Source organism: Miniopterus schreibersii, assembly GCF_964146895.1.
Source record: "Miniopterus schreibersii genome assembly, chromosome: 10".
In the NCBI taxonomy this organism is placed as follows: Eukaryota; Metazoa; Chordata; class Mammalia; order Chiroptera; family Miniopteridae; genus Miniopterus; species Miniopterus schreibersii.
Window position 1 is genome coordinate 78,679,293 of NC_138110.1, and position 72,089 is coordinate 78,751,381.

The 72,089-nt window shown below is 43.1% G+C and overlaps 1 protein-coding gene across 2 annotated transcripts; it reads right to left on the bottom strand.

Moving 5' to 3' along the window:
- Nucleotides 1-23,433: 23,433 nt before the first annotated feature.
- TMX3 (thioredoxin related transmembrane protein 3) lies at nt 23,434-51,491 on the bottom strand. Of its 2 annotated transcripts, XM_081148451.1 has the most exons (16): nt 51,263-51,491; nt 50,296-50,350; nt 49,280-49,319; nt 47,981-48,104; nt 42,049-42,094; nt 40,700-40,780; nt 38,657-38,756; nt 37,924-38,001; nt 36,051-36,117; nt 34,995-35,093; nt 34,212-34,269; nt 33,993-34,046; nt 33,144-33,200; nt 29,370-29,499; nt 28,043-28,111; nt 23,434-26,476 (listed from the first exon to the last, which is right to left on the bottom strand). In XM_081148451.1, the coding sequence occupies exons 1-16, from the start codon at nt 51,306-51,308 to the stop codon at nt 26,255-26,257; spliced, it is 1,326 nt and encodes a 441-aa protein (XP_081004577.1). In that variant the 5' UTR covers nt 51,309-51,491; the 3' UTR covers nt 23,434-26,254. The 2 variants fall into 2 exon arrangements, with proteins under 2 accessions (XP_081004577.1, XP_081004578.1); XM_081148452.1 differs by lacking the exons at nt 47,981-48,104; nt 49,280-49,319; nt 50,296-50,350; nt 51,263-51,491 and adding an exon at nt 43,793-43,866.
- Nucleotides 51,492-72,089: the final 20,598 nt, after the last annotated feature.

The window sequence follows — 72,089 nt, forward strand, 5'->3', positions numbered from 1 at the left end:
GTTCAGACACGTCAACAAATCTCTCCATCGTAAACAACACCCCAGGCGCCCGTGCAGTCGTTTACACCCAGAAGCTCTATGATTTATTCTTCCATCTCTGACACCCAAGGGACTCAGCAGAATAATAAGGAACTTAGAGTTTAATAAGCATACATTTTTCAAAACACAAAATGAAGTACTTTGGGAATAACATTATATTTCAAAATTCTTGTAAAGGACGAATCTACCTGGTTGTTCAAATCTTCATCTTTTCCCTTTTACTAGACTTCTTTTAAAATTTGGTTTGTTCTTTTTCTTCCTTCTAAAGGTGCAGAAAGGAACTTTTCCCTCGTCAGATTTACATACAACTTTTATTCTCTCTGATGATGTTTTATAGTGTTTCATTATTATTAAACCACTACCATTAGTTTACACCTGTTATATTTTAAAATGTCTCAGGAAATTATTCAACGGTGTCTTATGGGAAACATAACAAAAAGTGCCTCATGTTTAACTTTCACACAATAAAGAATAATTTCTGCATATATGTGCTATGGGATATTATATGAAGAACCAAACTCATGCACTACACTTTCTGGAGAGTACAGACAAAAACAGCTCAGTGGGTACCACACAATAACCACCGGCTTCGGAGTCATACGCTCTTAAGGAATATCAGGATAGAAGGGTCATTTGTGGTTTAAATATTAGATTAATACAAGAACTTGATTCTCCTCAAAAAGACAAACATAATACTGATTGAATTAGGGATTTACCTGCGAGTTCATCATTAAGTTGAGTTTCTATTCATGTCAGTTATCTAAAATCTGCTGTTTAATTCACACGCTCTTGACCCATGATTGGGTCCAGTTGTGATGTCTCTTAACAGATAGAAGCTATGGACAATGTATAAGCTATGTATTACTTAGCCAACATGTCCATATTACTGTGAAGGCTCTTACTAAATAATTATTAACATTGAAACGTTAATGGAGCACCTGTTACCACAGAGCTAAATCCTGTTAACCCCGTTATGTTAGAAATTTACATGGCAGATCACTCAGTGGCCTCTGGGAGGTGAGAAATGAGAAGGATTTGGGCTCTGAAACATGTATAATTTTCCAGGTGACTCAGGGAGACGGTTAACATGAGAAAGTTGAATAATCAATGGCTAACAGTGATAAGAGATTATCATTTTTAGTGTACTGGCATAAACCAAAGTAGCAAAGATTTAGTAATAAATTGACTATAGGCCAAGTTTCCATATGGAAACTAATCTAAGTCCTTATAAGTGGTTAAAAAAATATATTTTTAAGGAAATTCACCCTTCTTCATGAAATTTATAAATGAGATAAAATACATGATAAATAATAATTGGGCCATTCTCTGATGTCAATTTTGAATAAAGCAACGCTTTCCCTAACTCAGGTCTTCAGGACTGACTCACTGTATCTCTTATGACCTTCATATGGATCACATCAGGACTGTTTAGAAGAAGAAAAATCTAGTCAATTGTTTAGAGACGATATGCTTACTAGGCAAAATGAGAACCCCTCAGTCAGAAAGAGCTCTGCTAACACACAGATGTGGTCCCCTGGGACACCAGCTGACACTGTCACAACCTAACCCACAGCCCTGTTTTGCTTGCATCATAGTGGGATAGAGGCCTGTGATAACACAGCCAGGAATTTCCAAACATCCCCAAATATAGAGGAAAAATAACCCTGAACCCATCAAACCAAAATTTTAAAAAGAAAAACATCTCTAGGAACGCATCATCCATGCACATGATTCTTGACTTAAAGCGTTTTGAAAATACATGGGAACGTCTAGTAGTGAGTTTCCAACTGTCTCAATACGCAGCTAAACAACATACATTGATGAGAGAGAAACCAGCTGAAGCCCTGCCTCCTGTCAGCTGCCGCCTGTCACATTGGGCATGTGACTTAACTGCTCTGTGCCTCTGATCTTCCATCTGTAAACTGGGGGTAATGCTATTACATACCTCATATAATTATCCTGAGAATTAAAGGTAAAGTGATAATGAATCTAAGCTCCTATACATTACTATCATCATTAATGTTATTTAAAATGGAAGAATGTTCAGTTGCCCTTCTAAAACATTATATCTGGGTGTTATTTTAATTCAACATGTTATTTTAATATTTTAACTGAGACTATCAGTGTTTGCGGACAATAGAAGAATCATGCATTGGGAGAAAAACCTTATGTAAGAGATAATGCTTCTTAAAAAACCATTTAGTAATCCTATGTACGGAGAAATGTGATTCTAAAAACTTACCTTATGCCTGATTAAACTATGTGTTTTATTACCTAAGCACCGATAAGTAGATGCCACTGAATGGCTTCATTATATGATGACAACCATAGCATAGCTAATTCCATTTCAGAAATCCAAATAAATTATTTTAAAATCCACAACATCTACATATATGATAATATTATGAAGACTAACAATATGAAAAAAATATAACCATCTAATGTCAATGATAGGCAAAGCAATATAAAAACATGCATTTACAAAGACAAGAAAGAAATGTGTAACATCTAACTACAATGATGTAATTATGAGTTAATCGTTGTCTTACCATTTAATTAATGCTACTGACATACTGTTCCTAACAATAAAAATATTGTTAAATAAAAAGATAGAACTATTCCATTATTGTATCTGGAAGAAATTAAATAAGATGAAATATCACAGTAATAGGAAGTGGGTTTCTTGTATTCTCTGAAATAAAGGAAAATCAGTTTAATTATCATAATTCAATGTCATATAATCCACTTCTATTTCAATATGTTCATATTTTCAGATTACTGGCAGAAACATCTTTTTGTCAGTGTATGAGAAATTAAAGTTAAGGAGCTAGAAAGCAGTGATATTTATTCTCTTGACCTCTATTGATTTAGCTCTTTTCAAGCGGCCAGAATTTTTCCTTAGATATTAAAAAAATAAAAGACTGATACTCAACAAACACTCCTGTCCTCTTTGTAAATCCCGATAAAAGCAATAAGACAGAGCACATAAGCCACTTTGATCAAAGGAGATTCGTATGATAGTTGTTGGGGTGTTTTTTTTCATCTTTGTCTTTTTTGTGGGGATACCGTTTTCTGGGTACAAAATTTGGTCCTTAGTTTAAAGCTCCCAGCTGAGTGGATCACTGCACACCAAGTCTCTCTCTTTTTTGCTGCCATATTACACTTACACAGAGAAAATGTTCAGAGGAGCTCTGGGGTTGGCTTGAACTGGCTCATGAGAGCCAATTGTAGAATTTTCAGGAGTTTTGCCAGCTAGCTGTTAAACCATTCGTAGCTGAACTTGGCCACTGTGAAGTGTGCCCAGCCCAGGAGAGAAAATCATGTATGATCAATGGGTTGACTTCAGGAGTAGTTATGTGACTTGCTTTGGATAATGATATGTGAACAAAAGTGATGCGTGTCACCTCTGAGCAGAAGCTTTAGAAACCGGCTGTGAAGTCCCTTTGCCTCTGCCACAAGACTGACAATGATCTAGACAGAGGAAGTTCCTTTCAGTCTAGAAAAAAGCAGCCCCTGATGGAAAGACAGGCTTGTGACAGGAGGGATGTGGGGAAAGAGGGTTTCTCGTGCATTTGCAGAGGTTATATAGACTGGTTACCACCACTTAGACAGGATTTGAGCCTTGGTTAGGCTCCCTGCTAGGGACTTCACCTTGGCCAAATTGCTCACCCACCCTCACTCTACCTTCATTTCCTAATCTGTAAATTGTAGGTAATGACACTATTTTTAGAGATAAATTTGTTTTGAAGATTAAGTGAATTAACACCATAGCATATGCAGAACTGAGCTGGGTGCTTGGCAGAAAGTCAATGCTATCTCCATGATTCAGTTCACTCAGGGAAATCAGTACTAGTTATGCTGAAAGGCTGATTCGAGGCTACAGAATGGACCGCTACAGATAAGCTGCTCTTCTTTCTTCCGGAACTTTCTCCTGCTGTTATTTAGCGTCAGAATATTTGTTTTGAGTATGAGATCCCAGAGGCACAAAGAATCGCTTGGCAGGGCCAGAGGAAGACCCATTAGCATTTTCATCAAGCTTGGCAGATGGCCCCACAGATACACAGGAAGGGGATGTGTTGAGGGCCAGGAGACTGGAGTCTTCTTATTAAACAGAATGTCTATTCAAAAGGAAAAGAAAGGAGAGAGAGGATTGTCTACAGGAAGGAAGAAAAGAAATCTGGAAGTCATGGTAATTTTATATAATCTGAAGATCTTCTCGTGGAAAAGAGTCATTCTTTTGATACCCAGGGAAGTCTGGCATTGTAATTACTCTTATATTTACATATAAAAAACATCTAGTTAATTATATTCTAGCTGTTCCACCTGTGTGGAAAAGATAATTAAAACACAAAGGGTCAGGAGGAACAGACAACATTCATAAGCAATGCAGAGGAGCTCCGCCTCTAGGGAAGACTGGGAAAGGCCATGGCTAAACCTGAAATGTCTTGTCAGTCACAATATCCTTGAGTGTTAGGACCTAAAGGATCCTTCCTGTTCAAGTTACTCCCACCAGCATTTCTTGTACATCTAAGGTGTGCCAGGCTCTGCTGGTTCCTGAGAGTGAGTGCCGGCTGCTGGGGGGACCCCAACCCTCCCGGGGTACACCAAGGCACTAACCATAGTCCCATGGCGAAGAGAAATGTCTCATTATAAAAGTCAGTAAGCGATAAGGAAATATGCAAAGGAGGGCGTGATTAAGTCTGCCTCCTTGAGTCAGAAAAAAGTGCTCCAGAGAGGAATAAAATCCCATTATTATAAATTCAAAAAAAGAGAAGCCAATTATCAAAGGTTACTCAGTTGGCTAATGTCAGCAGTGGGATTTGAACTACAGACATTTTTTGTTACCTGAGAGTCCAAAGATTTTTTTCAATCTTTTTTTTTTTTATGGTTTTGTTCATTCCAAGGCCATATCTTTCAAAATGTAACTTAAAGATATTCCCATTTTTAAATATCATCAGATCTGAATTTTCATTAGGGTAGAGAATTACTCTGCCAATGCAAGGATTGGCATACTGTTTCAAATTCAAGCCTGGGGAAATTCAAACTAGAATAACAGGATTAAACATCCAACAAGGAACGAGAATAGTACAGAATTATTTGGTAACTCACGTGTATTGAAGTATCCCCATCAGTCAGAAAAATTCTATCTTTGTAAAACATTATCTCCTTCTCAAAAGAAAGAGAAAAAATAATATAAATGTATGAATTCCCTTTTGACACTAGGGACACACTTAAATAACTTTTGATTTTATAGAATTCTTTGGTAACACTCACTACCCTGGAACTTCTTGGGATTTAACCATCTTCTTGGCTGCCCTATTGCTAACACCTCACAAAAAGCCTGGTGCGTTCTTTAGGGTTCTCCAGAGAAACAGAACCACTAGGATGTACATCTTATACACATAAAAGTAATTGGCACACACACTTATGGAAGCTTAGGGGGCCCAGGATTTACAGTCCACAAGCTGGAGACCCAGGAGAGCTGGTGGTCTGATGGTGTAGTTCCAGTGGGAAAGCCAGGAGGCCGGAGACCCAAGAAACACCAGTGTTTTAGTTTGTGTCTGAAGACAGAAAACAAACAAACAAAACCCTACAATGTCCCAGCTCGAGGAGTCACGCAGGAGGAATTTCTTCTTCCGCAGGGAAGGCCACCACATTGGGGAGGGCACCTGCTTTACTAGGTCCACCAATCCAAATGCCAATCTCATCCAGGAACACCCTCCGGACACCCCCTCCATAGTTTGATCAAATGTCTGGGCACCACTTCGTGACCCAGTCAAGTTAACACAGGAAATTAATCATCACACCTGGTGAACAACGAAAGCCAATTAACATTGCTTGAAGGTATGGAGAAGCCACGAAAAGAGACAAAACAGAAAAAACGAGCAAAGACAGAGTTGTATTGAGGTGCTAGGTGGGAAAACGTGCGATTTCTTCCTAATGCAAAGAGGATCTTTCATCAAAGGAAATTAATGAAAAATAATCATTGAACCTTGATAGCCTGTGCTTCCTGGTTCTACCAGATGACCGCCAAGAGCTCGGAGGTGGACCTTTCCTCTCTGAGCACACGGGGTCTAGGCCTCGCCGCTGGGCTGATGGCCCCGGCTTCCATTCCAAGCAGCGGGTGGCTCCCAGGTATCAAGCTTCCACGGCGGATGCGGACACGCCAGAACACGATTCCCCAGTCTCTTCACAGGCAGCTAGCTGCCTCCGTCAATCAGAAGCCCAGGGACATTGCCATTAAAACTGCTTTCCGTTTACTTCCACCTGTGAGCCTTGCCTCCCCTGGGATTCTGCACCTAACCTTGGATGGCTGGTCCTCCCACATGCAGTGAGAAATCTGGCTTATTTAGGGTGACTTCTCACACCCGGGCTGTGCTGTAACTGGCCGCTCCCCTCCTTCCTGTTCTAGGTGACAGTTCCTTCTTTTCGCAGCATGACCTGACCTCACCCCAAACTCTGCAACACTGGCTGTCTTCCTAATAGGAAGTGCACAGGGTGGACAGCTGTTTAAATGATGGACCCTGATCAGGTATTTTTCTGTTTACTTGACCTTGAATTGAATATTCCATTTCTTATTCCACTGGGGAGATGACAATGAAGGGAAGTTTTATATTCTTTTTTAATGCTCTTTCACTTGGAAAATACAAGTATGCTTCCTCATTTCTCTCTCTCTGTCTCTCGTGTGCGGCACACACATACACGCCCTTCAACCTTGAACAGAAGTGTACGAACTCAAGCCTATCCCAGAAGAACAGAGAGAAGAAACTTTGAAAAGCATATGAGAGAGAAATTTTAAAGTAGACTCAACTAAATTTAAATGATCAGAAGTGACTAGGATATGTTAGAATCTGTGCTTTGACTATAGCCAAGTGATGGGGAAAAGAGGAATCTCTGGAACTTAGATCAAAGGAATTATTTGAAACAATAAAATAGAAGCACCACCAATGTGCTTAGTTTACGACAACTTTAACTCTAAAAAGTTCATTTCCATCAAACAAGAAGGAAAACCTAACGGAAATACGCGCACTAAGAACAGGCAGCTCGTGGAGGGGAAAACAACTGCTAACGAGCTCGGGAAGAGATATTAAAAACTCACCGGCATCTAGAAATCAGGCACTTGAACGCTGGGGTACTACGTTCTTACCCTCACATGAGCAACGTAAAGAAGGCAGGATACCGTCAATGAACAGCAGCGACGTCGATAAGGTGTCCTCAAGCTCTTCTGGGGGAGTCTCCTAGGAACCGCAAGGTAACTGACTAATCAGATGATCAAGCGAGTAAGTCTGTTCATGGTTAACAATTTATCACGCCTGTTCCTGAGGATGTATTCTAGAGAAAGCCTCAGGGAACGCTTCCACGCGGTTTGAGGCACCCTGCTTGTCCATCCCTGGGGGAGGCTGAGGCAAAGCAAGTGGACTCGCAGTTTGGAATTCCCTGAGAATTAGAAGCAATGGACCCGGGGAACCCCGCAATGAATGCGGCTAGGTCTTAACATGATTTTACTGTGACCCTGACTGAAAAAAAGTGAGAAACAAAATGAGGGCTATATCACAGTATTTTTTAATTACAAATATATGCACAGTAACATGTACATGAAGAAAACTTTAATATACACCTGAGGGACTCAAAGCATATGAACAAATGGGATATATATACACACACACACACACACACACACATATGCCCATATGTATTTCCCATTGTCATTGGATGGGACGACTCGAATTGCAAAGAAACACTGAACTTAGTAGGTGTATTATTGGTGACGTTGTAGTTGTAATTTTGGAATAATATTTACATGTTGCGTATTTGAAACTATGAATACTATATTATTGTTAGGTGTGAGGGTTTTTGTTGGGGAAGCAGGGAAGATGGTGAGAAAGAACTCAGGACTCAGTACTGAATTTCAATTACAGGTATTAGTATAAACGCTCACTTTCTAAAACGCGTGTATTTTAGCTCTGTCCACAGAAGCACCCTGGGAGCCATAAGATCCCACAGCCACGAGCAAGCCCAGATCCCGGTGCTTCTCTCTGCTCCTCACCGAAAGAAACCAGGGCTCCTGGGAGTAATTCCACATCGGGGGCAGAGAAAGCACAAGGAGAATAAATGAAAATAGAAAAACTTGTTGAACCAGAAAACCAGAGGCGCTTGAGAAAATCGGGCCACGTGGAAGGCTCAGAGGAGCCACCTGCAGGGGCCTCACCTTCCAAATACAGGTCGGTTTGAACACCAAGAAGAAAAATGACAGCAACGGACTTTGACATATTGAATTAAAATTAAAAAATCAATGGATCAAAAAGGAGTGGAGAGAGGGAAGCCTCTTCTTTACAGGGGAGTGTTAGGAATGACAGCTGAAAAATAACAGTTTCGCAACTCCCTAGGTCATAAGAGAGAGGCCGAGAGAATGACAGAGGAGAGAGGCGACGTGCTAAGGATGGTAAATCTAAATTCTCCGTTTTATTCATCTTTCCACGTCTCTGCATCTTTGTAAATTTTACAAATAAACAAATTTTAAAAACACACAGGCAGAATGCCGTCACAGCTCTCAAGGACGCACGCAAGCAGGACACAGATGAAACGCTGTATAACAACTGTTTATGAGGGGACCGGGCAAACAGAAATAACGAGACAGAAAGCAGATCGTATTTCATTACAATTTGAAATGACAGTAACACATGAAGATTCCAGTTTGCCAGTGAAGAAAAAACAAAAATAACTAAAAAAATAATGAAATCCTATTTCAAGATCAATCAGGCCCCTAAAAAATCTTGTTTCACCTTAACCCTTTCTTCTTTAACTTTTTACCTGACCTCAGCCCTGATTATAAGTGTGGTACACACAATATCACAGAATAGTATTTCCTTTTGTGTGGACCAACAGTGTAATACGTGTTCAGATACGTGAGCGCCTAGTAAATTACCCTTGCGTTTTTATTACTTATAACACAGAATCTCAGTAAGGGTCTGTGAGCTGGAATGATTTAAGCCAGAAAGATCCGTATCAATCGGGATGGTTATATGAAAAAAATCCATTTTCTCAGAGGCAGAGAGATTGAAATCTCCAACCTTTTACATTTCACCTTTCTTTCCAGAATAAACATAATAGCTCGATGTAGTAATCACACGCATATTTGCATATAAAAAGCATCTACTTATACGCTGACTGCCAAACCAGACCCAAATAAAAGACCAAAAACATCAAAATAAAATTATTCTAAACCATCAAAGCCAGAAGCAGATCAGCAGGAAGTCAACATCAGTAACGAGGGATGTGCCAGAGAGCCCTCATGCTTGCACTTCTGAACTCCAGTCCCAACAGAATCACACTTTTCCCTTTTTTATGCAAAACAGAAGAATAAAAACCCTTTAAATTAAAAGTGTCTCCATATGCAAATTGGTTATAAGGAGAGATTTCTGTGAAGTCTATACACTGTGACATCACCACAATTGAGTGCCTCTGAGTTATAGGATTTTAAAATTTAGAAAAGACTTTAAGAGACGACACCAAGGGAGTAGGGAGGTGACAATCCAGGGACATCCCTGAGCCACCAATAGATAATCTATCACCCACACTTCCCAGGTCTCCTTGCTTGGAGTTCTAGCTCCCCGATGAGACAGCCAGTCTTTGCAGGGAAGGAGCTCCTGACTGAGACGGTGGTCTGAGACCCTCGGCTATGAAATACCAGCTTCCACAGGCTTCACCACCACCCAAGACTGTGTTCACCAGGGTAACTCATACTTTGCTTCAGAAATCCACTGACAGTGAAGCTCATGGAGCTCAAGCCTCAGAAACCCTCATACCCATGTCCTGCATCAATTTAAAAATGTGCATCATTTTCCTTAGAGACGACACCAAAATTGTATCAGCTTTGGAGCCATAAAGCTTGGGTCTGTTCACTCGATTAATCGAGAGGCCATTAGACTTATTTATGTGGCTCTGGTCATCCCCACGGCCAATGTGAGCCACCCACAATCTAGGCTATAAATGCCTCCAGGTTAGAAAGTCAGAACAATTAGGAGCACAGATCACCAGCAGCCAACTGGGCTTGAAAGCCGCCAATCAATTAACTTGCTTAATTTGCTTCCACCTTTTCTCCGCGACAGTCTGTTCCCCCAGCACCTGTGGGCCAACCCTCCTAACCGCCTTCGCCTTGGGGGCTGCCTGGGTGGAATTCATTTTTGTGCAAATGAACTCTCAGTTCTTAACAGGCCTCAGTTTACCTCTAAACAGTTACGGTGTCAGAAGAGGGAACCGAAGGAGACCGCCACCAACAGCCCCAAGGGGAGGTACCTGGCTGCCCGCTCCAGCCGGGCAGGTGGAGGGCAGGCCCCCCGGGACCCGGGTCTCGGCCCCAGCTTCTGCGCAGGGTCTGGGAAGCGCCCGGGAGAGGCCCCACTTCAAAGCTGACGGGGCTGGGCTCCGAGGGCGCCCAGCTTAGAAACCGCTCCGGTTCCGGGCCACACTGGGTCCAACTTCGAAACCGGTCCGGGTCAGGCTCTCAGGGGTCAGGGGTCAGGCTGGGTTCAGTTTGGAAACTGCTCCGGTTCCGGGCCACACTGGGTCCAACTTCGAAACCGGTCCGGGTCGGGCTCTCAGGGGTCAGGGGTCAGACTGGGTTCAGTTTGGAAACTGCTCCGGTTCCGGGTCACACTGGGTCCAACTTCGAAACCGGTCCGGGTGAGGCTCTGGGGGGTCAGGGGTCAGGCTGGGTTCAGTTTACAAACTGCTCCGGTTCCGGGTCACACTGGGTCCAACCTAGAAACCAGTCCGGGTCAGGCTCTGGGGGGTCAGGGGTCAGACTGGGTCTTACTTGAAGCCTAACATATTATATTGAATTTCATTTGCTTTTAAATAATGGGCAGGATGAATTGGGTCCATCAAATTATGAAATTAATTTTACATTTTTTAAAAAAGTAAATCTGGTATTTAATCTCTGTAACTGCCAAGGGTTTTCTTTTTTTGTAAAATAAAATTTAAAAAAGCTTAATTAAGCTTGTGCTGCACACAGTGGCTATATTAAGATAATAAGCATTTCACAGATTAGACATTTAACAGGTAAAAATCAACACTTTAACAAAATGGACGAGGGGTCTGCCTGCCCATTAAAGGCACCAAATTGAATGGCAAAAATTGAGATGCAATTAGCTAAGAGCATAAATCTGCTGAGAAGCCTGTGAATACCCACTCTCCTCCCCCTCCCTCCACTCCATGCCCTGTGGCCTCAAGTTTTCACTGCTTCGCACCGTCCCGCACTCTCCCCCTTACCACCCAGCCCCGCGCCTACGGAGGGCCTATGGAGCCCCGGGCCTTCTGACTCGCAGCCCCCCCCTAACTGATTACTCCATCCCCACCACTCCGGTCCTGAGCCCCAGGAAACACGCTCGGCCACAACTGCGGCCGTAATGTCACCCACAAAACCAGAAAACTCGCCCTGGACACACAGAGCTCCGATAGCTCAGCTGCACCGCTTCGTGAGCGTGAAATTCGTCCACTTAAATGGAGCTCATTTCACTGTAAACCTGGGGAGGACAGAGGAAAGCCAAAGGTGCTGTTCTGGGGACCGGCAGCGGCTACCGTCTGTCACCAGCAAGCGGGCGCCTTCCCAGGGAGGGACACTCCCGCTCGCCGGCCTGGCTGTTAAGAAACTCTACAGAGCAGGAAAAAGTTCCTTGGGAAATTAGTAGAATTCTCTCAATATTTGGTTGCTACAGGGACCTGCATTTCATTAGATAAAATAACTTTTGCTCCTTTAACTAAAGACACTTGATTACAAAAGACCCCTAGAGCTTTTAACTTTATTTCAATGTCACGTTAAAATATTAAAAATGGAGCATTGGTTAAACACAGAGAGGTGAAGATTTAAATATTAACTTGCAGATAAGCAAGAGTTGTACTTAAATGGGAATGAGAGCCAACATCCTGGGATTGCTTGGGGGAGTTTAATTCACACTCTACAATTTGTTTCAAGACAGTATCTTCCCCAAATAATGAGCTAGTGCTGTCAATTCTGAAAAATATACTGGAAGAAGCAAAATATTTTCAATGAAAATGAGCTTTTCCACTTCCCCGTTTAGTATATTATAATCCTAAATCTGGGGTGAAGCAAATGCCACGGTGACCATGTATTCATTATCAGAGAACGTTCCCCTGAATTAGACGAGAGGCACTGTATTTTTGAATATAAACCACGGAATTTAAAAAAAACACATTGTAGAAACTTTCTTCCAATTTGTTATTATATATTCTGCTAATTAAGGAGAATCATGAATTACATTATTTGTGTCTTTGTACATTCAAATAAAAAAAAGGAGAGGATTATTAGTTGGTTATGTCAGTTAAAAAAGTAAATAAAAAGCCCCACTTAAGCATTGTCAGTTGAATTTAATGGTGTTTTCATCACTAATTAGCCAACTCTGAGGATAATTGCACATCCACTCCCTGCAAGATGTGTTAGAACCCTGTTTATAATCACGGAAAATTCATGAATTAAAAAACCAAAATGTGAACTTATCTGCTCTTTCATTAGATAAAAGAAAACAGATTGACAAACTGCTCAGAAGGTTCTATAATGTGCTATTGAAGATACTGTATCTAAGAGTTATTCTAACAAATTTAGAGGAAAAAAATCACACTTTTCTATTCAAATGAAATTCAATCTTTCTATAAAACTTAGCTTTGTAAAGTGAAAACTTCCAAATTACGTATGAACTATTAACATTATCCAGCAACCTCCTTTATAACAGCATCAAAAAATAAAATACTTAAGAATAAAGTTAACCAAGTGCATAAAAGATCCGCATGCTGAAACCTAGTAAACATCGATGAAAGCAAGCAAAGAATATGAAAATCAGTGGAAAAATATCTGGTGTTCATGGACTGGAAGAATTAATATTGTTAAAGTGTTCATACCCCCCAAAGCAATGTACAGGTTTCATGCAATTTTATCAAAATGCAATGGCATTTCATATAAATAGGAAAAACTGTCCTAAGATTCATGTGGAACCACAAGAGACCCTAACAGTCAAAGAAGTCTTGTTCAAGAGAACAAAGCTGGGGGCATTGTAGTTCACGATTTAAAAATATATTACAAAGCCACAGTAATCAAACAGTATGCTAGTAGCAGAAAAACAGACAAAGACCAGTGAAACACAACAGAGAACCCAGAAATAAGTCCACACATTTATAGTCAACTCATACCATGTCGGGACATGCTTGGGCAAATTATCCAACGCCTGTGAGTCTATTTCCATGTTTGAAAAACAGGAATAATGATACCAACCTCGATGAGCTTCTGAGCTTAAAGATCGTGTCTTAGCGTTTAACACCCTAGCCTGGTGTTTATAGTGTTTGTTTATAAAATGGCACATGTTATGTTTACTATTAGTAGTTAGGATGTCGCTTGGCTGCTGTAACGGACGCCCTAAGGGCATGACCTGAAGTGGCACAAATCTCAAGATCTCCGGCACAGAATTTAGTAGCAGGGCCACACCAGGCTGCAAAGGAGCCTGGGAAAAGCAGTCTCTCTCCTGAGCCCCCATCAACCCAACCCGCACTGGAGATCACAGTAACACAGAAAAAGGGGGGACCGGATCTTTGGGGACAATGGAAGTCTCTGCTTTAAGATGCTCCTACTTAACGTGGAAAAGACAGACAGACAACAGGCTGGCATAGAGACTGAGGACCACCAACCAGGTGAGTGACTCTTAAAATGAAGTTTTCATGAAGATTCAATTCCCTCCTTCATTTGTTAAACAAACCTTAACGGATCGCCAACGTCCCGTCGGGGCCTTGGGAGGTTGGAGGAGCGTGTAAGGAAGCAGAATGTGATGTTCCTTCAGGAGGAGCTTACAGCCTGGGAGGGAGGCACAGAAACAACAAGACAAGACTTTGTAGAACAAGGGTTGACCCTTTGCGCAGTCTGTCATTAGAGAGTGGCCTGCTTGAAGAGCGCAGGCCGCTGTGCTCTGCACGGTGGGCTTTAAAGGACTTGATGATGACAGTTGTCCCAGGCAGCCTGTGAAAGCCGGGTCCTGCGCACACGAGCTTGAGTTGCATCGGGGTAGCCTCCTGGGACCTCTCCCCTTCCAGGAGTAACACGTACGAGAGAGTCCACCTATTTCATTAAGATAGGAGCACGAGTTTCTGTAACACAATTATTCTTTCCTATTATTAAGGACATTTAAGAGCAAGGATTTTTTAAAAAAATCTATGACCAAATTTCCAAATATTTTTAACTCAAGCAAATGAAATTGAATAGTAATTGTACAGTATATATCTCCTGTTAATTCGGCTTCTCAGACACTTTGTCAAATAGGGATATGGGCAAGGATGATTATTTATTCAAAAATGTATTCATTAGTACAGGGAGAAGAGTAAGGTCTATATATTATTCATACTCCAATGTCTCCTTTAACTTGGAATTAACCCAAAATATTTATGATCTGAGATTAACGTTAAGTGGCTTTTTAAAATGAAACTTATAATTACACAGAGAAAAATCTGGAAGTTTAACCAATGTCCTACAGGATAATAGTATATATACATCGAATATATATAATAATCTGCTGGGTATGGTTTGATACAGAATATATTCAAATCTAAATTAATTTGACTTTGAATAGAGGTGCTCTCCTTAAGGCAACCACCAGCCACCAATAGAGTTTTCTGTATTTCGAGCAACATCTGTTTCTATTGCAAAAACTTTAAAGGATGCATACTGGAGGTCAAAAATCTGATTTATTAGGAAAAAGAAATATCTGGTTGGAAAGTCTGAATGGTCACAACCCTGAGAAGCACCTGGACCTGCTAGCTTCCCAATGTGCGGTGGCTCTTCCCTGGGCGGTCACAGAGGCATCGATGAGGGACGCTCGCCTGTTAGGAAGAAGGAAAATGTCTGAACTCGTATTAAATGAACATTTACCGGCAGTTTAAATATAGACCTAGCCCGCCCAGTGTGGCGCAGGGCTGAGCACTGCCCCAGGCACCAAGCGGTCGCTGGTTTCATTCCCGGTCAGGGCACAGGCCCGGGCTGCGGGCTCGATCCCCAGTGGGCGGCGTGCAGGAGGCGGCCAGTCAATGAAGACTCGTCATTGATGTTTCTCTCTCTCTCCCTCCTTTCCTCTCTCTGAAATCAATAAAAATTATTAAAATATATACATAACTCTGAAAGATTTCCTTATAAACATCTGAGGCTTTCTAACAAGCTTTGTTTTCCAGAGAGCTCCCTAAATGTGTGTTTTCATTGCCAGCTCTTTCTTTACCTGCTGAAAAATCAGTATGCGTGGTGCTACATCACAGAAATAAATGCCCTGGTTTTAAAATGTGTATATTACATTTATGGGAAAAAAAAAAAAACACTAGAAAAATACGGATGTATTATGCACAAAAGGAACACTTAATATTCCAAATCCTAATTAACATTCGAGAGGTTAAAAAAATAATCTTATTACCCTTCTCCTTTATATCATTGCCCTTTACATAAACGGAATACTATTTTTCACACGTAAATCTTCGTATCCTTTTATGAAACACCCCATTTCCATGAGCGCCTGTTATTTTAGACAGAAAGCTTAACCATGTACAGCGATTTACGTAAAGTTCTGCGACCCTCTGTTTCTAAAACTTTGGACACTTAGCCCGACAGAGAAGCACATCATGTGCGCGGCCCGCGGCCACAGCCGCCACTCGGTGGGGGGGGCCGCAGGCAGGAAAGCTCCCAGCTGGGTCGGAAGCTCTGCAAACCCTGGAGATGGGGCGCAGAATTGCTTTCCGATGATAAACCCACAGAGACCCCCGCCCACCATATGACCTTCTACAAAACTCCCCCACTGCCGTGTTGAAAGGGCGCGTTCTCCAGGGAACAAGCGTCCTGTTCCCATAAACTCAACGAAAAAGGCAGGAGCTGGCGAGGCCGATAGGACAAAAATCATACAGCGGAGGGAGGACTTTGTTTTTACTAGGACAGGAGAGACATGCAAGTAACAAGTAAAGGTAACAGCCCGTTTTGTGACCACGAAGCGGCCCAGGCTATTCCAGCCAAGCGGCATTCGACAGGCCTAAGAAACGCCTTCAAACAGATGGAAACACATCGGCGGTCAGGATCTCGCTCCCCTGCGTCCCCCACGGCCAGTGCAGCCCCCTCGCCCTCTGGTTTTCCGCTCAGAAGAGCTGGGAGCCAGGGAGCCCCGCGATGCTCCCACAGGAGCGCCCAGCACCCCTGCAGCACAGCCCCGGGGCTCCTCTGTGAGCCTGGGAACAGCCCGGCCGCACAGCCCCGGGGCGAGGCCTTGCCCCACAAACCACCAGCGGGCTCCTCTCGCAGCCAGTCCTCGGAAAAGCTGCACATAGACCACGGCCACCAGGAACCCGCCTCCTGGGGTGGGGCGCGCTCTGCAGGGGCGAGGAGACCCCCGCCCGGCCCGGCCCACTTTCTTTGCACAGTGGCATCATCTCCAGCCTCCCTGGCGTAGCGGAGGCACGACGGGCAGCACAGCGGGCACAGCCAGCAGCGCTGCAGGGCCAGCCCATTCCTCTCCGCACTTGGGCCCACCTCCGTCTTCTGCAGGGTAACGCCACCCTCCCCGCCCAGGCCCGCGGAGCTGGGCTGCGGGTCACCATCGCTGGTTCCTCCGGCCACTCGGAGGGGTGATTCAGGCCCGCTGGCCTGCGTCCCGGCCCGTAGAGTCCTCTCGTCTCCTCCCTGCGCGGCCTCCACCCACAGGTCCCCTCCCTCACTCAGTCTCCTCCCGCCTGGTACAGGCTCTCACATCACCTTCACGAAGAGCGGGGATCAGATGGGGGCTCTTCTTCGATTCCAGGTGTTAACTGAGCGGGTGATTGTCGAGGCGTCATTAGGGACCGTCCCGCCTGCCTGGGGCTACAGGTCCAGCGGGACACACTCAAATCCTTATCTTTCGGCCCCGATTAAACAGAAGCCTGGCAGACAATGTGTTGTGCTAAGTAGAAGGTGGGCTTAGCAGGAAGATGCACCTCATCAGTCTCACCTCTGCGTGACACAGGATGGGCCAGTCACCTCCTCTGACGCTCGGTTTCTTCCCTTGTGAAATGAAGACACTGCTACTTCTTGGGCTCCTTGGTAGGATTCAATGATGTAACAACATATGCAAACTTTTCTTACTCTAAGCGGTTGCTCATTAAACATGTACTGAGCAGATGAATCTTTAGGTCTGTGTGGAATGACTCATGTGACATCTACATATGAAAATAAGTATATTGCTGCTCCCCGAAACAAAAGAAAATAAACAGAGATAGGAGCAGGTGAAAAAATGTTTGGCCAAAAAAAATATCTTTACAAATCTAATACTGTTATTTATTGAGTGCTGACTATGTACCTGTCATTGGGGTGAGGAATTTAATTTTATCACCTGGTGCACCTCTCAGAACCAATCTGTGAATAAATGACCTTATTTTACAGATACCAGATTGAGGCTCAGAAAGGCAACAGGGCCAATAAGAATCAGACCTGTGTATGCTTTATGTCCAGAACACCGACTATGACGTAGCAAGGGGTTTTTAAACATAGATACAAGAATTTTCACAAACACACCAGAATAAACCTGACCAAATTTGCGACTCTGAGTTACTAATTTTTTGCATTCAATATGCTTGGCTGACTTGGTACTCACTCAGAACTCAGTAAGTGTTTAATAAATAAAGAAGTAAAGTTTTGTAGATAAACGTCCAATTTGAAGTAGTCTGTCAGTCTTAGGAAAGTGACTGTATTTCAAGTACTATAACACTGTTTTTCAAACTCCTTTTTTTACAATTTGTGTGTGTGTGTGTATATATATATATATATTTGCATTTATAAAATTGGGGCAGTCTCATCTTCTAAAAGTAGATGTGACAGGCCGGCGTTGCTCAGTGGTTAGAGCGATGCCCCATGCACCAAGGGTGTCACGGGTTCAATTCCCGGACAAGGGCATGTACCTGGGTTGCAGGTTAGATCCCCAGCCCGGTCAGGGCATGTGGGGGGGGCAACCGATGGCTCTCTCTCACATCGTTTCTCTCTCCCCCCCCATCCTTACTCCCTTCCTCTCTTCCACTCTCTCTAAAAAAAGCAATGAAAAAATACCCTCAGGTCAGGATTAACAAAAAAATAAAAGTGGATGTTTTCTGAAGATGATCAGAAGTCATTCTAGACCAAAGCTGGAAACTACAGCATCAGCAGGCCGAGCACAACTGTGGCGTGACTGTGAAGTCGTACAGCGGATTCTGCCCGCCAGTAGAACTCAGATAGAAGATTCAGAGCAAGTCCTCCTTTGCTCTGGTGCACGTGCCTCTCCCTGCCCTCCGCGGGGATAGACATGATCGATGCAAAAACCACGGCGCAGAGAGAGGGCCATTTACTTACCCCCATTTCCATTTCCGCTCCGTTTGGAGGAAATGCATTATCAGCACATGTAGAACCGCGAGCAGAATCCATCTCGAGATACCACCTTCATCTGTCACCGTGAGTTATGGCACTTTGCATTTGCAGAGTGATTTATCGCTTTAACATGCTCCGCCTAAGGTTAGCTACCGTCGCGGCACCTGGGAGGTACAGCTGTTATTTTCACTTCCCTTCTTCCTCCTAAGCCTCTCAAGGACGGTTCCCTCACATGCTGTTTCTGCCATACCATGCCCACCTTAGGAAGTGATTTCTTTTGTGGGTTTTTGCATTTTTTGGTATCATATTTATATTGTTTTCAACTTGATTTTAAGTTTTGCTTTGTTTTGTTTTAGCGAGAGAGGAAGGAAAAGGGGAACATCCATCCATGAGAGAGAATCAGTGATGGGCTGCCTCCTGCACGACCCCGAGTGAGGGGATTGTCAGGATGGGGCCACGAGGGTGCGCGCTCACCAACATGACTGTGTCTATAAGCGTCGCAAGGTCTGGACGAAGCTACAGACAGAAAGATGCGGGGACACAGAGAAAACACAGCCATCTACAAGACAAGGAGAGAGGCCCGGACAGATCTCACCCTCATGGCCCTCGGCAGGAACCAATCCTGACATATTAACCTCAGACTTCCAGCCTCCAGAACTAGGAGAAAACAAATTTCTGCTGTTGAAGCCACCGGCCTGTGTTGCGTTCTTATGGAGGCCTTTGCAGACCAATGCAAGGGCCGAGTCACAGCTCAGTGCAGCTGGGATAGTATCCCCATGAAAAACAAACGTGCATGTAGGGCGAGAAAGCACGGGGAGGTCATGCGATGATAAAAGGCAGGTACAGATGTGGAAACACAGGACATCGTTTCATGACAAAACCACGCGATGGATTTTTCCTGGAAACTTCAGGAGACTTTTGCTATCTGCATATTGAAAAACAAAGAGTGACTACCAGCATCAAAAGATGTTGGTTCTAAACTGAGCACTTAACATGTGGTAACAAAATTTAAATGGTACAAATATACATTTACACCTGTAATTGCCCTTAAACGTAGTATTCATTTCAGAGGTTTTGAAGGTGGAGTCATCTGAAATATTTAATGGAATGGACTAGAATCGTGCGCCTTTCCCTAGCAGCGCATGTATTAGGAAAAAGCAACTGTTTGCGGCTGTGCGGGACGTAAACACATCGATTTGCATCCTGCCCTTTGAGACAGCCCTTGTATATGCATATTTTTATGTCATGCAGCTCAGAGGCTGGTGATTACCTCTTTAAAGGAGCTGCTAGCCATTTCGGGAAACTGTTGAATATCTGAAAATGATTTCCAGTGTGAAAACATCTTATACACTCGCAAATAAAATGCATTCAGCTGAGAGGGGACGGCTTATGCTGCTGGCTCTGTTTCGCACGTTTTTAATACTTGAAGAGCTAGATGGTGCAATCTTCAGTTTCTTTGATAAGATACAGGTGCAATTACATTGATACACCTCAGTAAGTGTCCTCCCTTTACTTAATGTGAGTTTTTAAGTTTGCCTCCTGACAGGGCATTTTCTGCTGATGGCAAATAGTGAGAAGATGAACGGGTCTTTTCCCGTAAGTTTTTCCTGCTTCCAGTCACACCCAGAGCTAATAAGCATAAAAAGTTTGCTCAGAATTGATCCAAAAACAAAAACGAAAAAGGAAACAGTAAAGTTGCAGGCAATAATCTCCAACAAATTTTGGGCCTGAAACCATTTTTAGAGTAATGCCCCAATTAGTTCATTTTGCAGAGGAGGGAAAACCAGAATGAAGGCGAACCACCCGACATGCAGCCATGGGTGTGGGCTCCTGCTTCTGTGGCCTGCACCCTGGTAACGTGCGGGGCCTCATCACATCCCTAGGAGATGCGGCCTTGGGTCCAGGCCACACTCGTCTATAAGTTACATTATTTAAAAATACAAAGTTCCAGGGGGTAGAGATAAACTTTATTTTGCTGCTATGTAATTCTTTAAGTGCATGAGTGAATTTTCACCTTTCTTTACAATTCAGTGTGGACGGTATTTATTTTATTATTAATTTTGTTTTTTGGCTCAGTTTGGGGATTAGGGATACGCCAGCATCACAAAGCAGACTGAGAAAATTTCTATCTTTTCATATCACCTGGAAGACTTAATAATATGGAAATTAACTTTAGCTCCAAGTTTGAAATGACTTTCCATGTAGTTTAACGAAGCCAATTTCCAGAATTATAGATCAAACTAGAATACTTCCTAAATACCTTCTAAGGCTTTTGGTTCTATAAGCTTGACATACTGTATTCTATTTTTCATACTTTGTGTTCTCTCAGAAATTATCCATTTGGTCTATAATATGAAGTTCCAAATATATTAGCATAATATTCAAGATAAGATTTTCTAATCTTTTTTTTTTTTAAATAACCATGTATTTGATTCAATATCTTTCCATTTCCAAGATCACTAGAGGAATCGAAAAGAACGGGAAATTCTAACAGTTGAACAAAAGGCTGAAATAAAAGGAAAGATATTAAACAAGTAAATGTAATGAATAGAGAACATCAGGTAAATATCAGTAGGACCAATGACGATCACCACTATTCTAATAAATATAAAAGTACTAATTTACTATATCAACTAACACGACTGTCAAACAGGGTTACAATATTCAGTTGCATTCCTTTTACAAGGGATGCGTCAAATCAGATGGATGTAATACACTGAAATATAAAAATATCCTGACTTCTAACTACGCATTTGTATATAACAGATAAATTTCTACATGAAACAAACTTAGAATCATTTACTGGTTAGATCTGTTACAAGGCAGAGCGGCAGGAGGCGGGTTGGAAAAGGCCAATACAGTATTACTGTCTATAATCACTATGCTGGGTATTAAGCCCCCAGGACTGATTTATCTACTAGTTAAAGGCTTTGTACCCTTCAGCACCATCTCCCCAATCCTCCCACCTCCCAGTCCCTGGTAACCATCATTTTCAGCTCTTTTCACAAGTTCAGATTTTTCACATTCCACATATAAGTGAGATCAGGAGTTGTCTTTCTTAACTGCTTTTCATGTTTCCTTTGGGCTCTCAGCAAGCCCTGAGCTAGTGAGAGAGCTGGGCAGGATGAATGGCGGAAGGACAGCCACCTCGGGTCTGCTGATGCATAATGAGCTCATAATCCTCCCTACAGCTCCTCACCCACGGGTCAGCCCACTCTGGGTGAGTGTCGTCGCACTGACTGTGCCTGCTCTTCCAGGAGGATCTGTGCAGAGCTGCCATTTGATTTGAAAAATACTGCTCGGTGTGGCTTAGAGACAATAAACTTCACTGGGGAGCCCAGGGGGCCGACGTGTCCCTGGAAGCCTGCGCTTTCAGAGTTTTGCTGTTTTATCGGACAGTCGCAGAGTTGGTACTTTTCCCTCCAGATAAAATCTTTCTCTCAATAACCAGCCAATAACGTGTGGTTGGAGATGAGTGACAGGATGTAATGAGAATGTGTGTGTGCTCAACCACAGGTTTTTTTTTCCCTAAGGAAGGAATATAAAACTAAATAATTCATGTAACATTACTGACTCCCACACTATTGATTATAATCGCCGTCGTCGATTTGCTGCCCCTCCAGTCATTCCCAAAAGGTTATTACTTACAGCTTGTGGTACTATTTCCTGCCAGGATTCCATTTTTAAAAATAAGTATGAACAACGGGAGGAAATTCTTAGCTCACCAGAGAGTTCCTTCCGTCTTGAAAATAACCGAAGCGGCAGCATGTCTGGTTTTTAATTAATCAGGTGCCGAGAGCTGATCCCAAAGTTTCAAGTAAAAACAAAATGAGTGGCAAATAAGGCTGAAATGATTTCATAGATTAAGAAAAAAGTTATTAGAATAAATGTCTTTGATTTCAGACCAATGTCAGAATCATCAAATAGTGATCATTTTCACTGATGAAAGACTAAAACTAAGGGATGTATTTATTAATCGGACTATAACAGTTTATTTTATTATAAGGTCAGGCTTCTGGATGTAGAGAGAAAACTATGAAATATGGCTAGCTATAAAAATGATCATTTATTACCAATTAGGAGATTTTTAGTAAAGTATTAAGGATTTACCTTGGAGAGTTTTCTTTTCCTCTTCAAAGGCTGAGGAAATGCTGCCCATCCTATTTCCACGGCCCAGTTGGTAACAAGCTCTGCAGCACGTGAGTGTAGGAACCTGCGGAGGTGTCACTAGGAAAACAGCACTGTGACGTCACACAACAGAGGAGATCCTCTGCTGACACCAACAGGGGAGCCCTTCCTACCTCTTACAAAATGCTCAGTTTTGAGGAGCTGTTGATTCTAAGTCATGCAAGCAACCAGAATATTAACATTTATAATCCCAGATTTCCTTGGAGCTGGGTCAATGGTTTGTAAAATGTAAGCTTCTCAACAATTTATTCTAAGATTTGTGACCAGTATTTTCTTACCTTCAAAATCATCCCTCAGGTACAATTTCAGCAATCTGAACTATAGACGGATGAGAGAGACTGTGCCAGGACCCCACCAAATAACACCCCTCTATGCCCTCTTCCCCACCCCCCTCCATGCTATTTTAAAAAAAGAAAATCTTGAGGCTTTGGAGACCCCCTTTACAATGGGCATGAAAGAGAGGGCAGCTCTGTGGCCAAGATCACAATGTAGCAGCTGATCACAGACTCACATCCAATTATTCTAACTTTAAAGACTGTAATTAATATTTAAAAATAATCAGGTTTCAGAAATACAAAATGTATCAAACCTATGGCCCTCAGGTTCTTCATACATAATATAAGGGGATTAGATTGGAATGTTATGTTTCTGAAGTCTGTTCAAACTCTAAGATTGTTTCTATAATTACAAATTACTTATAACTCAATAAAAGGAAAAACGCTTTGTGGAAGACCAGTCTTAGCTGTAGCCTTTCCCTGCACAGAGAACTGGTCCTGTGGGAAAAAAACAACCCAAAAGATAAAGAGTGAAATAAGCGATTACATGTTTTCAATTAATTTATTTTAGAAAAACAAAGGTTTACAATAGGCGCCCTAAGGCAGGATATCGTGATTCACTAGTAATACAGACTTTCAAAAACCTTTAGAGATTAGCCCAAAGTAGAAAACCGTTGGCCCGCACTTGGACTCAAGACACATCCAGAAAAAATAGATATTTATAAAAATAAAATGGCAAACCTACCCCACCTATTAACTGACATCCCACAATGGGGTATTGAAACAATTTCTGCATAAGAACAGCTGAATGACTTTGCCCTGTCCTACCTCCATATCAGACTGAAGCAATGATGAAAATATTTAAGTTACTTTTGCAAGATCAAAACCAAGGGAAAAAAAAAAAAACACCAAAAATACCCTGAAACAAATCACAAGAAACAACAACAGAAATCCAACTGAACAAAACAACTGAACAAAAACAAGACAGCTAATTGTTTACTCACAGAGTCTTCCCTCAACCTCTAGGCATCTGGCTCTTAATGTTACTCCTAAATCAGACACCACGAAGCATGAGTGATGAAAATGGAAGTTCCAGATCTAACCCACCTCAAAGTCGTCTCAGACACAGCGATACCCGAGAAATATTAAAGTACGACAGACAAAAAGGACTACCAGCAGCATCCCTCCTGAGCTCTGGCGTCACAATGAAGGGGAAAGCACACCAGTGAGCAAAAGCCTCAATCTGTTTTGTGAAGCGCTGACTAAAGTAGAGACATGTAAAAAGCAAAATATTAATACATAAAGAAATCAAGTTATTCACTTACAAACCATCTACACCTTTTGTTTTCCCAATGGACACACTGACACACACAGAACATGGGGCAACAGTAGAGCTGCGAAAGGTAACAGGGACTGAAGCATTAGTTTATGGACAGAAAACCGCAGAAGACCAAGATCGCTGGACTTTTGCTTGTTGACACATACTGAGCTTTACTCTCTTCTCACCTTTCCCCATTGAGGTCTTTCATTTGATGCCTGAGAAAGACAAAACCTGCCGATGACGGACACCTGAGAGTGACAAACAGGAAGCAAGGGGCAATGGCGTGTCCTATCATTCCCTGCATGTCCTGTCATTTCCTGCTGTCTTGGGCAGTGGCTGAGCTTCAACTTCCTATAGACTGAGACTCAAGTGAGGCACCCGTACTTACGTTGGCTTCTCACTGCTGTAAACAAGCCTGACCTCTGGGAACACTTATATTTATCTTCCAAAAGAACCCCCCATGACTCTTTGGAGAGGAATCTCCCGGTCAAATTAACAGCATTTGTCTCCAAATTCCCTCTAAGAACACATCATTCGACTATTTCCTGAAATTCCCTAGCATGTATGTGTGACTCATTATTAAAAACAGGAATGGGATGCCAAACATCAAGATCAGTAATTACTACACACTAATCAAGTACATGGATACAATAAACAATCACTACTGTCTCCTCAGTGCTTGAGAGACAGTTTCAGTCTATCATCAGCAGGCATCAGAAGTCACCAAAGGCTGCCCTTGGGGACCAAAGCCCTAAACAAACTCAGTGTCAGGACCACGAATTACAGTTTTAAAGTGAATGAACATTTTAAAACATTTAATAAAATTCTTCATATCAGACAACCAAACTACTCAAGGAATCATCACCCAAATAAAAGCCACTGAATAAAAAGCCAGAACTTGATTAAAACAAAGGCCTCAAAGATAAACTAACGTACAACAAACATACTAGACTGCTACTTAAATACACCAAGTCTTATGCTTTACTAGGGATAGAGTTCCCGCACCATTTCATTACAGAGAGGACAGGCTGAGGGCTAACAGAACTGAGAGGGAGAAACGGTTAACAGTCAACCTCTTAAATCACTGACCATGATTCTGTGGCAGGCTGATTATGTCACTCTCACCCATTAGGAACATACACATGCCCATAAGAGATGTGCCAATACATATTAGTTACCTTCAAGTTACTATGCCATAAACATAAAATATGATATATATTACTTTTTAAGAAGTAGCAGGGGTTTTTTAATCAAAAGACATTTTTAGAAGAACTCTCAATACAGAAAACAGAAATAAAGTAGGCAGTTCTGGCTAAGGCAGGGCGGAGTGACAGGACCCTCCCCTTCCTGCAGCGCCTGCCGAGAGCCTGCTAACAGTGTGGAGAGCGTGTCTGAAATCACCGCTAGGTCAGTTTACGCTACAAAGACCAACTAAGACCATTTTTGCCACTACACAGGCCAATATGAAAATTTTGTTAACACAACTAAGTATAAAGTTAAAAAGTAACATTTCCTCTCCTTTAAAAATAACAAAATAAAATTGCTATGCTATATAAAACCAAATTTTTAAAATTTTATAATTTTAATTTGCTCCGTGGAAAAAGTTATTAGTTCTCCTTAAAGTGCCTAAATTTTAAAGACTTAATTTTGTCCATATAAATTTTATCCAAAATATAAGAGGAGACCAATGGCAGGAGGTGGAGGTCCTGCTTCTGTATCAAGCGTTCTCCTCTAGCTGACTGCCCCCCTTAAACACTCTGCCTGGGAATCTTAGTTCTGCCACCGACCATCAGAGAAACATGCACAGAGAACCGATCTGTTTTAACATCTAGAACATAAACTTCGATGGAGCATTTTTTGTTGTAGACAAACACTTCCTCTCTGCCCCAAGCATCTCCCCATTCGTGACGCGCTACTTCCATCCATGCAGCTGACCTTAGCAAAACACAAACAACGTGTTGTCTTCTGTAAAGATCATGATTAAGTGACTAAATTCAATAAATAGGCTCTTTAATAATTTGAAATCCCAGCAAAGTCTCAATCTGTCTTCTTTTCTAACACGTCCTTGGGCTCCTGCCGCTCCCCGCTGGCCTCTGCCACTGCCCGGTCCTCGGTGTGGCTCTTGGGTACTTCATACCGCTCCTCTACGTAGCCGCCGTCCGTGTCGGCCGTGTAGATGCCATAGCACATGATGCTGATGACACCCAGGGGCAGGCCGAAGAGGAAGCAGCCCAGGATGGGAGAGCTCTTGAATATGGACTGTGGAGAGAGAACCACAGCTCAGTCCCCCGAACACACGCACACGAACAGCACGAGTGAGTGAAAGCCACTACAGGAAGTCCTTGCTGCCACCTAACTGCTCAGTGTCAGGGTCTCTACAGGAGCCATGTTACAGATACTCTAAGGACAGGGATTCTATATTGTGTGAGCATGTGGGCGGGCATGGAACCAGCTCCTGGCAGAAGAGGCACCACGTGCTCTGAGGCCATGTCTAGCGCCACCTCTTTCTCTCCCATGAGCCACAAAGGGCTCTGGGACGGCTCCCGTGTGTGTGGGCGCTGGAGCTCCTGGACCGGGACCTCAGCTCCCCAAGAGGGCTGCCTGTCCACCACAGGAAGGTGCACACATGTTCCCTTCACATGACACTGTAAATGTTTACTTCTCTAGTCAGCAGTGAAGCCACATTAATGTAATAATTTCCCTCAACTTATCTACTGACTCCTCAGCTCCCCGAAGAGTAAAAGCAATTTCCCTGGTTAGGTTTTTCAACTGCAGTACTTTCTATGGGCTGTGACTAACTCTTAAGAACCATGTAGCCCGGCCGGGAGTGGCTCAGCGGTTGAGCATCGACCTAGGATCCAGGAGATCGTGGTTCGATTCCAGGTCAGGGCACATGCCCGGGTTGTGGGCTCGATCCCCTGTGGGGGGCGTGCAGGAGGCAGCCGATCAATGACTCTCTCATCATTGATGTTTCTCTCTCTCTCTCCCTCTCCTTTTCTCTCTTTCAAATTAATAAAGACATATTAAAGATATATTAAAGATATATTAAAAAGAAAAAGAACTGTGGGTTGAGGAAACAGAAGAAAGCTTCATAAAGTTAAGTTAAGGTGTTCTGAGCAGAAATTTAAGCAAGAGTGAGAATGCAGCCGGGCACGGAACAGCGTGAGCACCAGCAAGACACGGGGAGGCCCATGCAGCAGTTGGAGACCCGGAGGATAGGACCAAAGATGCACAGAGGCTCTGACTCGTGCTATCAGTTGTCTAGTGGTGTGAGAAGGGGCTGAGGGCCACCCCCCAATCCCAGTGGGAAGGTAAAGAGGGTCACTGGTAAACTGAAGGATGCATGACTAACACTATTAGACCTCCTTTCTCACCAAGAGAAGAAAGCTGGCTATAATCTGATGACTGCTATTGGCCAGAATGAATGAAAATACCCTGGAGGTCACTCCAGACAGACAATAAGAACTAAGTTTAAGGCTCAAACAGATTCGGGCAGGCCTCTGGTCTCAAGCTGACTGACCGAAGCCAGGATAGTAAGATTTCCCAGAGTGAGCCTCCCTGCTGTGTCTGAAAGACACCCGAAGTCAAGCTGTCACACCCCAACTCTGAATTCCAGTTACTCACCAATCACCACGCAATGATCAGAGGAAAAATTTCCGCTTGATGGACAAAAATTCTTAAATACAGACTTGCTCCTACCTTGCACATCAGATATATTTACCCACTCCTTTCAAATCCCAGATTTTACCTTAGTTAGGCAAAAAGAACCTATACACCTATATACTGTCAATTACCAATGAAATTAAACAAACTGTCAAAACTTACCACAATAGTAGATTTGGCATCAAATACCATTCTTTTCAGTCTCTGAAAAATGCTATCACCTCCTTGGGCCTTAAATTTAACAGAGAAAGACAATTACACTGTTAATTTAAGAACTATTATTTCAATGTTCTGTTCTGTAATCTTACAACTGCCAGTGAGGGCTGAGGGCTGCTTACATGAAGCACCTAGGGGCCAGGTGGTGAGCAACACCCCCCCACACACACCTAACCCCACCCACTTCCCTGTGGACAGTGACTCCGCCCCAGGAACACACCCTCCCTAGTCACATCCCCCAAGGCCAGGCCTGCTTGGAGTTCAGCTGACACTGTTCAACTCTAGACGCTGCAGGGGTCTTTGCTGCTGTGCATGGTTTCTCTGAGCATGAGGCTCAAAAAGAAAGAGCACCAAAAGGCAGAGATAGAAAAAGTCCTGATAAAAATTAATCCAATTCTCAGCACCCAGCCATCCTGAAGCCTGTCCTGGTCCTTGACTTTCTCAGCCCGGTGAGCCAGTGAGGCCTCCCTATTGTCCAACAGCCCGGGTTGGGTCTCACTAGTCCACAGATAGAAGGGCTCTATGCACACAGGTGAGTTCCTTTCAACAGGTGTCATTTTCACAAGTATAAAATTCCCATGTGATTTCCAAAGCAGAACTACTGTTAACTCTGAGTCAACTTTCATATAAGCTTTGTGTAAAGCTGAAGGAAAAGTCTCACAGAATAATTAAACTTCATGTACATACAGGAGAACCGTATTTCCTTTCTACTTTAATCTGCTGATGTGATTTCAGACCCTCTGCTATGGGCTACAACAGTCTGAAACACATTGATGAGATTTATAGAAAAAAAGAGCAAGTTAAAACTATTTGTTCACCATTTCTGAGAAATATCTGATAGAATGTGGAAACTCCATTGGGGCTCTGAGTCTCAATATATTTCCTTAAGAAACTGGTCTTATTCACAGGTTTTCTTGGAAAAACCAATCCAAAAAACCAGAGTCTCACTCTGGACTCCAGGAAGGTACTAGGAACCAGGGAAGTTCAGTACCCAGACAGCTCTGTGCCCTGCAGACGAAAGCATCCTTACCCCGACTCTAAGGCCGGCAGGGCCCCCTAATCACGGTGACAACCAGAACTGCCTCCAAATCACCCTCACGGCATTTCCACCCATCAGCAGCCTCTGCCACGAAGAACCTGCCCACATGTGAGACAGGTACGGAGGGGTGGGAAGGCATGTCCCCACCCCTAGACTCTCCCTCTCAGAGGCAGAGCACAAGAACTGCCCTCCTCCGCCGCCTCCCACCGTCTTGTGGGACTGAAGTGAACTTACTTCCACTGTGCCATCCAAAATGCTGTTAATGAACTGGACCATGTCTTCTGTGTCCCTAATCTGTCTGTCTAGTAAAAAGTACTGCTGGTTTGAGGTGTTCAGTACAACGATAGTCGGGACCTTCAATTCACTGGAGAGAGAAAAACAAGGAAACCAAAATGTGCATTAAACACACAGAAGACAAATATCCTGACATTTACAGAGATCTAAGTAACTGTAATTACAAAAAGAGGAAGCTGTATTAATAGCTTTGCCTCCTTTTGCCTATGTGAAGAAAATTTATAATTTTGCATCAATTTAAAAAATAGCTAAATTAAGATGATATGAAAAACATTCTAACATACAATGTAAAACAGCTGAGTTTTCATTATTAAACTTAAGGAGAAATTATTAAGTCTAAAGTATCAACTTCTGGGTAGTACTGTTCCTGCTGCAGACATACTTTAAATCGTACACGACCTGCCTCAGTGAGATGGCACTCGGGTAAAAGACAGGGCAGAGCGTGGCCTCTGCAGTCACAGGCTTGTGTTCAAACCTGGGGCTTTCCCACAGCTTAGTGCTTTAAGCTTGGTTTTATATTGGTAAATGAATAAAGGGTGTGTGTGGGGTGCCGATCTTGCTGAAAGTTAAATAAGGGAGTTCAAGTTAACTATTCACAGTACCTTGAACATAACACACGTTCAGTAAGTACCCTACGCCCCCCAGTACTGTATCCCCACCCTCAGAGGTGCTTCAGTGACCGCCAGACACCAAGCCAGCTTGCAGGCAGAGAACTAGACTATTACCAAAGTGCCATTCTACTGAAATAATTTATTTTCTTTCAAAGACAGGTTCTGCACAATCATGAAAGGAAGGTGTGTAATTACGTGTCACCTCCACATCAGCCGTTATCCATACATCTACACGTAAGTTATGCAAAAGGAGGAAATTCTGCAGCAGACACGATTTTCAGCACTAATCACACACACGTGACTGAGTCCAGCAGATTGCCTTGTTGCTCATAATTCTCTATCCCTCCCACATCACTTTTTTTTTTTTAATTGATTTCAGAGGGAGGAAGGGAGAGGGGGAGAGAGAGAGAAACATCAATGATGAGAGAGTCGTCATTGACCGGCTGCCTCCTGCATGCCCCCTGCTGGGGAGCGAACCTGCATCCCAGGCATGTGCCCTGACTGAGAATGGAACTGTGATCTCCTGGATCCTAGGTCGATGCTCAACCGCTCAGCCAGGCCCAGCCGGGCCACACCACACCTTTTCCCAGTGAGGCAACTTGTGCTCACCTGCCCCCGATGTTGGGGGCACAGATGTGACGCCATCAATGGGAACAGACGGGAGGAAGCAGAGGCTGGACATGTGCCCTAGTGGCTGGACATGTGCCCTAGTGGCTGGGCTTGCTTCTTGTGTTTTGTGACTGCCAGAAGGACATCCCCAAGAAAATGTCCTTTCAAGGTCGAGGACATCAGAGCCAATGGAAGAGACCTGCACCTAACTGGCAGTTTGCAGCCACATCCGGCTGTGCCAGCCAGGCATCCAAGCCCAGAGCAGGGAAGGAGGACCCGGGGTTCCCTGCAGCCTCCGGGTGTGAAGGGGGCTCACCACCGAGTCCGGTTACTAGGCAATGGCCAGCTGTGCTGTGCAGCTTCATGCCATCTAGGTGAGAATGGAAGACAACGTCTCATCCTACATCCCTGATTATAGTCACAAAAACTCAATACAAAATAACTTAATAGCCAAAGACTTGATAGTACCATATTTGAGAAAAAATAAATATATAGTCAATGTGGCAATGTAATTATTCTATACATTATGGTGTATTTGCTGCAAGTTGAAAGTTGCACTAGTTTACGCGTCAGGGTTCACGTCACCGTAGTGAAGAGCTTTGGAGCCCGCGATGTGCATTGAGAACTGGGTCTCTACCTTCCCTGTTGCAGCCTCTGGCACATTATTTACTCCTCTGAGCTTCTTCTAACAGCTCTGAATGTCCTCACCTACATAATATGGAAATAATTACGGTCCTCACACCTCACTGACTGACCACTCAGCCCAGCTTGGTCACAGGGAAGTGCTCAGTAAGGACTTCCAATTATATTATATAACCATCACTACATGCCTTCTCTCTTCTCAAAAACACAAAACAAAAACCAACACCAACCAAAGAAAGCACAGCGCGAATAAGAGAAAAAACCAACCGTCCCAAACTATAAAGGGCTGCTGGTAGAGACCACTGTTCTGACAGTAACTATAGCTCGGAAATTCCATTACCTCAGGACGAGCATTAGAAGTAACTCGTATGAAGGAATGTCCATCCATCTCTACATATTCTGAATATTATCCTGGGTCAAGCTGTTGTTTATTGGACCCAGACTGCTTTGGCCTCTTGCAGACTGCTGAACTGAATCTATATACTGGCTTCCCTCGAAGGCCACTATAAGAAATGGCTGCATCAACGTCCCTACTATATATATATAGTAAATACCCCACTCAAAATACATTTGTATTTAGACCATCACCCATTATGAGACAGTATAGCACAGCAATTTCTCTCAGGTTTCTACAAGGTCAATAATACTCCTATAAGCAACTGCTATTTTGTAGACAATAGAAAACAGGTAAATACTTTCAGTTGAGCATTAAAAATGCAGGTCTGTTTTTCAAATACTTTTAATAACTGTATAGATCCTTTATTTTATTTTCCTTTAATTTTAGACTTTTAACTGAAAATTATGAATGTCCCTTTGAGTTTGTAAGTCTGGTTTTTATCTCCCCACTGTGGTAGTGGGTAATCGGAAGACTGCACCTGCTACACACGTGCTAGAAACCAAAGCTCGAGAAATCGAAACAGCATCACGCTGCTGACCTTACATGGACAAGGCTGTCTACAGGGAACCTGCCCATCTTCATCAGGGCTGCTTTCAAGTCTTGCCACGCTCCTCAGCCCCATGTGCAACCGCCTCTTGCGTTTGCTATTATGCACTGTCTCAAATAACCTCCCCGCCTTCTCCACGCAGCTACCTTCTCATTCTTTAGGGCTTCTCCTCATCGCTGACGCCTCCGGCCAGCGTTTCAGAGGCCTGCCAGCTTCGTGTGCACTGGGCTGGCGGTGGGAGTCTGTGCTTCCAGAAACCCTCTACTAGACTCTTCTCTGTGAGAATCATGCTGTCCCCCCAGTGTACTAGCAGCACCTGAAGACAGGGACTCTAATTCACTCATTTTTTGCACCAACAGTGCCAAGCAAGTATATGAATACAGTAAATACTAAGTGTCCACTGAACTGAGTAGGTTCTTATTTGAAATTAATTCAGAATAGGTATGACAAATGTTTCCTAATATCAACTTTATGAAGTGACAAGTCAGATCCTTACATCACAAATATGAAATTATTTTAAAATCACATATTTTCCATATAATGCTATTTCAGTCTGTTAAATTCTAGAATAGCAATTAATTCTTGAATGTTAAAATTTTTCTACTTAATTAAGTTTGTTCATTAAAACTGAACTTAAGGTAAGGTGTGTATTAAACAGAAACTACAAAATTTTTAAGTTTTTGAAAAATGCTTTCTTTCCAAAATAATATAAATTATTAACACTGAGTTGGAAGACATGTTTTAGTACAGAAAAATATGGAAGTTTTAAATGCAGATTTAAGAACTAAAGTAAAGTATTTCCTGGGAGACTGTGTGCATCAGCTGTTAGTCCTTTTGTCTCTCTCAGAAACAGAAATTTAAAAATTGACAGAATTGATAGGAAAATCATTAAAGCATTTAGTACTTACTCCATCAGCAAGGAATTTATATAGTCATTCCCATCCATGTGCCCAAACTGAAAATCCCTAACCAGTAACGACAACCAAAAAAAAAAAAAAGAGAGAGAAGAAAGCAATATTTATTTAATACAAAAAAAACTGACTTGGTAAGCATACAAATACTATAAACATTTAACATGTAAATCACATACAATAAATGTAGAAAAGAGTGTAAATTCTACAGGCTTTTGAGATACAAATACACATAAGTAAAGTTAAACAAATTCTAAGACATTTCTATTTTGTATATATTTCAATGCAGGGCAATATAAGCTTTTCTAATTACAACATGTTGAAGAAAAGTTACACATGCTAAACAAGGACTGCTCAGGAGACGCTCATTTATAAGTATATGTCACTGATACAGCATGAGAAGATGTAATAAAAAGGGAGTAGCAATTAAATAATGTAACAAATTTATACTGGCTGTCTCATGTCAGCAACAAACAGAATGATTTAGCACACAGCAAAAATATCACTTATGTTTACGTCCCCTTATTCTGAGTTCCTGTTACAAGCATCATTTGTCTATCTGACTTGTGATTGCTCATTTAACTTTATCTCAAATGTATGCGCACACGTGCATATCTCTTACCGCAAAACCTATCCCAAATCCTATCAAGAAGCAGGTGTAACACAAATTTGTTGACCAGACATATCAACAAACCTCAAGTCCAGACAATTCATAAAGAAACGCACAATGCTACAATTCACTTCAGCTCCTGATTCATCTTGGAAGGTATGAAATACTATCTTTGGTTTACTGTACAGAACACAGTTAAAGAAAACTAGAGGAACCATCCAGAGTGCAAGACTTACCTGTGGAACTGATCTCTGTGATCTCTAGCAACTTCCTGAACAATTGACTTCAATCTGCAAAAGAACAAACACATGAGTATTTCACTTGAAAACTATAATTACTCAACTGTAGTATCTGCCGCCTTATCTATTACTGCAGGAAAAGACATTAAGTTCATCTGAGCCCTGTACAGTCTGAATCAGGTAACATTTGAAGTTGAAACTATTTCAGGCACTAACCTGGTATGTTCGACTGATGTATTTTTCTCATCGATAACTGCAAGAGCCACAAGCTTTCCTGAAATTAAGAACATTCCTAAAGTCAATAGCCCTCATTATGCAAACTTTCAATCATTACTGTAGCTGTGAATGGGGAATTAGTGAACAGTTTCTAGAACTGAATTCCAATGATCTCACAGGTGTTACGCTCAGTAGAGTGAATCAGTGTTAGTCAACTCCAAGTGGTATGTTCCCTTCCAGTTCACATCCTCACAATTAAGCAATAGTAAATATTCAACAATTCATACACACAAACTATTTGAGACCATACAGTTAGCTTCCTACAGGTTTCATTTTTGTGTCTATATTTATATTTTGCTGTGCCTGTCATTTTCAATCATATAACTTGAAAAAACTGTGCCATTTGATACCTTTATTTTCCACACAAGTTCAACAGGCTTTAAAGGGCGGGGTAAGTTCTCTTCAAGTCCTGTTACAAACTCAGCCTCCTGAGTACAGCTTCCTGGTTTGTCATTTTTCTCATTTCCTTATTACCTGGGCTCCGTTTCCTGTCGCTCTCAGCTCTATAAGTAAGTTCTCTCTAGCTAAGCTTTGATCCATATACGAAGGTATATTCTTCGGTACTATTAACCTATATTCTCATAAAACAGAGCTGGCATTCAGGTCTAAAGAATAAATGAAATTATAAAATAGAGCTTAAAATTCATCTCTTTGGAATCAGATTTAAGTGATCCATCAAGGAGGAATTCTGTGAAGTGACGAGAGCTGCATATATGTCTGTACCGGTGTCTCCAAGCTCATATAAGAGGAAGCCGTCCATAGTCAGGTAATTCTGAAACCTCTCCCTGTTGATCCAAGACGACAGGTCACCATCTTCATACTCTTAAAAGCAAAAGAAAGTTGACGGTTACAGCATAAACATACCTGTATGATGTTTACATTGTTCTACTCCAGCAACATGTACAACATGCCAGCATTATAATCTTCATTTCATAAATTCCATTTACAGGGGTGTACTCTAAGCACACACACAGATGGACAAACACCCAGGTCTGAGGCACAAAGCGGTGCCTCACTGGGAGTTTGCTGCACTGCCCCGTGTACCTCAGAGCACTGGAGTGACTGTTAATTTTGTTAAGTGCTGTAACAGCACGTGGTTACCTAAACAAAAAAAGCCCACCTTTTTAAGGGATGCAGAAAGAAGCACAAAATAATGAAATACTAGGATTTGCTTTCAAGTACTCCAACGGAGAAAAAACTTGAAGCAAATGTAGGTAAGAGTTTGGTCCCTGTCTCACCTGGGTGATGGGTGTGCATGCAGGGATTTACTACTTTAGTTTTCTCTTTACTACTACATATGTTTAACATAATAAAAATACTTTAAAACCAGACTGAGTATCTGCTTCAAGGAAGCAATGCTGAATCATGGCTGAATCGTCGAGCAGGGAGAGATGGAGGCAGGGAAGATACAATACATGTCATCCCTATTGGGGATGTTTTATTTCTTCACCTTTTTATGTGCCTGAAATGTATCTTTTTTAAAAATTAATTTTGAATATTTATGTATAGAAACTGCATAGGGTTCACTTCTGAAAAAGGCAAATAATCTGACACACACACACAAAAACAGGAACACACAAAACCACAACCCAGAATGAAAGAGCACTAAGTGGAAGGACTAAAGTTGAAGCGTAAGAAAAACACGTCAGTCAGCCATTCAACTAAAGGAGCTGTAAGCAGCAGTTACATTTACTAAATCTTCCACCAACACCTGAGATCTGCAGGGGACAGCATTTTAATGTTAGAATGTTTTATGGGAGCTAAAGCTCTGGAACTCACCATCGTAAACAAAGTAAGTTTCGTCTTTGAAGACAAGCACAGCGGGCATCTCCTTCAGTGTCACATACTGCAAAGATCAGACAGGTAAAGAATCTTATTTAAAAATTTTTCAACTGGCAGCTATGATTTCAAAACTATTAAAGGACACCAGAAAAAAGAAAAAAAAATCTAACGATGACAAAATTGTTACAAAAAATTATGAAGAGCAGAGCGAATCCCAAGTTCACCCAAGGCCTGGGTTTGAGCTCTCTATTCACCCACCACCTGGCACAGTGCCCAGTTGCTATGGTGAAAACTATGGGATATTCATACAGTTGACAACGGATCTAAAGATGGGGGGAAGTGAAGGACGAGGGACACTGTGAAGGGGCTGAACAGCAGGGCCTAAGGCATTAGTTGGCACAGGCAGGCTCACGTCCCTCCCCACCACTCCAGGGGCAAGAGACGAGCCCATCGCTTTAACTGGGAGCCTTACAATCTGAACACTTCTACTTTAAACAAGTTTTCTTCCATGGCTTCCTCACTCATCTTGTTTTCCTACTTACTGGCTATTTCTTGCATTTTCCTTTGTTGATTTATATCCTGGGCCCTCTTCCTTCCTTAAAGCTTTGTATCCAATGCTTAAGGCGTTTATTTTTACAGCCTTACCTTTAGACCCCTGTTCCCAACAGCGTATCTGACGCTTATACCTGGATGGCTAACAAGCTAAATCAAACTAAAACGAATCCTTCAAAACTCCTGGTCACGCCCCCTATTCCCAACTTGTTCCTTCTGCAACAGCCCCAAGCTCATGAAACCACCACCACCCACCCAGTGTTCAAACTAGAAACCTGCATGTCATCTTGAGTCTCCCTTTTTCCTCCAGATCAGCCAGCTCTAACCACTCCATTTCCAAAGCACAATCCTTTCACTTTTCCCCGCTTTTCTTACTGACCCCAAGCCCAAACTTCCTGTTACTTCAAGAGTTCAGCTGATCTCTGCACCTAACCCCATCCCCACCCAGCTCATCCTGCACTTAGCAGAGAGTAATGCTCTTAAATGAAGGTGAGACCAAGTCCCTCACCAGGTTCAACCACATGACTGGCACAATCTGCAAGGCCTCTGCAGGCCTCTGCCTTCCTGCCACACCCTTTCTCACTACACTAAGACCACAGGGGCCCACTGCTCTGTTCCTCAAATATGCCTGGCGTGTTCTCATCATGGGCACCTGCTCCCTACTTCTGGTTTCCTCTGGCCACAGATCTCTGCATGGCTCCTTTATCATCTAAGTCCCAGTTCAAATATCTTCTTCCCAGACTGACATTTCTTGATCAGAGTCTAAAGGTCCCCACAACCACATGGCTCCTTTATTTTTACAGCAGTTACAATGTCCTGCTTATAGACCTGTTTCCTAAGGCTCACTACCTCACCTCCATCAGAAGGCCCAGGGAAGATTCACTGGCAACACCAAGTCCAGGTCCTCCAGAGGAGCACGTGAGCCCCACCCTATCAGGGTCTGAGGACTGGCTGGTCATCCATCCAGGACGGACCCAGTGCATGGCACAGTTAGAGGGTGAGAAGTAGCTGTTTACTCTATAGACATGCATAAATAAACCCGCTACTTACAAACCAATGAAGGAATGAATATCACCTCTCACTATTGCTATTATTTTCTAGAGAAAAAAAAGCCCTAATGTAACAATAATAATAATAATCCCTAAATGCTACCAATCTAGTGTATTTGCTTATTAACAATAAGCAATATGGTACCAGTAGAAAAGAGTGAACATGCTTGCTGTTTCCACACATATCACAGTAAATAAATCTTACAGATAAAATCAAGTAGTAAGTTAAAAATTAAAATTACTTATTAAAGTCTAATTTTAAATATTACCTCAGGAACCACTTCTTCGGAGGCAGAGAAGAAGTAGGTATACACAATTAATTCTGAAGCCGCATCTATGTATTTCTCCTGTGAAAATGCAAACAAAATAGGTGACTTTAAAATATTAAGACCAAAATTAATTCCTCACTAACAATTAGAACAAGCTGTATCGTTCACTAGGTAGTATTACCACAATCTGCTACCCTAAGTCCTTTTATGTAAAAAGATAGAATATGAACAAATGAAATAGGCTGTTTGTATGGCAAGAGACCTTTGTAACTAAGTGCTTTCAAACCCCTCCAAATAAAGTTAATTAAATATAACATAAGCTCAATTCATATTAATTTAATTTGATGATCACAGAAGGGATGTGTGTGCATACACACACAGACACATACAAATATAAAATAATCTAAGACAATGATCTTTTTGCCTTTAACAAAATTACACTGAAAATGCATTTTGCAGTCTCAAAATTCAAAATGCTAAAAAAATGTAACCAGGTCAGTAATAGAAGAAATGCCAAGACAGGTACATCTGCCAACTTTTTATTCACTTTGTTTCATGAAGGCAAACACTATATAGGATATATAAGAAAGGGTTTTTATTATAAAATTACTTAGATTGAACTAAAGATTTCCAACAAGAGTAAGTTTGAGTCTTTGGTGAAGTTTGGACTTCACTGAACATTAAATTACAATACATCTGTGTTACTGGATTATAAAATACAATCACTTGATACCTTCAAAGGGGACTCTCCACCTATATAAACAAAAAACACACGATGTCTTTTCTGCACATGTTCAAACATTTGCTGACTTGGAAGTGGCCGAATTAGAGCTCTGTTTGAAACAATACAAATGAAAATTAAACTTGCATTTGAACTAAAGACAGAAAAATCAATTCTATTTATATAATAGCCTATTCTGTCTAAACTTATAAAGTTTAAATGCTGTATTAACTGCATTTTAAGTGCACCAGCCAATCCACATTAATCTAATAAACTATAGCCCGTGACCACTACTATACCCATATAATAAAAACATAGCACCCACAATTTAATCAGTTTAAAAATTAAGTTTCAAATACATCCCTTTAGAGAATAGCATCTTAGCCAATATTTTGATAGGCAAAAACATTTATTTAGAATCCTCAGGAAAAACAATCAATCCACATGAGAGTATTTTTTTCCCCCAAAAGATCATCTACACAAACATACTGTGAAAAACAATCCCAGGAGCTTATGATGCTATATTAATATTCATACTTACACTGTCCACCTAAATGCTACACAGTTTTAAAACAGCCCACAGAGATTAAAATCTGAAACTTTTCATAAGTATGTTATTTGGTAGTCATAATAGTGCATAAGAAACTCATAAAGAGAAAACAAAACAGTACGAAGATTTTATTACGTAAGCATATTTCAAACCCAACAAGACTAATAAATTACATCAAAGGTTACTACAAAACATATCACTTACAAAGTAGTATTAAAAAACTGAAAGAAGAGGCAGTCTTCTTTTACATGTGGCCTATATGATCAGATTTTGCAAAAAGAACAAAACACATTTTGCAAAGCACACATATTTTCAAAGCACAATTCTTTAGCTGTGTTGCATCAGTCTTATCTTGCTCCTATTTTTACTTGAGTAATTAACTGGTAACTGATGCAACTCCTGAAATTTCATTTGCAACAGAGTCTCCCCTGGTTACATCAGGGGAGCCCTGCTTAAGCTTAAACTAAAACATTGAAATTGGCTAAAGCATAAAGAGGAATCTAAATCACAGGGGGAATCAAGTACAACCTACTGGTAGTCCCCTTGTATAATATAAAGTTACCTCAAAATTTATTTACTCACAAAGCAAATAGAGGCAATAAAATATGCAATCAATGTAAAAACACAGTGAAAATTATATTAATAAGCCTTGCAAACTTGCCACCCAACAAATCCATCCCTATATTTCAATTTACTTTAAACCCATTTAAAGCTATCAATATATCCTGTCAGACTCCTAAGAAAGTGCCTATACTTTCAAAGTCCATTTAGGTTAAACTATCTTGAATGTTCTCTTCAAAAAGTTGCACATAATCACTTTAATAATTATAAACACCAACTTTCTTTACCCCAGCAAGATGCAGATTAAAACACAAAATCACTGCTTTCAAGCCAACAGGAAGTGCTTATGGGAGGAAGCACATGGGTTCTAATTATGTCACATTCCAGGCAAAATGTGCAGAAACACCTCATAGTGGGCACAAAGCAGCGTGTGAGAGATCAGGGCAAGAATTCCAGCTGCATCTAAAAGCACTTTCTAATACTAAAGCCCAGGGATTAACAGCCCAAGTCTCTTCAGAACAGTAACACTGTGAGGTTTCTCTTAAAACTTTAAAATTAGGTAACAATAAGAATAAAGCGATGTAAACCAAGTAGTACAAAAGCAAAATTGTAATATAATGAAAATTAGGATTCACAAAGCTGTTAGAAATAATCAAATTTTGAACATGAATTAAAAATTGGGAGAAAAATGCTTCTATGCTGTAAATAAACTTAAAGGTGAGGTTAACAAGTATATACTACAAATCACAGACCCCTCCCCACCTTTTTAAAAAAATAATGTCTTTGCATATTCTACATAACCTTATCTTCTATCATAAATAAGTAGACAAGTCTTATTCAGGTTAAGTCTCAATAATGATCTATAAAAATACAATTAACTTTGAAATTTTGATATCATATATTTTAATTTTTTAATTTTTAATTTTTTCCTAGTAAAAACTCACCCAGACACTCTGTGAGCAAACTCAATAATATCATCCTTGGTCCGTGGTCCTCTATAATTATAGGCCAAATCCCCCTTTAATCTTAAAAACAGAAAAAAAAGCTTGCATTATTTCAACTGTTTTAATGTTTAATGTAGATCACTCAGTATTATTATATAAAATTACAATATATAAAATAGAAAATGGAGAGATTTAGAACCACATAACCACATAAAATACAGTAGACAACTGGCTTCAGGGGACCAGCAACTCCAAATATAAAGAAAAAGGCTGTATTTTGTTAAAGTTGCATGAAAATAATTTACTGCGTGTCGGTAGTTGCACCGTGTTTATGCCTTCAAACTAATGAATAATCTACTCATTCAGTTCATGGTCGGGAACTGGTCTAAGCATAATTCTCACTGTCTTCTCCTTTAAAAGGCAAGTAAAAGGCCAGGGAATTAATAGTACTTCGGTAACGGTAAGACAAATTTTAAGCACTACAACATCCTAGTAACTTGATAGAAGTTCCAAGACTGCAGAGTAAAACAATGCATAAAAACATTCTTGCAGAAAATTAGATAACTTTCTAAAAGCCTGCCAATGAATTGTGTGTCCAACTAATGGATTTTAAAAAAATTTGTGAAAGCCCAACAGAACATCCACAATTAAACAAAGAACGGGAAGGTTTGGCAAACATTTAAAAAGTGAGGGAAGATGGGAGGTCAACACAAAACCCAAGAAATAAAAAAATTAAATTACTCACATATGACTTTTTAAAATACTGAAATTAAAACTTACATTATAAACATTAGTTTCAAAATAATTTAACTTCCTGTATTATCAAAATAAGGACATGGATGAAATGCCTGAGAAAACTCAGTGAAACGATGATTATAAAATGAGCCCTTCAGGATTATCACACCGTTTCTTCCAAGGTACGCATTCGCTGTTAGACTCGATCAACACCCAGAGTTAGAATTAACACCCATAAATTTGATTCTCTGTGTGTTTCATCTCTAATGAAATGTCTATTATAATTACAGAAAAGTAAAATTTATGAGACAGGATCCACATGACAAAGCAGAACACACTCCGGAGCTGCTGGAGGGTGAAAGAACTGTAACTGCCTTGTCCTGCCCAGGGCCCGTTGGTCAGGTCAAGTTGAGGGAATGAGCCTTCAGGAATCACCACGTTCACAGAAACACAAAACGAGCATAAAGATGCGGGCCCTCCGCTCTGATCACGTGCCGCACCTGGGAAGAACTGCTGAACCCAAATCTTCAGTCCTCCTGAGAACTTAATCTAAGAAAAGGTAAGTACAGTGACCTAATAAAAATATACATATAAATGTACAACACTCAACTTACAGCTTAATTGTAGGATAACCTCGAACTCCAAACTCTGAAGCAATGCCTTGATGAGAAAAAGAATAAATAATTCTAAATTTTTTTAAAAAATGAAAAACTACGTAATAAATGTGCCTTTTTACTTAATATATAGTTACACAAACTTACATAGATACGCTGTTTTTAAATCTAAAGAAAATATAAACTCACGCAAAAAGAAAAACATGATATTCTCATGCAAAATAATTACTTAATACTCTAACCTACAGCCTGCACAAAACACTATGACAAAATATGAAAACAAGTGTCAAAAGAACAGTTAAAATTTTGTCTTTGAAGTACAGCACTTATTTCACACACAAACACACACAGTTTCGCCTCTCGTTTGACTTCATCTACAGGACAAATACTCCCCAAAAGACCCATCACTTCTCTTAACGTTTGAGCCTTAAAGGACCTGCACTGTATTTTAGTTTTAAAAACATAAGTCATAGCTGCAAAATTACTTAACTTCTATAGTCAATATATGATCTAAAAGCAATTCACAAGGTTTTAGAAGTTTCTGCTTTTGTAATAACCTAGAATAATTCCAATTGACACAAAGATTATGCTGAAATCCTCATGTTAAGTGGCACAGTTGCTACAGTGGCATCTTTTTTAAGCGAAAGAAGAAACAGTGACAGAAGCAAGCAAACAGAGAATCAGGCATTTACGAATTACAGAAATCACAACAGCAAATTAATGCTGTATTATTTTACAGGTTCAAGGCAACTAGGACAGTAAAGGAAAAAATTGCATTCTCAGTTAACAGGCTATCTACAATACAGGTACACAGCTGCACCAGCACACGCAAAGTGCACCGTACTGACAGATGTGCTCGCCCGTTCGGTCACGCTCTTTACTCCCAAGGTATTTTCCTATCCCAGCCGGGAGAAGGCAACCGCAACCACTCCACGTGGGTTCTGGTTGACCAGCCACTCTCGTAATTACTAGCCTTTGGTTTCACATCACTCCCACCAATACACAAGAAAAAGGGCAAAGCAAATTTGTGGCAAAATAATATCCCAAATCTCTGTCTTCCTGTCAACTCCAGATCCTGCCTCTGAACTGCCATGTGAACACAGACCGATTACCTAACTTATTTGTGTGCCTCTCCAATTCAGGGCTTACTTCTGCCAAGTATATTCTAACAAAAGAAATGATTTAGGGGAGACCCTGACTGGGTAGCTCAGTTGGTTAGAGTGTTGTCCCCATACGCCAAGGTTGTGGGTTCAGTCTCTGGTCAGGGCACACAGAAAAAGCAAACAAGGAATGCATAAGTGGAACAATCGGTGTTTATCTTTCTCTCTGTCTAAAAATCAATAAATTAAATTAAATGATTTAGGGGAGATGATGTGAGTAGAGCATGTTCTTAATGCTTCCCATTCTAAATTAAGGAGGCAGGTAAATACAAGTCCTCATTACCTTCAACCAGAACTCATTAAAAACTGCCAAAGGTAAAGACTAATATAATTCACTGGAGGGGGGGGCACATCCCACTAGCAACTCCTTATATAATTTAGAATAAAATTTATTTATATACAAATCAAATTAAAAAATGAAATATGCACCAACGAGAAACTGTATCGATGTTGTTTCTCATAATAGGCTTCAGGGAGAAATGTAACCCCGTCGCTTCCTTTCCTTGACCTCGGTTGTTCGCATCTGTAAGATGGAGATGTGCAGGCCCCCCACTCTGTGGGCCCGTGGCTCCTTGAACACTAACCTTCATTCCCCATAGAATTTCAATTGACAGTGACTCCGAAAACTTCAAACCTAGGCTCCCCTTGAGGAAAATGGCTGTATAACAATAAAAAGCACACACACAAAGCATGAGTTATAGGCATATAATGACCCAGGGTTGAGTTCCAACTTCCCCATCTATCATCTGCACAGCTCTGCATAATCTCCTCACTTCTCTAACTGCGCATCTGGTAGGGCTCTGGGTGGGACTTTACGATGAGCACACACGTAAAACAGAATCTAACAGAGAGCCTAGCACACAGAGATCCTCAAAGGCTGGGTCCGTTTCCTCTCTATTCTGGATCCCGATCTCACTGTTTGGTAATTATCTGCTGATAATTCTATGTTCAAACAGTATTAATAAGAATTAGCATGTGTAGAATATATATTACTGGCTTTAATACACCTTCAACTACACGTCAAAACAACTTTGTGAGGGCGAAGGTGGCGTTACCGTTATTTTTCAGATAAGGGTGCTAATGCTTAGGAAGGTCTGGCACCTGTCTGGGAGCAGGTACTAATTAGGTGGCAGGGCTGAGGCTGAAACTCAAGTCTGAATTCACATTTGTTGTGTTTTTGTTATTAAAGGAGGATAGTTTGTGCAGAAAACTGGGATCAATTCCTTTATAAACTGAAGGATCTGTTTGTAAGAGGAATAACTTCCCCTGAAGTGTTGTCATTTTAAATGTTCATGTTTGAGGTGATTTAAATGTTCATTCTGTTTTCTCTTTGAAATGACAACAAGTTGAAGGGACAGGCAGGTAGGCTGGGAGGTGGATCATGGTGACCTTGGATTCCAGGCCTAATTCTGCCTCTAACTTTGGTGACTGAAACCACTTCCAGTCGTTTTGCTGCCAATTAGCTCCCTTACTTCACCTAGATGATGGGAGGGAGAAGTAAGGAGCAGAGCTTAATTCTAAGTCCATTTCAGCTCGGAGGTACTATTTTCCTAGCACTGAGTCACTATGCGTCAGACGTGAACGGGAGTAAAATGCAGCAGTACTCTCAACTGGGAGGGGGAGGATCTGCCCTCCAGGAGCCTCTGGGCAATGTCTGCAGACGTATTTGGTGGCCACAACTTGGGGGAGAGGGACAGTGCTGCTGGTATCCAGTGGGTCGAGGCCAGGGATGCTGCTGGACGCCCTACAGCACATTCATTACAATTTCTTCTCTGGTCCCAAATGTCACGAGTGACAACGTGAACAACCCCTAAGTACAGTCACTGACCAAAAGGTTTTATGATCTACAAAGGTAAAGGTAAAACTAATTTGCAAATATAATCTGTGAACAAGGAATCATAATATAAATGTTATTGGCCAAATGCCACTGCAAGTTTATAGATCAGAGAGATGTAAAATATGATCTTTACCATAAAACTATGTCACACTGAGGTTTGAGGAATGAACAGAATTTCAGTGGTTTCATAATAAAAACCAATACCTTATCACAGCCAGCATCGTAACTATTTTAAATTCCAAACAAGGCACAATTTTAGCACTCATTTTTGAATGGATATGTACAGAAAAGCTAAAATATGTATCTGAATTTGCATTAGACATTGTACAACTTTGCAATGTTATCTGGTAATAGTATTATTAGTTGAAACCAAGAAATCTTTGGTACAATTCCAAACACACAGGGCAGAAATAAACCATGATAGCTTAAATTCCTCCAGTTCAACACTTCTACAGAGATCTGCTGGACTGTGTGAGTGTGATGGCGCTTGCTTCCACTCACTGCAAGTATGTGACAGGAATAGGCTACTCTCACAAATACCCTATGAGATTAGTTTACACTTGACCACTGAATAACCCTATCCCACCCCAAACCAGTCCTACAAGTAACTATTCACCAAAATAACACTTGACTTTGTGATTCTCCAACTTAAGCGCGCAGCGGACTCACCTGAAGTCCACGTAAAAATACAAATTCTCATAGCCTAATCTCTGAGATTTTCATTTGGTGGGACTGGTGTGGCCTTTGGAATCTGCGTTTATGAGCACCCTAAGTAACCCTAATGCAGGTAGAGTGCAGACTGCACACTGAGATACACTGGTCTGTGACTGCCTGAAAAGCCATCTACAGGGATGGAAGAGATATCCATGAAACAGCCAACCCTTTAGCATCCTACAGTTAGACATAAAATCATGTTGGCAGCCAGCTTGAAAACAAAATTTCAGTTTCTTCACCTGTCTAACTCCAACTGCCTGCCCTGGAGCTGCCCTGAAGTATTTAAGGAGACTTAAAGAATTATATGCCAAAAACCTATTTGTAATCTCTAGATAACAATTATTGAGTACTTACAAACTTTTTTTAGATACTAAGAAGATATTTTTTCCCATAGCACATAAAATATCTCGAGTCTAAAATAAAATGAAAAAACGCATCCATCACTGATATCAAACACTAAATAGTACCACACAAGTCACTTACATTTATTGGTTATTGTCTGCTTCTCCCACTAGAATGTAAATTCCACGAGAGCAGAGACTTTTGTCTGTCTTGCTCATTCATGTATCACAATGCCTAGAACAAGCTGGGCACATCCTGGGATATGCTAAGCACTCATTAAATACCTGCTGAATGAATGCTTACTCTATGATGTTGAAACAAAAGAATGACTTTTCACTAAGCCAACCCCCAAGTGCGGGCTCCCAACACCCTCCACCAAGACGCACAGGAGAGCTGACCTGGATGACTTTCTGGTCTCTACTCTTCTTTCCTTCCTACATGTAGCAAGTCACTGGCCTTCTCTAAATCTTATACTGCTGCTCGACAACCAATAAAGCCCAAAGCACTGTATTCCACCCCAGGGGCTGTGAAGTCTGGCATTACCACTTGTCTGTATTAGCCATTGTGGTGAGGTCTTTTGAACATGAAATATCAGCACAGTCTTCACAACCCAGAGGGTTATTTATCACTCTTCCGTTTATAGACAAGAAAACTGGAATTAAGAGATCAAGCTCTTCCCAAAGCCACAAAAGTGGCAGAGTTGGAATTAAAACATAGGCTTGTCTTGTTCCAAAACTGCATCCAGAGAATGACCCTGACTTTCTAAAGTGAGAGATGCAGTATAGATTCCTGCATCATTCACTAAAGGGAGAGCGACCCTACGCTTCCTGCACCCTGCAAGGGACCTTACATGGGCTATACCACTGACACCTTGAAATAATCTATAAAAAGGCCTCACAATAAAAATTCACCAGTGTGGGAATCAAAGTCAGAGGTGCTTAGACACTTTCCTGGTGCTGTACTGCAAAAGTATATGTGTGTGCGCACGTGCGTGTACGTGCGTGTGTGTATGTGTGCACATGTGTATGTGTATACATAAAGCACATACGCAGCAGGGCCAGGATCGGATTTAGGTCTGCTTTCTGAAGCCATGCTCTTTCCAAATCTCTGTATCTCCTACATCTCCAAACTTAATTTTGTCTTTTCCCAAATCCTTTAAGACAGGCACTGGCAAACTTTTTCTGTAAAGGGCCATAAAGTAAATGTTGTAGGCTTTGTGGGGTTACAGTCTCTGTTAAAATCATTCACTCTGCCACTGAAACAGGAAGACAGCCTTAGACAAAAGTAAACACACCAGCGTGCTCGGTTGCAAGAGTTCCATTTACGAAACCAGGTAGGGCCAGATTTCGTCCATGGGCTGTGGTCTGTCAACCTCTTCTTTACGACAGTCTGTTCTCAGGTACGTACTTAATACGCTCGTCTCCAACTCTATGATTTTGTTCGAATATTCTGTCTAGTGTGAATACTTTCCTGACCCTTACTTGTATTTACCCTAACTCAGCTCACCCTTCACGTTACCATTTCCTCCTCTACCATGCCATTTGACTGCTCAAAGCACAGACTCTCATTCTTAATCCACACAGCAACATCAATGGTTTAGGTCACTATCTCAAGTGGGCTCAAAATAGAACTGGCTTATGTATCTCTAGTAGGCCTAAGATTAACATATACTGCATATTACACATCCAATGGTTAATTCATTTAACTCATATAGCATAGTCTTAAGTAAAGATATCTTTAATTTTACATGAACAAATATATATACACACACACACGCACACATATATATACTTATTCCTTCTACCTTAAAGACTTCTTTGCATAATTTAAACATTTTCTTTAAGAGAACAGTTGAAAAATAAACTGAGAAAATGCTTACTAGAATAAGAAGTAGCATCCATCTTCCCAACTTTAACGGGCGAACCAATGCTTTTCATCTCAAGACCAACTTCGTTCCAAATCGGTTCCAGTTTTTTACAATGACCACACCATGGTGCATAAAACTTGGTAAAAACAAAAACAACCAAACAAAAACAGAACACTAAAATGCTATGTTACTGTAGATATCGACCTTAACTTTAAAGAATCTCTTTGATGAAATGATCTAATAATGTTTTAGACAAAAAAATCTAAGTATAATTTTCAAATTGGTTAACATAATAGGGAACACATGCACAAACCGAAATAGGTTAACTCCCAGCATACCCCTCAACACAGACACTACTTTAATATAACTTTAAATACTGATGTATATTTAAAGTAGATACATGATCTACAATAAACGCATTTTTGTTTTAAGTGGTGTGTCCATGTTATGCCAAAAGTGAAACCACCAAATACAATACACACATCGTATGCACACCCCTAAGTGTTAATGATAAAAGTCAATCTGTTTCTGCTACAAAATTCCAACACAGCAGGTGCCTTTGCTACTGCAAGCATCACTGTGGGTAAAACGGGGGAAACCATTAAGGTGACTGGTTTGGCAGAGGGACAATCCAGGCTGGTTAAACTAAAACCACAGTCCTGCCTTCTTCGGAGTCACCAGCTGCCTGGGGTGGTAACTGGTGTTTGGTTAAACAGTGTAACAAACTGCTTGCTGTCTTTTCATGAAATGGGATTTATCTACTTGTGAACACTATATGGAGGCAATGTTCACACACACACAGGAGGGAGAGAGAGAGAAGTACACAGTAGACCTTGTGGACCACAGCCTAGCTTCACTAAGTGTCCACTCAGCCACTGTGAGTCCCTGTCTCCTGCTGCCACTCTACTCTTTTACTAAGGCCTGTGAAAATGAACCCCAAACACCATAAGGTTTGACTATATTCCACACTTGAAAGGAAAATTCGACTTTCTCACTATTAAAATGAAATATGATTCCGACTGCCAAGTGCTTTATAGACACAATCTCTTCGATAATACGACAAAACCAAGAATGAATCCTGTAATAAAATCATACCCTAATCTCCCTCAGACACAACCCACAAGTCGAGGTCACCAGAACTTCATCACAATCAGGTTCCTTAAGGCTCTGAGGTTCATTTTAATATAAAAAACATCAACAGTACTACGTAAGAAAACAAACTGAGTAATATATTTAAGTATTAAGTGTATATATTTGGGTGAAGAACAGAAATTAACAGGGGTGGTTAATAAAAAAAAATTACATACTCACATCTACAAGCCAAATGTCATCTTTTCGATTGTCTTTAAATCTAAAAATCAAGAAAACAAGTCTTTGTATGTTTCCACTTGAACACTGAACAGCACAGGTAGGGATAATCGATTGACAAATATAGGAGCATGAAACAAATTCTTTCAATAAATTTATATGTGCTAGTTTTACTCAATGACCTCTAAATCTTATCCATTAAACCTCATAATAAAAGTAGAGAACAGGTGAAGTAATCAAGTGGTACGTGGTAGAAGTAATCAAGAGGCACATGATAGAAACACACACGTGCTCAGCGCCTACACCTTGGCTCCACTTGTACCTGGCATTAGTTACGCAGCAGGCCTTGGCTGCTGTCCTTGGAAAAGGGACAGGAGTGGAAAGGCACTGAGTTCACAAGGAGCAACGTGCCTCAGCCACTCCCCTCAGCAAGGAGGTCTCTGCAGAGGTGCCTAGGAAATCCCTTAAGTGAGGCCCCCAGAAAGACAAGCAGGCTAGGAATGCAGATATGCATCCAAGCACAGCTGGTCCCGGAGGCCTGAGTCTATGGCTACAACTCCCTCCAGAGACTGTGGGGCACTGGCTGTACCCAAGTCTGCTGTTGGGAGGGTGGCTTCTCCCTGGAGGCCTCCAGGAAGAGCCATGCAATTGCCTGAAAGATCACCCACTGGGTTCTGTCTGGAGCAGGACTCCTCGCCTACTACAAGCAAGGCCTTGTGATGAATGCTGTGGTACTGTAGAAAAAAAAAAAAATACACAGTATGGTCTCTAATTCCAGCACCTACTCACTGATTAAAGCAGAAAAACGTAAAATACAGGGGAAATGATAAAATAGAACATAGATGAGTTTGGCACGTTGTTTTTGATCTTACAACTTAGTAAAACTCTTTTGAGCACAACCCCATTTTGTACATATTCAGTGCTGACAACGAGTCCTAGAACAAAATCAGTGCTAGGTTAAGCACTGGTCATTTATTCAGAGTTGGAAGAAGATACTATTTAAAAATATCTATACTCACGATTCATCCAAATCTTCTACATATCCTTTACAGAAGGCCATATTAAGCAAAAAAACTGAAAGAAAAACAGAAAATGTATAGTCAATGCAGATTTATCACTTGCCTTGTACTATATGCTCAGTTACCTATACAATGCCCAGGTAGGTTGATTTCTTACAACCTACCAAAAAAATCCATCATTGAGCCACCGTCCCAGGGCACAGGCCATGCAAAAGCACAAACAGTTCACGGGTTTAACAAACACAGGGTGTCCCCAAAAACGTCCACACACTTTGACTAATTATAACGGCCGTGTCTATTAAAATAGATTTCATTTTCAAAAGGTGCGCATTCGCTTCCGTGGGACACCCGGACTTGCTCCGCATGCGACCGTCCCGGGCGGGCGGGCAAGTCAGGGGTTCTCTTTAAAACACACTTTGACGTCCTCGACATAAGCCCCAAATGCCATTACGAATACTGTTCGTTTTTACCCCCAAATTCATAGACAGAGAGCACACTGCGCTCCACCGCTTATACGATTGGGGAACAGTGTCCTGCACGCGGGGGGACCGAGTAAGCGTGGCCCAGAGAGACCCAGGGGCGCGGGGGCCGAGCCGAGGCCCCCCACCCTGCCCCCCGCCCTCGGGGCGGCTCCCACCCCGCTCGGCCCCGGGCCACCCATCTCTCCGCCCCCTTCTTCTGACGGGACGGGACCCGGAGCCCCGCGGCAAAGCGCAGCGGCTGCCCCTCGGGAGGGTCGCCGCCTCCACGCCCACGAGCGGAGCAGCGCCCCGGACACCGCCTCCGCCCCGAGGCTCGGAGCCGGGCGGGGGGCAGGCGTCCCTCCCGCGGGTGCCGCCGGTCTCGGGAGGCCGCGTCGGGGAAGGAGCCACGGCCGGGGTACCTCGGGGACCCCGCGGCCGGCCCCGGCCCGCCCCCGCCCGGGGAGGGCCCCGCAGCCCCTGCACCGCCCCCTCCAGGCCAGTACCTGCGGCGCAGAGGCGCAGGGCGGCCCCGCGGGTCCGAGCGGCCATGGTCGCCGCGGGAGGGCTGCAGGCCGACGGGAAGACACAGCGGCCGCGGCCTGCGCGCCAGGAAGGGGAGCCGGGGGCGGAAGAGAAACTGGGCGCTGGGGGCGGAGGCGGGGGCGGGGCAGGCGGGCCGCCGGTGCGCTCCCAGGACCCCGCCGGCCTCCGCCTCTGAGCATGCGCGGACCCAGGAGCGCACGCGCAGAACCGGGCGCACGCGCGGTCGGGCCCACAGTGCGCCTGCGCTCTCGGCCGCCTCGGGGAGCGTGGGAACCGTGCGTGAGGTCGCCGCCCTCGGCCGGCGGCGCGGCGGGCGTGGCTCGGGGGCGGCTCCCGGAAGTTCAGTTCCCGCTAAACTTGAAAATGGGCCGCTGGAGGCTGCGCGCCGCCGGTCCTCCCCTCGCTGCTCGGGGGCGGGCGGGCTGCTGCGGGACCCAGCGGCTGCTGTCGCCTCGGGACCCGACTGCCGGCGGGAGCACCGCCTCACCGAGGAAAGCGCCGGGAGCGCACCCTTTTAAAAAGATATTTTTTTTTGGTCCTGAAACCTGGAGAAACGACGTCGGTCGCAGGATGTGTTTTTTGGGGACGCGCGCCCGTTTCTGTGAGGAGCGCGCGCTGTGAAGACCTCCCGGCGCCGCCGCCGCGGGGCTGGGAGCGGGACGCACGCGGCCGGGCCTGGTCACGTCGGCTCCCGGGCGTGCGTCGGGGAACCGAGCCGCTGTGACGGCGGCGCCGCACGCCCCGCCTTCCGACGGGCGCCAGTCCCCTGATCGCCGGCGTTCCGGGGGCTCCAAGGCTCGGCCTCCGCTGGCTGAGAGTGAGCCCGGTTTCCTCCCTTCTATGCACTTAACGCAGTACCCAGTGCAGACTATCAGGTTCCTATATATGTGTGTATATGTGTGTGTATATATGTGTGTGTCTATATATACACATACATATATGTGTGTGTGTATATATATCTAAGTCCCCCCCGCCCCCCTGAGAAAATGTGTGAAAGCTGTTAACATTTGTCTTGGCTGCCAAGTATTCCATGCTCTGGCGCACCGTTCTATTACTTCCTTGTCCAGACTGTTTCCAGTTTCTTTTCTTTGCTGTTTTGTTTGTTTGTTTGTTTTTAAGTGTCGTTGAGAGTACTCAAGTACACTTTTAAGTGAGTGTCTAGTTTATTCTAAGAGTTTAACACACGTTAATATTTAATCCTATTCAATATAGATAAACATCCAGGGACTCAGCGGAGGTCATTTGCTTAATAACCAAAAAGGATGGTGTTGCTACTTGAAACAGTCTCCAACTCCAGAGCTGGTATTCGTGCGTTCTTTCTTTCTTTCTTAACATCGTTTTTATTTGTCACGTAGGTGAAACATGAAGCAGAAGAGATCAGATTGTTCTCAAGCCAAGGACAAGGCAAATACACAAAAACATGAGCCTTCAGAATTCCGCAGATCTGCTGGAGCAGGTCTTTCAGATACATTCAGGACCTCGGTAGTTGTCCTTCAGATCCTGGGCCATTCATTTCAGCTGAGCACCTACATTTCCTACTATCTTGTAAGTCCTCTCACACTCGTCACCTACATACCCTGGGTCAACAGACCTACTCTGGTCCTTCACAGACTCCTCGAAAGATACCAAGAGATTGTCTAGTTCCTCCTATTCCAGCCTTTTCTGATCCAGTTTCACTTTTTCCACAACTCCACGTGAAACAGAAATCTTCCCACCACTCTCAATTGACATACAGTCCCAAGCATTGAGCTGGAGCACGTAGTGAAGATAGTGCTGCTCTTGACCCTCTAACTCAAGGTTCCGTTTATTTATCAGACCGTGCAACTGGCAGTATGTCATCACAGGAGTTACTATCGAATTAACAGTCCAAGTCAAAGGCGAGGAAGCAAAACCAACTGGAACAGTGTTGTTAATCCCAGTTGGTATCACTGGTGTTAGACTGAAGGTAAAAATCCACTAGTGGTTGTGGTGGTGGTTGTGTTGGTGGTCGTCATTGACAGTGTAGTAGAGGCTGCTCCACTCACTCCAGGGGATTTTAATCCAAATTCCAAAGTTATGTCACCAAACCTTGAAGCCGAAATTGTCGAGGCACCAAATGAGGACCCAGTAGCAGCAGTTCAGGTGGGAACATTTGATTTTGATGTAAATAGCATGGTGTTTGAACCAGTAGTCATGGCAACAGTAGAGCTGGAGTCAACTCTTGGTGGCTCACTGGTGTTCTTTCTGTAACACCACACTGCCTCTCAGGCCCAAGAGACCCACTGCAGCTAAGATGACAATTCACGTGGGCAAGTGGATGGTAGAGGGCAGGAGTCAGTAAGAGACTGTTCAGTGACAAAATAGGCATTTTGCAGATTGTCATTTCTTGATGACCCTGGTGAAAGCGCTCCTGAGAATTTGAGATCAAGTAGCAGCATTTCTGGTTTTGAACACTGTAAAGGGTGGTGTTTGCACTCAGCCTGAATGCTTCTTTGACTGCTTTCTCCATGGGGATAGTTCAAGGAGAAGTCCTTGCTGACTGCAATGGACTAAGGGAACATTCTCACTAGAGTAGGGTAGTGGCTTGGCCCCTCCCTTGTGATTTACATGTCAGTATTTACTGAGACTGCAGAAATGCTGCTGCTGAGGGCAGTACTGGACTGGCTCTATGACAATGAAACAGGCTCCCTGTGGGATGCCCCTCACCCAGGTATGATAAGAGCAGCCCGACCACCGTGGACCCTGTTAGACAGACATGAGCAAAGCAAAGACCATGGGCCAAGGTAGGAAGTCCCAGATGCCTAGCAAGGAGTGAAACTGGGTAAACAAGAACCTCATCCCCAGGGTAACCTAGCCTCCCCTAGCATATCGCTGGTCATGAGGTTTAGACTCCCTGAGTGTTCCCTCCCTAAAGAAAACATCTAGGCCTCAGTTGTACTTCAGCTCCAGGCCCAGAAAAGCAGCAAAACCAGACAAGTGGCCCCTGGCTGCTTCAGGACCAGCTACATTGACTAATGATTCCCTGCCGTGGTGCTGACCAATCAGTGGAGACCAGGACTCTGAAAGAGCCCACCTAGAGAGCTGATGAATATTCTATTGAGACCCACCCCTAAGATTCCCACCTGCAAGAGAGAGGTAAATACGCTCAGGACAAAGGACCCAGTGTGCGCTCCCCATTAGGAGAGCAGGCCAGTACCATCTCCTCCCTTCTTCCCTCTGAGGAGACCCCACAAGCCTTGCAACCAGGGGAGCAATGGGCAGTGGCAGCTTGTCCCAGGCTTACCCCCTGAACCTGTTTCCGAGGCCCCCTTTTCTCTGACCTCTCAGTGAGCCAGAGCAGCCCAGCCAGGCTCTCCTGTTGCTTCCTCTATGCATCTGCCTTGTTTCACCACCCAAAGTATATTTTTGCTGCCATCATGGACCCAATACCCTTTGACTCAGTGCTGTGTAGCCCTTCCCTTTGGATATCCCATCCCCCATCCCTTTTCCTTAAATAAATTCAGTTTTTCTTTATTCACCATCTAAGATGGCTATTTAGCCTTCCTGCACACCACCGACTTGAACCTTTCAGACCCCATGTGTGATTTTGCTCTTAGGACCTCAAAGGATGTAAAAGAGGCATTTGGGGATCTTTTATCCCTGCTTCCGGCTATGAGACTTCAAGATAATACAATGGTTAGGGTTTTACAAAAGAGAAGAAATCTTGAAACAAGAAAAGGGCAAGAATTCAGGACCCAACAGTGAGGAAGTCTTTAGGTGGTTAATTTAAAATGGCATTAAAAAGGAGTAAATCAGCAGAGTGCCCACCAAAACCTTGGTGGAGTGTTATAGGAAGTCAAGGAAACACACTGCCCCTCCTCAAACTTCCCAAGACATAAAAACACCAAAGCAGATGTGCTTGACTTGTCCAAGGTTAGAGGAATTCCAGGTAGAGAAAGGCTCTTATGAGCCCACAGCACTGAGTTCCAAAATCCCTACTTTTAATACTAACACAAGATGCCAACTTTCTATTCTTGTAGCTTAAAATAACAGAAGCCTATTATCTCACATCTTTAGAATTCCACCGTCCACAGGTGGTCATGGCAGAGGAGAGACAGGTAACAGGTGAAAGACAGGGTCTCCTGAACAAAGCCCTGTGGGACAGCCAAGGCCTCTTACTAATGTGGGGGTGAAATGCCTGCAGATTCTAGGTACACTCAATGAGGAGCACTGCCCAGGCCTGCTCAGGAGCCCCCTAGGAGTGATAGTACTAATTTAGAGGATCCAGGAGATGCTGCTGTAGAAGGAATAAAAATTGAAGTCTCCTTAAAAGTTGAAGTACATGAGTTTAAAAAGTATACTGTGGGGATGTCTCCTTTACCTGAATATATAATTTGTATGGATATAATGATTGGCTAAAAATTGCTTCCTCTACTGAGTCAAATGAGAAAAATAACTTATAGATCTGCCCTGAATTCAGTACTAATTGGATGGGAATGATGGGAGCTGCTGGTGTTACCAAAGCCTACTGAGATAGTTACTATGAAATACTATCCTTTGCCCCGGGCAGTAAAATTTACAGCGCTAATTAAGGACATGTTAGATGCAGGAGCATTAATGCTTACACACTGCAATAGCCTGACGTGGCAGCTGAGGAAGGCTGGTGGGTCCTGGGGCTGGCTATGGACTGTAGGCAACTCCATTAAGCAGCAACCCTAATGCCTGTCCAGACTACTCAACTGCCACACAGGTTATTTCAACAAGCTAAAGGTGACTGGTTTTCTGTCGTTGACCCAGCCAAAGACTTTTTCTCAATATTAGCTGCTGGGGAGAGCCAACAACAGTGTGCATTCTCGTGGAATGGTTGCCAATACTCATTTGCCTCTAGGAGATTTGGACTCCCCTGTGTATTGTCACAGTTTACCGAGGCAGGTCTAGTGTAATACAACCGTACGGTGTTCTGGTGCACTATCGCGAAGATACTATGATTTATCTGGAACAGAGAATCAAGCTGTAAGCAACTTTACTGTGTTCATAAACCACGTGACTGATCGAGAATGGTTAATGAACCCTGAAAAAAACCCAGCACCTCGCAGAGACTATAAAATTGGGGAGGATTATATGGGCTGGGGTGTCTCATGATACACTGCAGATCACTAGGAATGAAATGTTCTTGCTCCCCACCCCACAGACTGAAAAAGAGACCTAATGCCTAAGGCATGCTTGGCTTTTGGGCACTATTTGGCCCAATTCATTTAAATAACCTGGAAAAGGTCGTATTTGATTGAAAGCCTAAGCAACAAGCCGCCTTGGAACTGCAGAGACTGTAACCCAAGCTATTCCATTTGTTCTACATGTTGCAGTTATGGACTGAATTGTGTCCCCTCAAATTCATACGTTGAACACCTAAGTCCCAATGTGATGATATGTGGAGGGGGGTCTTGGAGCAGCCTCATTCATTTACATCAAGACACCCTAAAAAGTTATCTTCTATGGGTGTTATCATGCTCAAAGTGTTGGAAATACCGGGACACATAATAAGGACAAATAACATATCGAACACTGCTGTTAAACAAAATAGAAGAATTTTCTTAAACATCAGGAGCTAGGTAAGAAGTATTATAACCACACCTATTAAATATCTCCTTGGAAGTCCTGGCTTGTGCAATAAAACAGGAAAAGGGGTTCACATAAGGATGGGTAGAAAAGGGAACTCATTCAGTGCAGGTAAGACCATGTGGAAAATTTTTTTTAAAAAGCCAATTACTAACACTAATAAAGGTTTGCCAAAGTGGGTAGGTATAAGGTCATTATGCAAAAATCAATTGTATTTAAGATAGCAATAAAAAGAAAACATGCATTTTTAAAAACTTATTGCAATGAGGTAGTATGATTTGGATCCAAATCTTACACCATTGACAATAATTCCAGTGAGAAAGGAGACAAATGAACAAGGGAAATATTAAAACATTTAGAAGAATATATAAGAATATCTGATATTTTGGTGTTTTAATACTAAATATAAAATGTAATATTTCATTTAAATAAATTCCTCCATTATGTATTTTAGATGAAATTCAAGGCTGTGGTTATAACAGGTCCGATCCGCCCACCCACTAGAAAGATAAAAGTACAAAAATGTTAATGCTCTATTTTCTTTCTCATAAAAATATCTATATTTACTTCTGAGTCTCCCTTGGGTTGAAAGGCACTAACCCAATTACACAAGTCAAGTAATATTTCTGTTAATTAGGTCATTCACATCTAGAGGGTTAGACCAGGAGATTATAATGGAATATAAAGAAACTTAGATTCTTGTCTGTGACCCTGAAGAAACACTTTGAACCTCAGTTATTATGCCAGGTTTTTTCCTTAATTTTAACAGAGGTTTGACTCACGTGATAATTCTGTCTGCTTATTGAAGTCGGCTGGAGTTGTTGATATCTTGCCCCTGAACTTTAAGGGCTCTTAAACACGGATGCAATCTTGTGCTCATTCATTCATATTCTTAAAAGCATGAGAACCTTTCTGGTTTTAATGATAGACTGATTATGGATGTCATATATCTTCATCTGACTGGATGTCACACATATGAGACCACTGCCCCGAGTCAGAAAATGCCTTTTAAATGATGTATTTAATACTAGATTCTGTATCACTCGCCAGTATGGTAAGTGTGTCAACACTACCAAAAGGACTGAGTGATAAGATCCAGTAGAAATAGCTTCTGACCTCTTGACCTTCGGCAAATTTAAGTGAATATCGTTTTGTGTATCATGGATGTGGGACTTCAGTAGACTTTGCCTACTTTAATGAACCACGATCATCATTCCATTTTCGATGCTCATATTGTCACAATCAAACTTCATAATTTGATACCTGTGTCCTTTGGGTCTGATTTCACTAAACATCAAATGAAGCCTCTGTATTCTACCTTCCTCTCCAGTCATCCTTCCAAACAGCCCTGGTTCCTTCTCAAGGAAAGTTGTTTTTAGAAACTGTTATCTGGGCTCTACATTTGCATTATCAGTCTGGTGCCATCTGCAGTGCCTGCCTCTAGCCCATTTCAGTGGGCAAAAGGAAAAACAGTTAATTTTATTAATAATTATACCTCTTTGTAAATTCCTACTTGTTATATAATCTTCACATTAATGTTAATTCAGGAACATTTGTCAAATTTATTTAGATGGAAGCTCTTCAAACTGACCATTGTTCCTAAGACTGAAATCCCTGAACACCGTTTCCACTTTAATAAGAAAAGTTAAGAAAAGTATATGAATCTGTGAAGTCCAAGCCCTTTTTCAAGTGAACAAATTTTTTTTCTTATAAAACTGTGATCACATCTCATATCAAGGAGGATAGTTTACAGTCTTCCAGATTTAAGCTTTAGAATCTACTAAATGTTTTTATTTTTCACATAAAAATACTTTTCCAGCCCCCCAACTTCAGTATTCTAAGATTGCTCCGAAGAACTTTCTCCATTTGGATACATGCTCACAGATCCAAATGCTCAAGTTCAGAGAGTGGGAGAGCTAATTGCAGAAAGATGCAGCCTCGGGAGGACCCTGGAACCCCTCACGTTCATGGGAGTCCAGGCTGCTATGCAGGTGCCCTGTGCATTTTGAGCGCTCCTGGTGTTTCTAGGGCAGACCCCACGAAGGGCTTATGAAATAGTCATCCTGCCTCGAGGTCCGGTTCTCCCCCCTGGGGTTTGGCGTTTCTCGGGGCTTTTCCTAGGAATGCCTCCTGGCTTTCTTTCCTTTGTAACTCTCACCCGGCCGCGGGCACCACGAGTTCATCTACGCAGGCCGAAGGTTCCCAGTTTTCACTGAAGCGTTTCAGCAAAGCCTGGCTCACAGGACCATGGATCGTTTCGGGGGAGGAAGAAATATTCCTCTTCCCAACTAGGTTCTGGCTGCTCAGTAACTAAATCAACAGATAAATTAACAAGAGAAAATAAACCAATTTCATAAACACACGTGGGAACCCCACATACATGAGCGAGTCAGGGACAAAGTTTAAATGGGGCAAGTGGCATCCTGAGCTCAGGACTCCGTCGGTTCACAGGACTGTAGGAAGAGCAGATGTTCGGGAATTAGACGTCTGCCCCGCCCTATAGATGGGTCATAAAGCGCCATTTCTGGTGATAGCTCTTATTATGAGTAAGGCCCCCAATTTAAATTCTTTATGGGGGGAGGTAGAAACTTCTCTTGAGCCTGCAGGGTCTCAGTGGCCTTCAGCTCAAACAACCCACAAAGTAGCAGGTCTCGGGGAGGCCTGTTCTGAGCCCCTTCAATGGAAGACTGTAACTCTGAGTCATTCCTGCCGTTCCAGTTAGAAGTTCACAGACCAGGGACCATGATGGTTTAACGAGAATGGAACAAGGGCAGGACCCCTTCCCGATCCTTGGACTGAGAACCTACCTAGAGTGACCCGCAGAGGGACAGAAGGAAGCCGCCCGGCCTATGAGAACAGGGTGGGGAAAGGCGACGCAGAGGCCAGACAGACTCAGTTTATGATCCTTATGTGAACTCACAAGTCTTTCCGAAAGAAAAGAGCTGGGAAAGGGAGCCGGAGGCCTTCGGCCAGGTCAGCCCCAGGCAGTGAAGGGGAGGGAGTGGGATGGGTCTGGAAGGAGGACACCAGTGACAGGCCCCCCACGCGCTTTGTCCCGGAAGATGAGACCCCAGGCTCAGAATTTAAAATGTGCTGCTTATTAAGAAACACGTGAAAAACATAAATAAAGGAGAGGGGAGCAACGCACGTCATGCCTCGGTTCCTTAATGCATCTCAGTTACCAACCTGGCTGCGCCCCTGAGAATGGGCGCCTGTGGGGTTCACAGCGGAGCACAAGACCCTGGACACCGACCATGGGAGGGCACGGCGGGACCCCGGGCCCCAGGTTAGGAAACCTCGAGGTGTTTGAAGAGGCGCTGAAAGCACAGATTTCACTGGGATCGCAGTGCTTTTCTAATAAAATGTGAAGCCTCTGTCCTTTTGTTAACTGTCTTGCTCATACTACTGACTACCTGGGGGCAGAGTTTTTCATAATTAAAGAAATTCTTATACTTTTTTTTTTTTTTAATTCTCACCTGAGGGTATGTTTTTATTGGTTTTTGAGAGAGAGAGAAACATCAGTATGAGAGAGAAACATCCATTGGTTGCCTCCCGCACGTCCCCTGACCGGTGACGGAACCCACAACCTTTGGCTCCAACCCACTGGGCCACCCGGCCAGGGCAAGTTCTTACACTCTTGAGGCAAAGCAAGTCTGCATTTGTGGAAGGCATGCCACACCCAAGGCACGTGGCATATGCCACCGTGTAGCTCATTCACGCCAACTTCAGCCGTTGGGGTGGGCGGCCTTTGCAGATGAGTACAGCGAGAGGCGGGCCGTGAGCTCCCGATACCTTGCCCCGAATGAGGACTTTCCTGGGAGGCTGCCAGCCTGCTCTGCAAGTTCCCTGTTGACAGGGGAGCGGACGCCTGATGGCGCGGGTTCGCTCCTCCCGCCCGGGTCTGGCGGTGATGTTCTAGGAGCCCAGAGGGTTTCTGTGGCCCCAACGCCTTCAGGCTGATGTTTTCCGAGTCGCGGGCGTGGCGCCACCTGCTGGAACCCTGTGTTTCAGCACCAAAGAGCCGCCGCAGAGCTGGACCCAAGTCCTGGCCGCCTTCCCCAGGACAGGCTACAGACAGACATGCAAATGGGGACAACAAAGCCCACGCTTTATTTACTATAAAGATTTTTTACGCACAGAGCCCAGCTCTCTGGCACAAGATTCTGAAAGAGCCCTAAGCTTCTAGAAAGTCTTCGCAAAGAAACCCATTCCACAGAGAAGCTTAAAAAGTGAGGCCGAAAGCGGTTCACAGCGGTTGCTCTAGCAGAGAAAGGAAACCTGTCCTCTGGGAGGAGCAGCGGGGAGCAGTGAGCGCCCCAGGCGCCAGGGCTCATCGAGAGGCCCAGGTGACAGGGTACACCCAGCCCCGAAAAGACAAACCCGGAGACGCGTCTGCAAGCGCATTTATCACACGAGGCTGCTGCCTCAGAGGCCTAGAGATGAGCGAAAACAGCAGGCCCCATGCGCCCATTATCTTAAAGCCTGAACTGCACTTTAAGTCCGCAGGAGGTGTGTTTCAAATGCCACCCGATGGCAGTAGCAAGGATCACCCTCGTCACTGGCTAAGGGAGAAATATCACGCATCACATGCACACATGCCAAGGGCTTTACGTGTCGCAATGTTAAGGCGATGACTTAAAGCAGCACCTCTTAATTCAGTATGCTGAAAATGAGTCCCTCCACCCCCAGTTCATGTCCTCAGGCTTTGGTAAATGTCAGCATTTTCCAATATGTTTTTCAAGCTAGAGATCACAACCGATTGTCTGTCCTGAGAGAAACACGTGACTATCTTAGGGCCCATTCTTTAGAGATTTTCCACCTTGTTTCCCACAACCGGGCAGGACGAAGGCAGGGTGTGTGGAAGGTACAAGTGGCTCCTCTCTCTCCTTCCTCCCCAACCTGCTGGTATTTTTTAGAATCGAGTTTGTATGGGTGTTATTTCTTTTGAATCTCTTTGGGATTTAGTTTCTTAGACCCCGTGACACTTTCAGGGTGACATGCGACCGTTCTTCCCGTGTCCGTCACAGCAACCCCTCAGGATTTCCTTCATGAATGTTTATAAAGGACTTCTTTGCTTGGAAACATTTCCGAAGCCTTATATTGTTGGCATGATAACTTATTTTTATTATAACTATATTTTTATTATAACAGCATATTTAAAAGGTCATTTGCTTGGGTATATAATTTTGTATCTGAAATTCTTTTCTTAAACACTTAAAAACACACTACTCTTTGTTTTCTTGTGTCCATTTCTGTTGTGATGTCTGCCGTCTGTCTGATCCCCGTTTCTTTGCAGGTGATCTGCTCTGACTGACTCCAAGCTTTATGCATTTATTATCTGTGTTGTAGATGAACAATATAGTATAATCTATATATCTGTTATATAGAGAGATTACAGTAAATTGTCAGTATAACACGGCTCTATGCTATAAGGAGAAATTGTAAGAGATGAACAATATCATAATTTCTCCATGTATTATGTATCATATAGTGAGATTATAATATCATAACCTATAAATTTAATAACTCTGATGTTCTAAAATTTCACTATCATTTCCAGGTATACATTTCTGTGTGTGTCCTGCTTGGCATGAATGCAGGTTTGGTAAGGAAACTTGAGTTCACACAGGCCCCTGGTTTCCTAAACTCCTCACGCTTCTCACCAGGTGTCCTGGTTAAGCTGCAGATCGCTGTGTACGTCCAGAGCTTTGCAATAAGAAGCTCTTTTTTTTTTTTTTTTTGGTAAGACCTGAGATTCAGTATAAACCCACCGGTTAGAAACACCTAATAGTGTAAGATCTGTGTTGCTTACAATTGTTCTAACTGAACATTTTCATCTGCACAGTATTTCTTTTAACTATCTTTCTACTTAATTACATATTTATTTAAGTACAGTTGGCATCACTATTATGTTAGTTTCAGGTGTACAATATAATGACTCAACATTTAGGTCCCTTGTGATGTGATCACCACACTAAGCCTATTAATTATCTATCACCGTGCAAAATTATCACAATATTATTGACTGTATGTCGTTTGACAATTCCTTCTAAAGATGGTACCGCATCCTTAGACCGTTGCATTGGAGCGACATCACGTGGCCGCGTGAGGCAATGCAGGCAGCCGGCCGGCATCACAGCTTGTTTAATGGCTTTCCTGAGATCGACTGACTGCACGGTGACCAGATACACTTTTTCTAGCAGCTCTTTTCTGCCAAACACCATCTTATCTGGAGATCAGATTCAGACTGATCCCACGGGAAGCTCTAGAGCAATACTCCCCAGGAAAAAAAAGTACAAGGAAATATATTGCAGGCAAGATAAGCACTTTAAACTGTCTAGTAGCCACATTTAAAAACGTAAAAACAAAACAAAACAAAACAAACCCATAAACAAACCCAGATACTTTGAACACATATACTTAAATCACTACGGACAAAGTTTGTCATTTCTGCACATATCACCATTATACACATGGATGAGATAGCCTATGGTTTGTTTGTTTTAATACGAAGTCTTTGAAACCCAGCATGCCAACAGCGAGTCTCATTTCCAGTGCTCAGAAGCCACGTGTGGCTAGTGGCCACCACATTCACCAGCCAAGCTCTAGAGCATCGTTTGCACAAAAGTTGGCCTAGTTTGAGGCAAAAGTCAACACTTGTGCCCCCCCATCCATTTCAGCTGGTAATTGGCTATAATCTACCCTCGGGGAGTGGGGAGGGCAGCCTGGAAGGTGCAGACCGGCCAGGAAGAGGAACTGGGCACCCAGCAAGGCACTGCAGCTCCGGCACTGCTCACACCCACGTGCTTCCTACATTAAGATGTTCAGTGCGGGCTGTGGTTCCCCAGGGTTCTAGCTGGTTCCGTGACTCCAGAAGCCGCGCCGCTGGGGGCCGGCCCCAGCGCTGTGATTTGTACCCAGGGGTCCAGCCAGTTTAGGGACCATTCGTGACTGCACCAGTGACCTGCCCCCTTCCTCAGCAGGCAGGATGAGCCAGACCTGAATTCTTCATCAGGACCGAACTCGATGCCTCTGCTACTGAACAGAACTAATGTCAGTGCCACCCCGGGACAGCAGGGACAGGGCTCAAGGGGAAATGGAAATGCACGGGAGAGGCTGGGATGTGTTGAATGGGACAGAATTGTGCTGCACATAAGCCTCGGGGACAGGATGGCCAATAACACAAGCCTCAGCTTTGCAGCCAGGAGAGTGTGTTCCATGCTTGGCCATCCCGGGGAAAGAGAAAGGACCCCTGTCCAAAATGTGGCCCAGATGTCAATGATGACACCATAGACACACTAGAAGGTATAACAACGTTTATCACTCACGTGATGAGGATTCGTCATGACTCTCAGCAAATCCAGACACTGCTCCTGAGCAGGAGACGGAGACCGGCGTGGGGTCGGGTGGTTGGTGCGGCCTGAGCGAGGCTCTGCAGCAGACCTCAGAGATGCTGCGGGGTCATCCTGGGAGATGCCTCGGGTTGGGTCCCTGACATCACAACAAAGGGCGTCAGGATCTCTCTGCTGATGGAGGGACTGGCCTCCAATTAAAAAAAAAAGCAACATCTGTGAAGCTCAGGAAAGCCGAGTGCAGTGAAACGAGGTGTGCCCGCGTCTGGGGCTGCGCGAACAAATGGCTGCGAGCTGAGGTCTCAAAATGACAGCCATCGATGTCCCCCAGTTCCGGAGGCTGGGACTGCAACGTCAGGGTGGTCAGGGTGTCAGCAGAGCTGGCTCCGCCCGGAGGCGCTGAGGGCAAGACGTGCCTTACGCTTCAGCCCGTGGCCTTCCTTGGCTTGTAGGTGCCCCCCTCAGAGCTCTGCCTCTGTCTTCACCTGGCCCCCTCCTCTTCTTAGGGGGTCACCCGTCATGTTGGATTAAAGGCCCACCCTGCTCCGGCACAACCAACCTCACCTGGACTCGCATCGCAAGTTCTGCCATAAAGACTATTTCTGGCTAAGTTACAGTCACAGGGACCAGGGGTTCAGGCTCCAGAAGCTCTTGCTGGAGACACAGTTCACCCCACCACAGACCATTAGATCCCACATAGGCCATTAGATCCCACATAGGCCATTAGATCCCACATAGGCCGTTAGATCCCACATAGGCCATTAGATCCCACATAGGCCGTTAGATCCCACATAGGCCATTAGATCCCACATAGGCCATTAGATCCCACATAGGCCATTAGATCCCACATAGGCCGTTAGATCCCACATAGGCCATTAGATCCCACATAGGCCGTTAGATCCCACATAGGCCATTAGATCCCACATAGGCCGTTAGATCCCACATAGGCCATTAGATCCCACATAGGCCGTTAGATCCCACATAGGCCGTTAGATCCCACATAGGCCGTTAGATCCCACATAGGCCATTAGATCCCACATAACTCCCTCTGACGAAGGGATTTGCGTCTGGCTGTAAGATGGTCATAGGGCTGAATGAACTCCTTGGCGGCTGACACATCCAGTTGATTCCTCGGGGACCACTGCAGATGGCGGGGGGTCCCTGGGGCGGAAACAGCCATCTCTGCCCTCTGCCCCCTCCCCCTGCCCGGGAGCCTCTGCCCCGCTCTTGGGCATCACTAAGTGTTAGCAGCAGGGACATCTGTCCTCCTTCACTGCTGCAGGGCTGCCCTTGGCTTGGTTTTCTGTTTGCTGGGTATGACCCCGCGGCGATCGTCTCTGAACTGTTCAGAGACTGTGTAGGGTTAAGGGAGCGCACAGCTGGTCTGTAATAATAGCTCTGCCTTTATTTATGGGGATGCCTGGATGTCTGGCTTTGACTCCCGACCAAGATAAGGGTAATGGAATTTATAATGTGCCGTGGAAATTCTGAACCTTAGGACTAGCTTGTTTTCTTATGATTTTCAACTGGCCTAATGGGTGAGACAACCCGGCCTGAGCACGTGAGCAGAGGTGCATTAAAAATTGCCCTTGGAGCTCCTGCCTCGAGCTCCAGGGAAGCGGGGGCCCGTGGCACACGTCCCGAAGGCTCCACGCAGATGCACGTCAGTGTGCGTGCAGATCAGTCCCCCGGTTAGTACCTGGAGGCCTCCCAAAGCCCATGGCTTGCCTTTACTCCATTCTTTTTCTAGTGGATCATATATTTTGCCTTTAATAAGAGCCTTGCATGAGCAAGCTCCGCAGAGCCGTGTCCTTTCAGATATCTGGACTTTGGAGGTCTTTGCAGAGGCTGATGGGAGACTTGAGATCAAATGAACACAACTTTTGAGGCCTGTGGGGACTTTCATCATTTCAGGAAGAAATACCCTGTCCTGCTGCTGCTGAAAGAAACAAAAAAACCCTCAGATCTATCCGGTTATTAAGAATATTTTTTTTTTTAGCAGAAAAAGAAATCGGGGAGGAATGAACTTTTTTGAACTTTTAACTTACAAGCACAAGAAATTTTTATTTTGGAATTTAATCCCTTTGGATTTTGAAGGCTTTCAACTTGAAAACTTTTAGTATTGGCATTTGGTTTTTTACTGGGAGTTTTATTAAAGAGAAACTATAGTCAAGGTAAGAAACCTTCCTATGTTGTTGGGATTTTATTATTGGAGTATCTTTATGCAACTTGTTATTGGGGCACCTTATTGTCATTCATCTCATCGGAGGGCTTCTGAGGTGCTCCGTTGAATTACTTAACTGAACACACCTTGGGTAGGAGATAGAACAGAGGTGATTTTTGGTCTTGGTGGCAGATTTGTCTTGTAGTTTATACATTCTTCCGACTGATTTCAGATCCTTATGAGACTAAATCAACACTAACAGTGATTGGAGGTAAGTGGAGGTTCTACAACATTTCTGAAAATATTTCTATATTCTTCTCATGAGAATGGGGGGGTTTAGGACCCTCCCCTTAATCTGGACCTTTTTGGTGACCTGCTTGTAAACAGCAGAATGCAGTGGAAGGAAGTGTCTAAATTCTTGGACCAGGTCAGGAAAAACCGTGCAGCACCGTGTGGCTCTGTCAGGACACTTGCCTGGGGGCCTCGAGCTGCTGTGGAAGCCCTCGCACCGCATGAAGGTCTCCAGGCTGGGAGGAAGCTCAGGTCAGGCCCCATGGAATGACCATGTGCAGGGCTCCAGCCAATGGCACCAGCTGATGTCCTGGCCAACAGCTTTAGCCGCTTAGTGTCATTCACCAGACAGACGTGTGTGAAGATGCCTCCAGAGGATTCCCCACCTGTCCAGTTGCCCCCAGCTGTCAAGCTGCCCTGGCCAAGGCCCCGGAGAAGGTGAAGCAGAGACAAGATCACACTGTGTCATTGCGCAAGCCTTAAAATATCACTGTTGTATAGCACAACAACATTTGGAGTGATTAGTGATACAACAGTTGTCACTGGCACCTGGTCTCAGAGCAGTAGGTGGCATTGGGGGTGCAACCCAGTTAAGGCTGAAGCAGGACGTCCTTATGGACATTTGTTCCTAGTGGGCCCATAAGCTAAGAGAGTGAAAAGCTGAGCAATGTTGGGGAAGACCTCTCCTTCCCCACTTTCTCAGTCAGGAGGAGAGACTTTCTTTCAATGCTCCTGGTCTCTCTACCTTCTCAGTCACTCCCCCAGAGGTGGGAGCGGGAGTGATGTAGCTGTGGGAAATTTGAGAAGAAACGGGTTTGCATGGTTTGGCCCAGATCCTCTGCTTCCCTCCTTGGGACCCAACCGGACCGCAGGCAACACACATTCTGTGCTCCTTTGACCGCCTCATACCCTTAGGGGGCCCAGCTCTTGTAGGGCGAACATGTGGTCTAGCCTTTTCTGTGACCAGGACTACAGCTTCTTTCACCTCCTGGGTGCTGCCTCCTACAACTTACTTTTATGAAAAATAAAGATGATGTTTTGCCTCTAAGGGCCTAATTCCTAACCTACTTTTTATTCTGTTCAGAACTCAGGTAGAGATGAAGGGTGCCATTTATTGGGCTTCCTTAAGACGCCAAAACAGTCCTTCTGTATTTCTATCATTCGCTCAATCATGTTATTTAAAGTCATGTGAATTATCTAACATAGGAGAGTAGATCTTTAATGCTTTTACTAACTTACAGCAAATTAAAAATATTACATATAATGTATGACATCTTGTCGTAATCCCTAGAAATAGACTCCAGATGAACGCTTGGAAACCAGCCACGCAACATATTCCTACCACGTTCAGGGCTGCTTTCGAGAGTAGCAAACTCTGTGTAATTTCTGGATCCTTAGAGTTACCCTCACTTTAACTATTTCTGAATGCAATTCATCACCTGAAGAGGGGATGAAACATTTGGAGATTACTAAAAAACACACTTTTAAGCGTTTTCAGCTGGGAATCCTACTCTAATAAAAAGACATACCCACGGTGGTGTTTCTCTCCTAATCCAAACGGAGACTGCGCCCAGGGGCACACAGTCCTGGTCCCAGGGTTCTGAGGGCGACGCAGAGCTTCAGAACTGGCGGAAGCCCAGCATCCACTTTGATCTGAAGAAAAATACTATCTTGAAACTTTTATCTCTACAGGCAAAAGCTTACTTCTGAAATTCTCTGTCTGAGCTTTTGGTTTTATACTTCAGTCCTACAAATATTAGCCCTTAAATGAGCTGCTTATTTTTTCTGTTCAGCTGCATGGAATCTATATCATTACTCGGTGACTATTATAAGTCAAGGGTAAATTCACAAAGAAAAGAATATGTCATATTTGGGAAATTAAGTAATTTAGCGTGCTGAGAGCATAAGGAATTGGAAAAACATAGGGGGAGATGTCACTATAATCAACTTTCCATGAAACGCCAAGGCCCTTGGACTGAATTTGATAAATAATGGGAACCATTCAAGGTTTTTAAGCAAGAAAACCACCTGTTGAGGCCTATGTTATAACTAGATTGCTGAGGAGGAGTATGCAAATTCATTGGTGGGGGGTCATACCCATCTGGGGGGAAATGAAACTGGACTCCTACCTCACATCTTAAAAAAATTCTGGGTAGATGACAGATAGGCACATAAAAAGCCAAACTCAAAAATGTTTAGTAGATAACGCCGCCTGTCACAAGAACTAAGCTGGATCATAATCTGCCCAACAAAACCTGGAAGATTTTTTGACAATTCCTTTTACTCCAATTCCTCCCCCACTATTTAGCCAAAAGTGGTTCCTTTCCGTGTAGGCTATTCTTAAAGGGATGGTTAATAAATTTTTTATAAAGAAGCCTACATAGTTTTGTAAGGTTTTTCTCAAATGCAAAGTTGTAATGACTTTGAAAAACCAAATATATTTTGATTGATAAGATCCAGGCTTTGTAGAAAATAGAAAGGATTATCTGTGATTTTAAAAGCTAAGCTTGAAAAATTGAGAGCCAATCTTAGAGTGCTGAGTGTAGAGGTTCACCCCACCAAAGGGATAATCTTTGATGCTGTAAAAAACTTATTGCTTTACCATGAAAGAAAGAAAAGTTTTAGTCTGTAGGCTGGAAGAGGTGGTTCTGAGGGGACCCAGATTGGAATCAATGCTGTAGATTGAGCCTCTGAGTAGGGAAATGGTAGACTTGGGAGATTCACAGAAAATCTGTTTAAATAATGACCAATGGATAGCGTTTAGGCAAATGGGCCTTGAAGGCAGCCTTTTAGAATTCGATATGCTCCAGGGTGGTGTCGTCATAGCAACCCAGAGTCCCCAAGCTTGTAACCGGGAGAGGAAGTCCTTAGGAGGGACCTGCATCAGGATGAGAAAATGTCGAATGTGTGACAAGTCGATTCGAGCAGCCATAAGGGACTAGTGACACCCATGGCTGATAGACTTCTGAACACCTAAAATCACCAGGATGTCGTACGTCACCACATAGCAATGACTGAAGATGGCGCAGAAATCAGGTGCCCACATCTCCAGCTCAGGATGAATGACAATCCTACAGCTCCCTGACCTCTTGCTCCCTGGGGCTTCGGTAACTATGAAAAAGGAAAGGAGAGGAGGCTTGGAGGGATCTCAGGTACATTGTTTTCATGCTTGTTTCACATGGGTGGGCTTGTATACCAGGGTGATGGGATCACCTGCTCTACAGAATGGGGAGGGTGGTCCCGGGGGAGCAAGAGCTTTGGAACAATGCAGACCTGTGGCCATGAGTACATTTGGATACCTACCAACAGAATCTGTTTTCACCCTGGAAGTGACTAACCTTGATTTGGGGGGGAAATAGAGCTTTCTGCCACCAATGGAAGTAGGAGTCAAAACTGAGTTCAACTGGAAGTTGAGTTTGTTTATGAGAAAATAGGGAAATGTACATCTCCGCACATATGAGTTGTTACTATGAAACATAAACACAGTATACATTTGGAAATAAGAATTCTCAAGATGCTAAATTCTTAAGGATTCTGTTCTTAGATGCCTGGTCAGGGTTTCTTGAGGTAAATAGGTCCCTCTTGTTTCGAAACACTTCAGAATTATTGTTTTACCATGTGGTTGTTGGGATTTTTATTGTCTCAGTTCTGCACATTTCCAAGGTTGGAGATTAATGTAACAAGGTACACAATCCAATGTAACCAGATTCTTCCCCCCTGATGTCAGCCAAGGATCCAAGAGTTCTCGACCCCCAACGCACACCCCTTGGCCGGACCATCAAAGTCACAGCCCAACGGAGCCTCGAACACAGTCTAGTCCCATTCAACAGAATGAAGATTTATCCCCTCAAATGGATTCATTTACTGAAATCTCTTTAGTTGCCAGCACAAGGTGAAATGGAAAACTGGAAATCAGCCTAAAAAGCTGGTCAGCAGGGGCTGCCAAACGAGATAATTAGGACAAAGCTAAACTCAGCACCGTATTCTTAGAACTCATAGAGTACAAATGATCTGCAGCTGTGAATAACTTCTAATATTTAAGCCCTAGGTAAAAATTGTACTTTCTGACCCAAACTGTCTGGCTTGGCTCTCTCCTGCCGTCTTTATGGCCAACTTTCCATTTGCTTTGTGTTTTACAGGCGTGGGGCAAAATCTGGACAGCTGAGTCACTGGATAATTTGTTTTTAATTTTGTCAAATGAAGCTGAACTATTTAATAAGTTGTTTATTATTCTTTAAGATATACTATCTCTTGATAAATGATTTAAATAATCAAAATATTGGTTTTATGTTTATTTGGAAATAATTTGTCTAGTTCAAGGAAAGAAGTAATGTTAACAACGGAGTTTAGCCCCATTTGTCTTGATTATTGCAAACAGACTAATTAAAAGAATAGGTTTAACAATTTATTTGGGAGAGCTAGTGAGTGCACATTCCCAGAGAGCTCTCGGGTTTAACAGGAGACTTTCTGGAAGAAAGAATATAAAGGAGATTTAAAAATATATTTAAAAAAGAGAGGGGAGAGAGAGAGAGAACAAACTGGGCTGAGTCTGGAAACGGGGGTTAAAGATTTCTGGTAAGGGGAAGGTGGGCAAGTAAATCTTACAGAGTTTTGATTCCTGGGACATGGACTATGGAAAGGGGGGCATCTAAAAGAAAAATTACAGAGCAGAGAAAAGGGCCACATCGATAGCAACATGCCCCCAAACCGTATCATTGGCTGTAAGAGCTTCTCCCAAAGTGATAAATATGTTTCATTCTTGGACGTAACTCTTCATAACTAGAAAAAAAAAGAGGCCTAGACGGAGGCCTCGGGTTGGGTTTCTCCCTCACATTGTCATCCCGGCCGTTGTTTTCGGTGTTGGAGGGGGCCTGCAGCTGTAAATGACTTGCACCCCAGAGTTGTCACTATGAGGCAGAGTGGAGCACTGGCGACCCTGGGCAGGAGCCAGGAGAGAGCGGAGGCTAATCTGATATCCAAGGAGTCAGTTTACTTCATACGTGGTAAAGAGCAGATAAAACTTACCCCAGATAAATGTTTTTAAAGTTAATCTTCTATATCCTAATCTCTTCCGTAAATTTTTTATATACATGCATCTACTGGAATTTATGAGAATTTAAATTGACTAAAAACCCTTGCTACATAACATCCTCCTATAAATTTATCTCAATCCTCAATCAATACCAAAGTATGACTGTTGCTTTTTTTAGCAGTTTTGCTTAAAATAATTTTATGTCTTGGAATTGAGTACAATTTTTCCTAAAAAAAACGATATTCTTTAAGTTTATAAAGCATAAAACATATTTATTGGCTGTCATTATGGGTGAAGATTGGGGGAGATGTAAAAACACTCTTTCATTTTAAAGATAATTGTCTGAAAAATAGGGGTGTTTGATGCTGACTGGG

Coding starts and splice junctions, on each gene's coding strand:
- TMX3 (XM_081148451.1), bottom strand. CDS start 51,308: ATGGCCGCTCGGACCCGCGGGGCCGCCCTGCGCCTCTGCGCCGCAG. Junction 49,320..50,295: donor GTAGAAGATTTGGATGAATC/GTGAGTATAGAT, acceptor CTTGATTTTTAG/ATTTAAAGACAATCGAAAAG. Junction 26,477..28,042: donor ATGCCAAATCTACTATTGTG/GTAAGTTTTGAC, acceptor CTCTCTCCACAG/TCCATATTCAAGAGCTCTCC.